We start from the raw sequence: 71768 nt of genomic DNA, 5'->3' as shown, positions 1-71768 counted from the left end.
TTTGCTGACTCTTGCTGTGGCCTTCTCTGTGCAGTCCCCAGGCTCCTCCCGTCCTGGCCTAAGACTCTGACCTGGGCCTTCCTGGAGCAGACTGGGAGCCTGGACTAAGAGGGCGGTCTCCTTGCCTTTTGACTGGGGTTCCCTCTCAGAAGATTGGAGGTCAGATGTCCTCACGGGGTGAGCAGTATAGAAGCCATCCACCCACCCCCCAGGCAGCCCATCAGGCAGTACTTTCTGCTCCCCACTGACCTTTCTGGGGCCTGCTGGGATCCTAGAGGCACCTCCATTCATAGGCTTGGTGTTGCTCTGGGCAGCCCCAGTGGTCATGGCTGTTGCTGGCAGAAGACCATCTTGAAAAGGCACGGGGGTGGCTGCTGGGGTGGGGTTCTGCTTGTGCTTGTTCAGAACTTGCTGGTGCAGGCTTTGGGCCTCGGCTGTTGCCATCCGCAGATTCTGCATGGCGGCCTGGAGGTCTGGGGCCTTGTGCCCCAGGGCCATCGTCATGGTTTCTTCCGATTTTCCCAAAGCTGCAGTTCCTTTCTGCCCAGTGCCTCTGTCTTCCTGCTTTTCCTCCCCAGCCAGAAGGACTGCCTTTCCCATCACCTGTGAAGGGCCAGGGGTGGCCCCTGGGCCTCTCAGATGCCCCATCCCCATGTTGGGGTCCAGCAGGGGGACATGGATGATGCTGTCAGGTGGGGGCAGCCTCTGGGCCCCCTCGCTGGTTGGCACGGGACTCAAGTCAGCTGGTGGTTCCCACCGAAGACTGTGTAGGCCGCTCAGGTCTCCTTTGTCTATACAACTGGCCAGTAGCTGCACGCTGCTTCTCTCAGGGGCCCTGCCATTTGGCCGGGGCTGCAGGGAGTAGGCGGTCAGTGAAACCAGACCCTGCTCTGTCTCCTGCATCACCAGCCCTGTCTTTGCCACTGAGGCCCCAAGGCTACAAGCCAGCAACTGCTGGAACTCAGGGTCCATGTCTTCAAGATTTCCGCTGCTGCCTGGGGCTGGCAGCCTCAGCGGCTTGAGCTGGAGCTGGCCCTTTGGGTCCTCCTGCACGAGCAGACCCTCCTCAGCCACGTCTGGCCGGCGCAGCACTTGACGGACTATTCTGGGAAGCTCACCAATCACCAGCTCTTCCTTCCGTATGTGGGGGCTCCCCTGCCCTGGGCCTGGGAGCACATACTTGGCAAGGCAGAGCTCCCCGCCACCTCGAGCCTCCATGAGGATGCCTCCACGGTGCAGGATGCCAGGCGTGGCGTTCAGCATCCGCAGGGTCCCCTCGGCTTCAGTCTCCTGCCTCTCCGGCACCTTGTTGTCTGAGGGACCCCCAGACTGTTCTTCCTGAAGGTTGCCCCCTCGGACACTCTCAGCTGCCAGGGAACCCATTGGGCAATTCTCAAAGAGCCAGGTGAACTTGTGCACAGAGCCCGTCGGGATGGGCTCAGGGAGGACCCTGGACACCTGGTCTTCCCTCTTGCCTGCCTCCAGTGCCTGGAAGACCTCCTTCTGTCGAGACACCTGCCCTGAAGGGATATCCACTCGGCTGCAGTACCGCACGGGTCCTCTTTCGCAGGGCCGGCCTGTGGCCTGCAGAGGCTCAGTCTCAAACACATGTCTGTCGGTCTGTCTTTCCCCAGCCAGGACCTGGTTAACTTGCAGGTGCTGCTCCCGAGAGCCTTCTGGCCTGTCCAGGGTTTGGGGTGCGAACATCCAGGTGCAGGACCTGGCCTTGGTATTAGCTGTGGGATCTGTGACCTCTGACTCCTGCTTCTCTGCCAACTCACTCATGGGACATGTCTCAAACAACCACCGGATGGTCTTCACGTCGCCTTTTGGGGGTGCCTCAGGCTGGGGGCCTCCCTGACTTTTTGCCTCTCCTTCCTGTCGTTCCTGCCGCTCCTGCTGGTGGATTACCTCCAGGGGCTGGGTCTCAAAGAGCCAGCGGGCAGTGCCCACATCTCCAGCCACCACTTCCTGCCGGGTGATGCCCCGCACCACATCAACGGTACTAGGGCTTCTGCCCAGTTGGTCGAGGGGCTGTGTCTCAAACATCCACCTGTAGCCCTGCACGTCACCTCCAACTACCTGCTCTCTGCTGACAGAGGTCAGGGCGTGGAGGTGACCTTTGCCATCCTGAATGGCATAGACTGGGGACCCTATGTCCTGCAACTGGCTTGCGGAATCAGCTCCTTCGGCTCTGCTCATGCTCCCATGGGCTGAAGGCTCGCCCTGCCCGATGCTGTCCAGGGGGAGAGTCTCAAAAAGGTTCTTGAAGGTCTTCACGTCTCCCTTCACCCCATCCCTCTGGGGAGCACTCTGAGAGAGGGACAGTGAGGGGACACCACTGGATAGATGCTCATTTGTGGGCCCTTCCCCCTCCCGGGGGCCCACCCGCTGAAGGTGACCCACTTGGACCTTGTCCCTGGGAGTATCCAGGGGCTTCATCTCAAATAGCCACAGGGTGGAACGGACATCACCAGGGACCACTTCCTCTTTGGTAGGGACCTCTGCTCCAGTCTCTTCCCCCTTTAGAGTGTCTAGTGCTCGGGTTTCAAACAGATGCCGCTGCTGCTGTACATCTGGACCAGGAGGGATGAGGTCTGGGGATGGCTGAAAGTCCTTCTCATCCACCTCGAACTCCCGGATGGCATCCAGGGGCTGTGTCTCAAAGATCCAGCGAGTTGCACTGACATCAGGCCGGGACCCCTCTTCCAGGGAGATCCCCCGGATCACCCGCACCTGGCTGGGGTCCCTGTTGATGGCATCCAGAGGTTGGGTCTCAAAGAGCCAGCGGGCTGTCCTCACTGCATTGCTGTGGATCTCCTCCCGGCATGCGGCCTTGACCTCATGGATAGCGCCCTCTGCATCCTGGATGGCACACAGAGGCTCTGTTTGGAATAACTTCACAGTCTTCTTCACATCGCCCTTCAGTTCCTGGATCTCTGAGCGAAGCTCCAAGGGGCTCTGCTCCTGGATGGAGGGGCGGGAGCCCAGGCGATCCAGCGGCCGCGTCTCAAAGAGCATCCTGGTACCCTGGACGTCTCCACTGGCTGCAGGCTCCCTCACTGTAGCCTCTGGTGCCTCGTCCTGGCCTGTCAGCTCATCCAGTGGTTTTGTCTCAAACAGCCAGCGGGCTGCACGGACATCCCCTCCGGATGGCCGAGGTCCCGCTGACTCCTGTTCTATGCTGTTGGCAAAGGAACCTTCCTCAAACTTGCGGGAAGTGGCCTGGACATCACCACTGGGCACTGGCTCCTTGGCAGGTGGCTTCTCATGGTCCCCAATGGCATCCAGCCTCCAGTTCTCAAAAATCCAGCGCATGCACTGGACATCACCCTCGGTGGGCTCCTCAGAACCCAGGACCTCCGCCAAGTCCTCGGCAACTGCCTCGGCCAGATTCTTGCGGAGCTCGGGGTGGATGTGCTTGTAGAGGCGGCGGAGCTCACTGGCTTGCCGCTGCTGGTGGAACTTGGAGAAGGACTCCTTGGGAGGTGGTGGAGGCAGATCCTCCAGGGCTGGTGGTGGAGGGAAGGGCAGGTCCTCTGCAGCCGCCATTGGGATGATTGGCGTCAGGGCCACCTGCATCTGGGCGTTGGCCATCTTGCTGAGGAGAGAGGGCAGAGATGAAGATGGGACTGGGGCGGGGCTGGGGGGCTTTGGTGGAATGGAGGCTGGTTGCTGGAAGAAATGGCACGGAGCACCCCTACTCTGCTCAGGGCAGAGTAGTCCCGTGGTGGCAAATGCAACTTAGAGGCATCCCCCCCGCCCCCAGCCTTTCAAATCTCACCTGGAACTCACTCTGCGACCTGCATGGTTGATGTGTCACAAGCCTTGAACTTAGGCTATATAGGGAGCCATCCATCAAGGTGGGTCCCACTTCCCCAGAATCACCCGGGTTGCTAGACTACTGGCCATGACACTCTTTCCACAGAAACTTCCACTGGGAAAACTGGGCATGTGTCATCCTCACTTTCCTTCACCAAAATCAGTTTTTCCCTGGCAGACGCCCCAGTGAAAGGCCTGGGGAATCCCGCCTTTGTGGGTGGCAGCCAAGTAAATGAGTAATTATTTCCCATGAAGAGGAAATTCCCTCTTATGACAGCAGAGGGCGCGCTTGCCCTTCCACTGGGCTCCTGCCCACCCTTCACCTCTTGGCGCTCAGTTCACTCTCCAACCTTTCCCTGAGCCGGAGGAGACAGAGCAGGGCCAGCAGCCCATGCAGGGGGGAAGCAGGTGAGGCTCACTGAGTGGCAACTGTTCACCAGGTACTTCATGGTTAGGCAGAGTCAGATTCTGAATCCCAGATGGGGGCTCAGAAATTCTGAGCCAGGGGACTCACAGGGCTCTCCTAGCCCAGTCACTCAATTACACGTAAGGAAATTGAGGTGCAGAAAGAGTCAGGTCTTGTCAAATGAGTGGCTAGCAGTGCTGTTCCTACATCCTATTTGGGGCCTGGCTCCCAGGAGATGAGAGGGTAGAGGGCGTGAAGTTTTCTTCCTGACTGTGGTGCCCCTCTATTTCTCAGCAGGCACCCCGGGGAATGCTAGGGTGACACCTACAAGGAGGGCGGGCAGTGGAGCCGGGGGTCCTTTCTGCAGAGCAGCCCTGCCCCCTGTTGGTGAAGAGCCCAGCCCCCAGCCGTGTGCCCTCTGGCTCCACGCTGCTCTTCTTCCTCCCTCTTGGAGTCAATCAGCTTCCACCCAGGCGGCCCCACCAGCGTTCCCTACCCCTCCTCGGTGGCCTCCCACTCTTCAAGCCCTTCTGTGGTCTCTGTCTCATGACAGGTGTACTAACAGTCCCCAGAGGCCAATCAGGAAGGAACGAGAAGCATGTTTCTCCTCCTGCTGCCCTGACCCCCTCTCGGCTCCATGCTCAGCACTAAATATAGCCGAGGTCTGTCTGTCTGAGGAGGGAGGAAGGCTCAGGTTCAGCCAGTGGGACCCTGGGCCCCGGGGTCCCACCTCATCTTCCTCTTTGCCTGGTGCTGGGGCCTGGAGTCTTCTCTTGACCAAAAGGGCTTGGAGGGGGGTGTGTGTGTGGTGGTGGGTGGGGGAGTTGCAGGGATACTGGCAGCAGGTAGGGGCAGAACTTCCTCCTTATGGTTACCTCACACAGGGAGGAAACTGGGACCTGCTTGCTTCACCCCACCCAGCATGCCCACCAAAGACATCAGCGCCCGAGGTCTGTGAACTCTAAAATTTGCAACCCGATTTTCATCTCACTCTCTGGATGTTTCCTTTAGTCTCTGAGCACCAATGAGGACCTCCTGCCAAAGGCAAACAGTGCCTGTCCTCACCTTCTCCCCTGTCACCACCAGTGTGGCCCAAGCAGATGGCATGTGCAGTCCACAGGCTCCACCCCCACCCCCAGGAATCTTCAGAATCCCTGCTGTGGCTGCAAACTATCAGCTCATGGGGTGCAAGGACGCAGGTCTGAGGATCCTCAGAGGTCGCTGCCCTAACCTGTTTAATGTTCAGGTGGGGAAACTGAGGCCTAAATAGGGCCTCAGAAGCTGTCCTAGGAGGTTCTGCCAGGCAGGAGCAAATCCCTTGAAGTAGTAGGTCTCAAGACGTCTGGCCTTCCCATCCCTACCCCCACCCAACCTGAGACCCCTGGAACTTAAGTTTCTAGCAGGCAAGTGAGGGTAGAATTCAGAACAGGGAACAGACTTAGGGTGGGGAATTGGCCCCTGAGAAGCCCCCCAGAGTTTGGTCTCCTAGGCTGGGTGGGTCTCTTAGAGTGCCCACACCTTTGCCCTCAAGCTTGTTACTCCTTCACCCAGCCCTTCCACGGTGTCTACATCTGGCCAGACTCAGATTTGGTCTCCCCATTTGCCTTCCCACCCTTGTGCCCAGGGCTTTCCTACTGGGCAAGAGCCTAGCGTTGCCCCAGTTCCCAGGCTACAATATGTGGGGCCCTGGACCCAGGCCAACCCTGGGAAGACATTCTTGGTCGCAGATATGCCAAGACTTTCACCCACAACAGCTGGGCATGGGGCTTGTCCTAGCAATGCAGAGTGGGCCTGCTTATCACCCTCAAACCCCATGTCCTGACACCTCTCTGCTAGCCCCCTTTGCTCCAGACACTGGACCTGCCAGGCCCTTCCTTGGTGGAAGGAAGCCTTGACTCCACAGCTATAGTTTAGAAATCACAATTACAGGCCACCTCCTCCAGAAGGCCTTTCTGGATTATGCCTACCAGCACAAACCTGTCCCCCTGCAAGCCTCAATCCGGTGGCAGCCACTCCAGGCAACTCCTAAAACTCCCCCGGGGCTCAGCTGACTCTCCTTTAACTTCCTTGGGGAGTCAGTACCAGAGGTCCTGCCACTCACCTACACCTAGTTGCAAGGCCCGTCAGCCTCCCACTCCCCCAGGGCCTCCACTGATGCACAGTCTCCTGCAAGGAGACTCCAGGTTCTGGCTGGAGAACCCACCATGCTATGGAAAGACAGAGGGGCAGCTCGCTCACCGAAGGGGTCCACCTGGCTGTTGGGGTGCTTGGAAGTCTGTGGCAGATATGGCCTGAGGGTCTTTCGTCCTTGAGCGTCTCTGCTGGGTTGGTCCGATTGGTCCCGTTCTGCTGGATCCGTCAGGTCGCGGTCCTGGCTCTGGGTCTCTGTCCCCTGCCAGCCCTAGCAGCTGCCTTTATCTCGCTGGCTAGGGGGTGGGCCAGGGTGGGGGCGGCGGGGGAGGCTAAGTTCAGAGTATGAAGTGGCTTGGTTATTTTTAGGCCTTGTGGAAGTCCCTCTTCCATCCTGGGGAATTGGTTACATGTCCTTTCTGCTGGGGAGGGCAAGAGGAACGAGGGGGAGGGCTTCATTCATCCACGTCTGATCTGAGGATGGGGCTCAGTGACTCAGGCATGTCTTGGGTGCCAGTGCCCAGACTATTCTGAGGGAGTGAATAAGGAGGGTGACCTGACACCTGGACAGCCGGCCCGTAATCCTATGAGCCCCCTCCCTTCTCCACACTGGCCCCTGACTACTCCTGAGCGGTGGTTCCGTGTGCCCCATGAGGGCAGGCCTAAGCCCCAGCACCTCTGAGAACAAGGCCCAGCTCTCCTCCCCATTCCCTCTGCATTAAAGACTCCCCCGTTATCTATCCTCCTCATTCCTCACAGCTCAGGCCTATATAGCCCTGAGCGAAGCTGGATTTTGGGGGGAAGACCTTTGAATTTCTAGGCCTCAGCTCTTCAACAGGTCCCTGATTTGTCAAAAAATTCCATAAAGTGGTTCTGTGGTTCTAGTGGGGCCTTGTTTACTTTTGGACTCTTCCCTCTGACTCAGGGCGCAGACTCTCTGGGAATGGAGGGGATGGTGGGGGGGAGGAGCACGCGGGGAGTTGACTGTAGGGTTATTTCTGACCCTGGAGTCATCAGCTTCCCAGCCACAGATGCAGTGGGGGTGGGGGGGTCATGTCTGCTCCTCCTTTCATGCTCCGAGCCCAAGGGGTCTAGTAGGCTCAAGAGATCCAGGCATTAGCCTGTAAGGAGAGGGATGTCAGGGATCCCCCATAGGGTCCCCCCAGAGGAGACTTTTTTTTTTTACCAGATCCCTTGTCAAAGCAAGTGCAGGTGTGTTCTGCAGGTGAAAACAGGGCCTTCCTGCGGGCAGCTCCGATGCCCTCTGGTTCCAGGGAATGACATCAGGCACTGCTCATTTTTTCCACTGAGTCAGCCTGGGGGCCGCAAGAGGGTCATGTGGGAACCCTTCCTCCTTCCGCACCTCCTGCCCTTATCTACCTATCTGCCAGCTTCCTGGGCTCCTGGCTTTCCCCAGAAGGCAGGGAGATGTGATAGACATCCTCATAGCCGGGAAGGGAGGAACCTGCTCTGGGGGTGTGGATTGTGCCCACCTCCCAGCCTCTAGCTTGTCTTCTAGGGTGGTTTTGAGAACCAAGTGAATTAACATGAAAACAATTTAGCACATGACATAGGCCCTAGAAGAACCCGTGTTATTACGAATACAAGACAAGGAAAGCGCCCACGTGGAACTGACTTTTGCATTCACCTCAAGTGTGATCATCTGTGTGGAAGTTTCTCAGGGCCCAGTATCAAGAAGAGGCTTTTCTAATCCTCTGGGTTCAGTTCTATAGAATACAACTGTGCTGTCCAGTGCAGTCACCACTACCACATGCGGCAGTCTAAACAGATGAAAGCCGTGCTATGATAGACTCTGCAGATCTCCAGAAGATGGTGTTTCCTTCTTTGCTTTGGCTGTTAGGAAGCTCTGAGCTAAATTTTTAGTCTTCTAGCAAGTAGACTTTATGACTTGCATCCTGTGTAACTGTTAGGGGGAAAGGATGTCCTGAGCTAATCCCATACAGGCTTTGTGGACCCCACCCCCACTCCAGACCAAAGCCATCAGGACAATGGGAAAGACAAATCCCATCACCACCAAAGGGAAGGTGGCTGGGACCTGAGGGTGGAGTTAAGCAGCCAGGTTGGATATAAAAACCAAACACGTGGGCCTTGGGGGGGCTCGCTATCGCTTGCCTCCTGGCTTCACGGCTCCTGGCTCGCAGCCAGCTCTCAGAGCGCCATTTGGGATTCCAGATCGGCAGATCGGGTAGGACTCATTTAAAACTTTGTCTCCCACTTTTCTCCCAGAGCTGTACATTTCATTTCCCCTTCCCTTGTAAATAAACCTTTTATTAACCTTTCGCATGTGCCTGCAGTAGAGCATTGATAAGTCCTTCTAAGCGCGCGGGTGAAGACCTACAGTCAGGCACCTCGTTTTGTATCGGGGCTGCCCTATAACATAACGAAGGTTGCTAGGGAGATACCAGACTCCCTGCTCCTACTTACACGCAGCGCCTTGGCGTGACTGCTGGGAAGGATGGGCGGGCTGTGAGGCCAGGGAAGCTGTATAACACAGAAGGCAGGTGGGCTTGGAAAAGGCCTCTTGTTCCTGGGGTCTGACCTGCACCCTGGTACTGCTAGGAAGGAATCATGGAAGGAGACATGGAAGAGAGACATGTAGTGACGCTTGGCGAGAAACATGGGTGAGAGGCGTGTGGGGAGCTGACAATGGCAGCCATTATCTTACTGTGGTATCTCCTGCCCCAGCTTTCTGGGACCTGCTTCAGAACCTCTTTCTATGTTCCCTGTCAGCAGGTGCCTTAGATTTGTGGCAAACTTTCAGGCCTCAGCCACCCACTTTGGGCTGACCCTGTTTGACTGGGCATTTACCTGCAAGAGGGTGAATGATTTTGGTTGTTTTATTGAGAAAAATATCCTTTCTTCTCTCTCTATGCACACTAATTCTATTAAAGATCTTTTGCACTACGAGTCTGCTTTGCCTCGGTGTGCACAGATCGCTGGGTTCCCTTAGAATGTGAAACTTTGGGCTGCCCCTCAGTCACACGATAACAGAGTGACTAACTGTTCTTGTTGCCTATTTTTAGGGGGTTCCATGAACAAGGGGTTTCCAGTTTTAAAACTAGGAGGGTAAAGAACATCAATATATGTGAAGTGAGGAAACAGCCCCCCATCATCAAAGGGCAGTTACTCAGCCCTGAGGGTAGTAGTAAACCAGGCATTATTTGCCAGTGTGTCTTTGCCAGGGAGACCATGCATTTCCTTTTATGACCCCTCAAATAATTCTGGGAATGAGTGAATGCACTGAGGTTGCATGGTGGGGCTGACTCACTGATCTTTGCCCAAAGGCAGAGGGTTGGGGCAGGAGGTGGGGAGAGGAGGGCGTGGCTTTCCAGGTGGAGCCTGCTGCTTCCCAGACCAGGGAAGGCTCTTCCCCTGCCAGCCCCTCCCTCCAAGTTGGGCATCTCCAAAGTTGGGGTTTGGCCACAAGTTCACGATGGTCTTCCTGCAGACCTGGCACTCTATGGCAGAGCTTGGAGAGCATAGCTGGCAGCTGACTCACATGGAGTTTCAGGAGAGGGAGGAGCCAGGAATGATGGACTCAAACTGAGGTCCTGAGGTGTATCCCACCTGTGACACACCCTCTCTGTCCCTCAATTTCCTTATCTATAAAATGGGGATAATGACTGTTCAAACTTCCACGGGTTGCTGTGTGCAATATACCCTTACTGAGTGCATGTGCACACACACACATACACACACGCACACTCCGTTTAGCACAGTGCCCTGCACACTGGAAGCTCAATGAATGAGGAAGCTCAGTTAATTTTCCCCTGGATCCTGATGATCCCCAGCTTCCCTGGGTCCAGTGTGTCCTTTTGGTCTGAAGGTGAGTGTCCTTCGGGGCACTGGCTGGCATTCCTGGCTTCCCTCCCGCCAGGAAGTGGACACTGGTGCCAAGGGACAGCAGGGGCAAGCCAGGCTGCTTCTGTTCCTGCCTGCAGGAGACAGGTCTGCTCAGCCTCTTAATAAAATCACCTGAACTCAGAGAAGGGGTTTTCTGCTCTGGGCTCAGGTCAAAGGGTGGGCAGATCTGAGGGAAGACTCTCCCCTCTCGCCCTGGGAGTGTCTGGCTGCTGCCTGAGAGTCCCAAGAGTGTGGATCTGAGAGGTGGGATCTAGTGTGAGACAGCCAGAGGGGATCAACCCACTCATCTTCTCTTATTTCCATGACTTCTGAGAGATGCTCAGCTCTCTGTACCCTTGCATCTTAGTTGGTGCTGGTGATTTAGGGGTATAGGGGTCCCTAGAGACATGGTGAGGGAATGAAGAAGCTGGGGGTAGGAGAAGAGCAGTTTACTTTTGTGGACAGACAAGTGGGGCTTCCTTCCACTGGGGACTGAGATTGGTATAGAACATGCTTTGCCAGGGTCGAGGAAGCTGGGGTATCGATCCACCAATCCTTTATCCCACTAGTTCAGGGCTGTCACTGGAAGCACCAATTACCCTGTGATCCTGGCCTGCCCCTGGGCAGAAAGAGGCACATGTTGGAGAGTGGGAAGCTGTGAAGCTGTCCAGGGACTGTTTCCGGAGGCTGCAGGGGGCCTCTGGGCAGGGGAGGAGGTAAAGGGGGGGGGCACTAGGTTCTCCCATCTGTGAGATGATAATCACCTCTGAAGCTTAAACCACTTTTTAAAAAAGGAAAAAGAAAAAGGTGAAATTAATTTTAATACTATATTTTGACTCCAATTTTCAAAATATTCTTACATCTGTAGGAATGAATACAAAATGACTATTGAGATATTTTACATTCTTTATTTTGAATTGAGTTTTCACAATTCAGTGTGCATTTTTCCCTTTAAACAGACTTTTTTTGGTAGCTGTTTGAGGTTTGCAGTAAAATTGAGTAGAGAGCACAGTGTGTCTGTCCACCCTCCCCCCAATGCTTGCACAGCTTCCTCTACTGTGAACATTCCAGTTCAGAATCATGTATTTGTTATCAGTGATGAACCCACGCTCACACATCATTATTCTCCAAAGTCCATAGTTTATTTTAGGGTTCATTTTTGGTGTTGCACATCTATGGGTTTGGACAAATGTGTCTTGAAATGTATTTATCATGACAGGATCACACAGAGCAGTTTTATTGCCCTAAAAACCTGCGTTCCACCTGTTCATCCCTCCTCCCCTTGCCTTTGGGGAGTCATAGATCTTTTTTTTTCCCACATTTTATTTAAATTTTATTTTTTACATTCCCCATACAATTACAACCCCCTTATTTTGACCCCAAGCCCTCCTTTCCCCGCCCCCACCCCCCATAGAGTGTCTCTGGTTCATAGTTGTTTGTTGATTTTGATATTTTCTTTCTTATAGTTATTCTTTTTCCTGGTCCCTTATTTAAGTTTTCTAGATTCCTGCTATGAGTGAGACCATCCGGTATTTTTCTTTTTCTTTCTGGCTTATTTCGCTGAGCATGATCCCTTCCAGTTCCATCCATGTTGCTGCAAATTGCATGTGTTTATCTTTTTTGACTGCTGAGTAATATTCCATGGTGTATATGGACCACATCTTCTTGATCCAGTCATCTATTTTTGGGCATCTGGGTTGTTTCCAAAAGAGTCATAGATCTTTTTTCTGTCTCCATAGTTTTGCCTTTTCTGGAATGTCATATGGTTGGGATCATAACCTTCTTGGACTGTCTTATTCCTCTTAGTTATATGCATGTAAAGTTCTTCCTTGTTTTTTTCTCATGACTTGATAACTTATTGCTTTTTAGGGTCGAATAATAATCCATGTCTGGATGTATCAGAGTTTGTATATCCAGTCAGCTACTGAAGGACTTTGTGGTTGCTTCCAACTTTGGCAACTATGGCTAAAGTTGCTATCAACATCCATCTTCGGGATATTGTGTGGATAAAATTTTTCAACTCCTTTGGGTAAATGCAAAGGAATGAGTTTGCTGGATAGCAAGATAAGGAGGGGAGGGGCTGGAGTTCAATAAGGGCATCCTTGAGGAGTTTGGCCAGAGCAGCCAGGTGAGGGGAGTATGCAAAATCAGACAGCAGAGGGCTCAGGAGGACTTGGGGTGAGCATGGGGGGGACACTAGGGAGAGATGATTCACGTAAGTAACTCCTCTGGTTCTCACAGTTCTCCTTGGTCCAATGGGAATCAATAAAGGAGTCAGGGTTGTTGTTAAAAATCAAATCAACAGCCACCAAGAAATCGCCCTGTAAAGTAAGAGCAGCTACCAGCGGGTGAGCCATAGAGTTTCGAAAAGCAGGTGGAGAAATGGAGCAATGGAAGGGACTGACGATGCCCCCACTTTCCAGAAGGTGTCAGCACCACACAGCAACGCTTCGTCTTGCAGGACCAAGCACTACTTTTCATCACTTCATGTGTTTTGTTGTTGTTGTTGCTGCTGTTGTTTGTTTGTTCTCTGTACAGCAACTATGTGCTGGGCTCTCACTTAAGCGCTACAGATTTTATGCACACACATATATATGACTATATGAGTCTATATGTATATCATCATCTATAACCTCATGGTTAGAGGCAGATAAAACAAATAAATGAATCATCCTCATACCTAGCGATTAACCCTCTACATTCCAAAGTTTTCTCTTTCCTAGTTGCAGGGAAATTTTTCTAGAATGTGTGAACGAATCCCTTCCTCCTTGAACAAAAGACACTGAACACAGCTTGGGTTCAAACTCTGGGTCCACCACTAAGTGATAAGCTGCTCATTGCAGGGACATTTGGGATGTGTTTTCAAAGATGGGCACCCCAACATCTCTCAACCTGTATGTTCTCCTAGTAATGTGACTCGACATTGCTCCATATGAGGGAAAGTCATTTATGTGCCATCCATGTGAAGCTCAGCAGGCTTTGACTACAGTGGAAGGAGACTTTACCACTTGGGAGGGTGGGTCATAAAAGGCCACGGGGCTTCCACCTGATGCTCGGGGTACATTGGCACCCCAGTCACCACAGTGCGAGGAAGTCCAAGCAGCCTTTGCAGAGATCATGTGGAGATGAACCAAGGCCTTTATCCCACAACACTAAGCTCCCCACTAACAACCAGCATCAAGTTGCCAGCCGTGAGGGCGTGGCTAGTCTGTTTTAAGCTGTGCTGTCCAAGCTGATGCCACATTAGGCAGAGGTGGACTGTCTGGTTGTAGAACTATGAGCAAAAGCAATGGTTGCTATTATTTTAAATCACTTAAAATTTGGGGGGATTCATTCTGCAGCAATAGACATAATAAATGAATTCTTATAAGGATGCACTTCCTGCTGGGGATATCGGGTAAGCAGGATGGACAGATGTGCTGTCATGGGATTTGCTGTCCAGCTGGGAAAACAAACCCCCATCAAATTATAGTAATTCACTGTCTAATGTACCCTTGAAGTTGTGACAAGGTTATCTGACTCCAGGCTGCCTTTTAACCTCATTCCCAAGTATATAACAGACACTGTTAGCCTCCCTTTCTTCAGAATCCATGTGAATTTCCAATGGGAAAATGGCTATGAAAGGCACAGAGGGAGCTGGGAGAGGGCAGGGGCAGCCCCGGGGCCACAGGCCTGCAGGCATCCTCGCTCCCAGAGCCAGAGCCCCGCTTCGCCCAGGTTACCACCTTTCATCTCTCACTGTCACACCAGCTTCCCATCTCACCTTCAAGTGGCTGCATTTGGCGCCCAGCTTCCAGTCCAGAGTACCACGAGGCTCTCTCTAAGTGCCAGTCTGCTATGCTACCCCCTTACTTAAACCAGAGTCCTTGCTGGGCTCAAAAGGCTGTGAGCAATGCCGCTCGAGCTGTGTCCTCAACTCTGCCTCTGAGGGTTCTTTCTTCTGCTCCCTTTCCTGTCCTCAGAATGCACCAAGTTCTCTCCCAGTTCAGTGACTTAGCACCTGCTGTTCTTTCTACTGAGCTGCTCAGGCACATTTCAGCTCCTTCCCAACTCTCTCCTTCCTAAATATATGCAGACGGGGCCGAGAGCATAAATGAACCCTGGGCTCACCTTTCTTTGCTCCCGGTCCTTGTCCTGCATCATGAGGGGATGTGGCTATGTGAGGATACCCCAGACAGAAGGTCCCCACTGCATCCACAGTCTCCCTTTTCCTGGGCCACTCCCCAAGCCTCGAGCTGTGTGCTCTAGCAGAATGCTCTGCTCTTGGGTGGGTGAACCTAGGATAGAGACCCACACAAGTCCTGGAAGTGAGCTGGGGTGTCTGAATAGAGAATACTGGGGTCCAGAGCAGCTTGAGATGGAAAGAGACATCTTCAGATGACTTGCTTGAGGGGGTTCTCTGGAGGCCAATGGGAGCTTCCAAGAGAAAGCATTAGTGGAGGTGAAACGGGTCCAGTGACTGAATGGGAACTGTCAGGAGCAAGCTGGAAAGTACAAAACCCAGATGAGTAATTGCAGGGAATATTTTGGTCTGGGTAGGGAGCCCCAAGAATCTTCAGAATACCCCAGGATAGGAAGAGACAGCCTTGAACATCAGCCAAACTTGGGGAGCACTGCTTTTTAGGGATGTACCAGTCATATGATTTGCTCCTGCCCTCTCTTCCTGCCTCACCCCCCTGAACTTGGACTCTGGAGGGGTTATCACACTTGAAGGGCCAGCTGGGCAGGCAGCAGAGGGAAGCAGATGGTGTCATGGAAGGTGGGTCTGGCTCAACTAGGATGTGGGAAAGGGGGGTGTAGTTGGACTTCTCACTCTTCCCTCCCTTTACTCTTAGTCCTCTGCTCCCTTTACCCATCCAGGTCACTCTGAACTTCATTAGGATGGGGTAAAGTCCCCTTCCACTGTAGTCAAAGCCGGCAGCACGAGTTCGATCCCTGGACATGGAGCAACCCACATGGCACAGCAGACCTCTCCTGTCTCACCCGCTGCTCCCCTCAGCAGTGTGTTTCATCAGTCTGCCTGTTCTGTTCCCCGCTCTGTCTCTGGTGAATCCTCTCACCCTCCCGTGCCTCTGCCTGCACTCCAGCTCTTGTATGCATATAAGTAAATCTTTTTTTTTTTTTAAAAAAAAAAAAAGAGGGAGGAGACATAAAGGAACAGAAAAAACATTGGTGGTACCCTCCGGGGAGGGGATGGTGGTGTTCCGATGTACAACCCCTGACTTTTCCTATCATGGGTTGCTCTGCGCGTGCACTGGACAAGCCACGCCTGGGTGCACCATTCCTTGACCAGGGTGACATAACCTCAAGCCAAGTGTTGCAACCTCTCCGCTCTGTGTAGCTCTGCTCTGCAGGCATCCTCTTGAGTGGGTGCACTGGAGGCCACACAGCTCTCTTCACTGTTGCTCCCAGTCAGCTCCAGAAAATTCAGCCAGTCCTTCCCAGGAGTTCACTTGAAGACTCCTTATTAGACTAAAGTGGGAGGAAGGAGCGCTCTTTCCTTCAAGAAGTTCCAGTCTGTTTCACGTCTAGTCTCATGTTCCTACAGTGGCAGGTGATAGGATACAGGGCAAGAGCCAATTGGCCACCATCTTTCTGCAGGTCTTGTACTTCACTCCAGATTGGGGTGCTGTTGGGTGCATTTTTCTTCCTTCTGGAGCTTTGACCAAAATCTCTTGAGATAAGAAAGGAACTTTGAGCCTCCCTGGTGATGCAAGGGGTTAAGCACAGCACTATGAAGCTATCTGCAGACTTTGCAGCATCAGTTTGATCCCTGGCTGGTCAGGGAGCTACCCACATGGTGCAGCAGACCTCTCCTGGCTCACCTACAGTTCCCCTCAGCAGTGCATTTCAATCAATACTTCTGTTCTGTCTCTGGAGAATCCTCTTACCCCCCCCACACACACCTCTGGCCTGTACCCCAATTCTTGTATGCATAAATAAATAAATCTTTAAAAAAAAAAAAGCACCCTTGAAAAATTGCATTGCATGAAGAATGATTTTGCCTCTGTAGGGAAAGTAAACCACCCAGGAAGCCTTTCTTAAAAGACATAATACAGCTGAAAAATTCAGCTGAATGAAAAATACATTAAGAAGAGGTGTCATTAACAAAGAAAATTCTGTCAATGGATAATGATGAACAGTGACACCAGTCTCAAATATTTAAATTGAAATACTTTAGATCACATAAGCAAGGAACAGGTTTGATGTGGAAAATAACAAGGAATTGAGCATTCCTATTTTCCAACATGCCATTAAGAAGAGAAGGGGGAGAAATTAAAGTGTTCTGAAGTATGATGACCTGAGAGGTAAAAGGAAAGCAGTTGTTTAAGCCAAAAATGGTTATAAAAGTGATACATACACAAGGTAAAAAAGACGTGTAGTTAGGAGTAACTCAATCTCCATTCTAGAATTTCCCTTTGTTGCTCTTCTGAGCTGGATACACTATTTTTGGCCCCTTTTCCCCATTGTTTATTCCCTTATTTTGTAGGAACACATCCCAAGTACCATGAAAAGCATGTTTAGTCAATCCTCACCCTGTATGGGTAATAAGCTGGATCTAGAATTCTGGAACTTTAACCCTCGATTTTTGACTTCTAGCCCCCAGTTTAAACAGCTGAGAACATTCCGCAGGTGACAGTTTGTACTGCAGTTACCATTTGTTTTCTCATCCCAGAAACATTTAAGATGGCCTCTTAGTTGCTGGTTTTCAAGTAGTATCTAGTCACCCTGGGTCTGTTTCTGTTATAGCCTATCAACCCTTGCGGGGCTGTTCCAGCTGAAGGCCGACTCACCTGTCACCTACATCAATTAACCCAGCCCTTCATTTCAAATATGAATGGGCAACCACTAACCACCAGACGTCTATCTCTGCAAAATTAACAGCAAAATTGAGAAGGATCAATATGAGCAAACAGAAAAAGCCAGATATAACTCAAGGAACTGAAAGTTGAAAAGTGCTGACTGGTCTCACTAAGTGCCTCGCCACTGAAACCCCAAGTGGCCAGAGTGCAGCTCAGTGACCACCTTTCACTCCCTCACCTCCCTTAGACACTGAGCTGACATTTGCCCTCTTTTCAGAACTCCAAGGCCGCCTCCTTTATCCTCATCTCAGCAGGTTATTGTGATTTCCTTATTTAGAGGAAGCAGAAGCGAATTCTCAGGACCCCCCAACTCAAGTATACCTAGTGACCTGATCCCTTGCCTGCGTGTGTTTTCCTTTTTATGACTGCGTAGTCAGGGCCCCTACCCTTAGCTAAGGCCATCTCCTGCCCCCAGGCCCTACTTGCCACTCCGTCTCCCCTTAAGGATGTAGCTCCTCCTCTCCCTTCTCTCTCCTGTATCATCGCCAGTTCTTGAATGTGTCACCCCCAACAGCATGCCAACATGCTGTCATTTTTACATCTTAAAGAAACATCAATTCTCTCCTTGCTCCTCCGCTACTTTCTCTCCTCTATCCTTTGTAGATAAACTTCTTGTCTACACTTGCTGCGTACGAGATTCATCATCACCCATTCTCTCTCTTTTTTTAAAAAAGATATATTTATTTATTTATACAAGCATTGGGTACAGTCAGAAGCGCGGGAGGGTGAGAGAATTCACCAGAGCCAGAGCGGGGAACAGAACAGGCAGACTGATGAAATACACTGCTGAGGGGAGCAGCGGGCGCGGCAGGAGAGGTCTGCGCGCCATGTGGGACCCTCGCCGGCGGCCTGGGATCAATGTTTTGTAGCTGCCATTCAACCCAAACCCAACTTGTTAACATCAACAGTCACCCCCTTAAAACAACATCACATGATCAGTTCTCGGGCCTCATCTCACGTTGGGCACAGGTGATCACACCGCCTACCTGAACTCCGTTTCCACCTGGCTTCCTTCCCCTGCGCTTTCCTGCTTTACCTCAGACCTGGCCAGCAGGTCTTCTCACTCTTCACACTGGTCCTCCCTCCACTTTCCTACCCCTGGAATCTCCAGGACCCAGCCCTTGACCCTTTTCTCTTCTGTATCTGTGCACTTCGTGAACTTCTCTAAGACTCTCTGTACACAACAGCTGCAGCCCTTACTTCTTTTGATCTTGACTCGTGCTTTTTCATTGCCCATTTTAATCTCCTTTTGCATGTAAAATAGACACCTCATGCTTAGCAAATCCCGAACTGAGCTTTTGGTCTCCCCATTCTCCCTCCAAAGTGGCTCCTCCCCTGGTTGTCTGCTCCTATCAGTAAATGGTAATTCGGGTCTCCTACTAGTGCACCCAAGAGCCAGAAAATCCTTTCTTTTCCTCACACGATATATCAGATGTATTATGTATTACATAACATGTCCATCATACATCTAGCAAGTGACATCTTATGACCACCTCCACCTGGCCCATGCTATAATTGCTTCATGCCAGGACTTTCTGGAATAACCTCCTGACTGGAATGACCAGCTCATCTTGTCCCTTCACCCAAAACCCTTCCGTGGCTCCCATGCCACTTAGAAAGCTGTTGCTCTCAGTGTCCGCCAGGACTGCAGGGCCACAGGGGATCAGTACAGGATCGTGGATTCCAATTTTATTCAATAGATGTAACCCATTTTATCATTTTTATATTAGATTATGCAGATTTGGCAGGCATAAGAGACTCATCCAAATTGGCTCCCTTGTCCTCAAAATATGTCTCTATTATTTTTTCTCAGCCCTTTTCCAAGTACACCAGTCAATTCACCAGTCTAGTAGTTTGCCCATCCCTCTGCTTTAATCTCCATTCTCCTGGCTGTGGTTTGTGTAAGGACACGGCGCAAGAGGCAAGGAATCTCATGTTTCATGTTGATGCTAGAACAAGACAGTCATCTTTCATGAGCCACATTACCCTGAAAGCTGCTTTTTTCTTCTTCCTTGAATTTTAACCAACTTCCCCTGCTCTACATGGGCCTCATGGTCTGCAGCCTGAGTCTAGCTGTCTTGGCCACTAGACTACACATTCCTAATTGGCTATGGGGTATACAATGCCTGGGTTCTGAGAGAGATCATCTCTTGTCTCAGTTCAGACTATAAAGTGGGTGTAGGATCTTGGGTGTAGGCTCTACCTCTGGTACAATCATCTTTGATGGAGCAAAGTTGCAATAGTCATGGAGAGGCGCCTATAGGGCAAGCAGTTTTTCTAAGAAGGGTGAGCCACATGGAGGTTCCTGAAGATATTTTCTACTTTCTATAGTTATACACTAAGCTCTCATAGGGAAGTTTTTAATCAGTTTATAGATTTTAAGAAGCGAGGACAGTTGGTAAAGGTTTTGTGACTCTGAAAATTAAGGATTAGTTTGAGTTTATAGACAATTATTTGGGAAAACTGACCTAAGCTCAGCACTTGAATTTCTCAGAAGAGTAAAGTGAGAGTCAGGGAGGATAAAGGATAAAATCCTTTATCCCATCTACATGGCTTGTGAGTAGCTGAGTTGGCATTAGAACCTGGGCTGGCTCTTGGGTGAAGCAAGCCACGGTGTAAGATGTACAATTTAAGGAGGGTCACACTTCCAGAAGTGTGAATTCTAGCAAGTACCCTAGGGACCCCCTCTGCCTCCCCTAGGCCCAGCCCAGCTCAGAACACTAGGGTCCCACTCACCAGGAAGGAGAGATCAGGACTGGCTTGGAGGGTTTTGGTGAGGGGGACCTATGGGAGTTCCTGGGGAAGGCTGGTTAAGCTAGTTTCCCCAAAGTGAAGGATCTGGTAGTTTGGAATGATTGTTCACTGGGGAAGGTGAATCATCCTGGGCACCCAGGGGCTTTAGGGCCCCCCAAGTCTGGGCACAGAGTTCCTTGCCTGGGTTATCTTTAGCTGATTGCTGAGGGTTGCAGCATTTCTGAGACCTGATGATGGACACTTCTCTTTTCCCCCCTCATAAAAATAGGCCCCTGGTGCAAACCGTCCGGTAGGATCCACTCTTGCAGAAATGGGACTTGCAGAGCTGCCTGTCTGGTGTCTGTTTCCTTCATGCAGAACTGCTTACTAAGATTTTTACCAAGAAAGAATTTCAAGAAAGTCAGTACAGTCTTTGTTGTTGAGTACTGTTACCAGTACTCATTAAGACAAAAATACTCATTAAGACAAGATGGTTAATAAGACAAAAAAAGAAATAAAGGAAAGAGAAAAAAGAGAGGAACATCCTGAAACACTCTGTGACCCTTCTGCTACCCTCTGGCCCAAGCATAGTCCTGTCTTAACCTGGTCTCTTGCTCCACCCTCATCCTGACTTGATGCATTCTCAGTAAGGCAGTCAGAGGGATTATTCAAAATATAAATCAGACAGGAAAATGAAGTGTAAAGGGCATTCAGCTTGTAAAGGAAGAAGTAAAATGTCTTGTATATAGAACATTTTAAGAAATGCTAAAAAACCATGAGAACTAATTATTGCATTCAGCAAGGTTTTACTATCTGAGGTCAATATATACAAATCAGTTGCATTTCTATGAACTTGTAGTGAACAATCAATAAAAGTAAAGCAAACTTAATTGTTTTATTTAACAATAAATTTAACAAAGGAAGCATAAAACTTGTATTCTGAAAACTACACCTTGCTGAAAGAAATTAAAGATTTACATAAATGAAAAAATATTCCATGTTCATAGATCAGAAGACTGAATCTTGTTTAGATAGTAATACTCCCCAAATTGATCTATAGATTTAAAGCAGTTTTTTATATATTTTTGATTTAATGCAGTTTTTATCAGCCATTTATTAATGGCTTCTTTGTCTTTGTAGCCATTAATAAACTGATCCTAAAATTCATACAGAAACTCAACATACCCAGAATAAGCAAAATACTCTTGAGAAAGAAGCAAAAGTTGAAGATTTCACAATTTTCAATTTTAAAACTTACTACACAAGACTCTGACATAAAGATAGACTCATAGATCAATGGAATAAAATTGAGAATTCAGAAAAAAATACGTGTATCTATGGTTAATTGCTTTTGACAAGGGTGCCAAGACCATTCAACAGAGAAAGAATAGTCTTCAATAATGATGTTCAGACAACGGATTAACCATACCTTGTACAAAAATTACATCAAAATGAATCATAACCTAACTATAAAAGCCAAAAGTGCAGACTCTTAAAAGAAAATGAAAGTGTTAAAACATAGGTGCCTTTTATAGCCCGGATTCGGCAACAGTTTGGTTGCTATGACACCAAAAACAGAAAAACAAAAGAAAAAAATGGATACATTGATGCAAAGACAACCCACAGAATGGGAGCCAACAACTCAGTAATAAAAACACTGCTAATTTAAAAATAGGGGGCTCCCTGGTGGCTTAGGGGTTAAATTTCAGTGCTAGCAATCATCTCTATGGCCTGAGTTCAATCCCTGGCCAGGGAGCTAACCCACATGGTGCAGCAGACCTCTCCTGTCTCACCCACTGCTCCCCTTGGCAGTGTATTTCAGTAGATCTGCCTGTTCTGTTCCCCACTCTGTCTCTGATGGATCCTCTCACCTCCCCCCACATACACAGCTCTGGCTTACACTCCAGTTCTTCTATGCAACAAATAATAGGAAAAAAAGTTTAAAAAAATAGATGAAGTATCTGAATAGCTACTTAACCAAAGATAGACAAATTGGCCACTAAGAACATGAAAAGATGCTCAATAAACATCATTAGTCATCAGGGAAGTGCAAATCAAAACCACAGTATGACATTTACACCCAATATGGTGACTAGAAAAAAAAAAGGCTATAACTGTTAGCAAAAAAGTGAAGAAAGAATCCTCATACGTTGCTGGTGGGTGTGTAAAATGGTGCATTCACTTTGGAAAACAGTCTGGCAGTTCCATGAGAAAACATTTAGTTACCATTTGGCCCAGCAAATCCACTTTTAGGTATATACCCAGGAGAAATGAAAACATATGTCCAAAAATTATGCGTGTATGAATGCTCTTATAGTAACATAATTCACAGTAGTCAAAAAGTGGAAACAACCCTAAATCCATTAACTGATGAATGAATAAACAAAATGCAGTCTATTCAGACAATGAAATATTATTTAGCCTTAAAAAGAAATGGAGGGCCTTCCCGGTGGCGCAGCGCTTGAGCGCTGGACTGCGAGGCTGCCTGCAGCCTCTGCAGCGCCTGTTCGATCCCCGGCCATCAGGTGAGGATCCCACATGGCGCACAGACCTCTCCTGCCACCCGCTGCTCCCCTCAGCAGTGTGCTTTGGTCCTTCTGCCTGTTCTGCTCCCTGCTCTGGCTCTGGTGAATTCTCTCACCCTCCCGTGCTTCTGACTGTACCCAGTGCTTGTATAAATAAATAAATAAATCTTTAAAAAAAAATGGAATATTGATACCTGCAACAACATGGATAAACCTTGAGTAATGCTAAGGAATGATTCCATTTATAAGGAATGGCCAGTACAGACAAATAAATAGAAACAGAAAGCATATTAGTGGTGAGTTAGGCCTGGGATGTGGGGTGATGAGAAGACTGGAGAGTGATATTGTCAGGGTAAGGGTTTTCTTTTTGAGGTGACAAAAATGTTTTATTTATTTTTTTAATATTTATTTTATACTTACAAGAATTGGGGCGCAAGTCAGAGTTGTGGAGGGTGAGAGGATTCACCATATTCAGAGTGGGGAACAGAACAGGCAGACTGACCGAAACACACTGCTGAGGGGAGCAGTGGGTGAGTCAGAAGAGGTCTTCTGTGTCATGTGGGTAGCTCCCTGCCTGGGGATCGAATTCGTGTTGCAGTGGCTGTGGCTAGCTTCATAGGTTGTATCTTAACCCCCTGCGCCACCAGGGAGGCCCAACAAAAAATGTTTTAAGGGCCTCCCCTGGTGGCGCAGCGATTGAGCGCTGCCCGCAGCCTCTGCAGCGCCGGTTCGATGCCCAGCTGCCGGCGAGAGTCCCACATGGCGCGCAGACCTCTTCTGCCACCCGCTGCTCCCCTCAGCAGTGTATTTCGTCAGTCTGCCTGTTCTGTTCCCCGCTCTGGCTCTGGTGAATTCTCTCACCCTCCCGCGCTTCTGACTGTAACCAGTGCTTGTAAAAAATAATAAATAAATCTTAAATAAATAAATAAATAAATAAAAATATGTAAAAAAAAATGTTTTAAAACTGACTGTGGTGCTGGTTGTACAACTGTGAATATATGACAAAGCAATGCATTGTATATTTTAAAAGGGTATGGCATATAAATGATTTCTCATTAAAGTTCTCTCTCTATATCTGTATTATGGCTATATCTCCATCATCAAGATCTAGTCCTGCATCTGCTTAGTCCCCCGAGGCTCCATTTTCACTCAAGAGAACATCTCAAAGTCTTATCATGCCCTGTAAGGACCAAGAGAATCCGGAAGCTCCCCACCTCCTGATCTCACTTCTGCTCCTCTGCCCCTTTTGCTGTTCCTCTAGCTGGGCCGTTTTTCTCCTGAATAACCACATGGCTCATTCCCTTCCTCCTTTCCTCCAGCTCTCTAGTCAAATAACACCTTCTCAAAAAAACAAAACAAAACAAAACTTGCTCTGACCATTCTATTAAAAAGTGCATTTCTTGGGCTTCCCCGGTGGCATAGTGGTTGAGTGCTGGGTTGCGAAGCTGCCTGCGGCCTCTGCAGCGTCGGTTCGATCCCCAGCCGCTGGGCGAGGGTCCCACATGGCGCGCAGACCTCTCCTGCCGCCCGCTGCTCCCCTCAGCAGTGTACTTCGTCAGTCTGCCTGCTCTGCTCTCCCCTCTGGCTCTGGTGAATTCTCTCACCCCCCGTGCTTCTGACTGTACCCAGTGCTTGTATAAATAAATAAATCTTTAAAAAAAAAAGTGCATTTCTTGCCCCATTCTTGCTGTATTTTCCTTTCCCATAGCACATAATCATCTTCTTAGCAGGGATGATATTCAGCATATTTTATCACCCCTATTATAGGAATAGAACTATAGGGCATGGAATAGGATATAGAGCCTCGTGTCCCCTGTCAGACTGAGCATGAATCCTTTAGTCATTGGCTCCTAGGGAGATCTGGGGGGAAGGGCTAGGGAGGTTAAGGAGCATATAAGCCTTAGGGCAGAGATACAGAAATATTTCAACTACTCTGACTTACTCTTACATATCTGATGAATATCAGCTCTGATTGTTTTGTGGTATTATCAACCTCTCATTAGAATGTCAGTTATATGAACGCAGCAATCTGTCTGGGATTCAGATAGGCCCTTGCCGCAGAGGAAGATGGAAGCCTGATGGCCCATGGAGGAGGAAGGTCCACTGAGTTCATATCACATCCTTTATGACTCTCAACTGCTACTGACTAAGGGTCAGCACATGATAGTGGATTCTTGACATAGCTTGATGGAACAATGGGGAAGATTTGCTGATGAATTAGATGTGAAGAATTATAGGAAGGGAGGAGTTCAGGATTATCCAAGTTTTGGAGTCTGGGCAAGTAGAAGGCTCAAGATGCCATAGGCCACATAGCAACTACTAAGTGGGAGGGTATTTTGAGTGGAAATCAGGAGCTCAGTTTTATCCATGTTATTTTGGTATATTTTAATGTATAGCTAGAGGGACATGGTGGGGAAATAATGGGACCTACGGGTCTGCATTTCAGGGGAGAGGTGCTGGCTTGGAATATAAATTTCAGAATCCTTGGAGGATGGATAATATTTATATCCATGAGCTTAGACAGACAAACACCTGAAAGTGAGTGAAATAGGGAGTAGGCTGAACAATGGAAAGAGAGAGACCTGGAATCTTAACATGTTAAGAAACTGGGGAGATGAGGTGCCAGAAGAGGAGACTGGGAAAGAGTATCCAGTGAGAAAAGAGAAAAACAAGAGAATGAGGAACAAGGTGCGAGCTATGTCCAGGAAGAGGGAGTGAATCATTTGAGACAAATGCTTCTTCTAGGTTGAATTAGATGAGATCTCAGGATTAATAAAAGTGTTGTTAATGAGCTTGGCCAGAGATAATCTTGTGAAACCAATTGGGAAAAAATTTATGGGAATGCATTTAAGAGAGAGTGGAAAGAGAGGAACTGGAGTCCATGAGCAGAGAATAAAACATTTCTTTCTTTCTTTTTTTTTTTTTAAAGTTTTTCTGAGAAGGAAAATAGAGAAATTGGGTTGTGGTGTAGAAAGGGAAGTGGTATCAAACAGATATCTGTTAAAATTAATGTTTTATTATTTTTTCTTTCACTTTTCTATTATTATTATTATTGTTGTTGTTGTTGTTTTTATTAATGTTTTTATTTAAAACTTCACTGCTGTAAAATATAATAGATTCCCACACTGCTGTTAAAAAAAATAGAGATTCCATGTGCCCTTTATCCAAATAGTCACATCTTGCAAACTATGGTGCAATATCACATCCCAGAGACTGACATTGATGATCATGACAGAAAATGCTTTGTAATGGGGGGAAGCAAATATTATTTAAAAATGAATAATGATATGAAAAATAAAAAATTTAGGGCCTCACTGGTGGCACAACGGATTAAGATGCAACCTATGAAGCTCTCCGCAGCCACTGCAGCACCAGTTGCCTCCCCAGCCAGGGAGCTACCCACATGGCACAGCAGACCTCTCCTGGCTTGCCCGCTGCTCCTTTCAGCAGTTTATTTCAGTGAATCCTCCTGTTCTGCTCCCCACTCTGTATCTGGTGAATCCTCTCACCCTACAAACCTCTGGCCTGTACCCCCGTTCTGTATGCATAAGTAAAGAAATCTTTAAAAAATAAAATAAAATAAAAAATTTAATTAAAAAAAAAAAGAAATTGCTTTATCACCACCAAGATCCCTAGAGTTGACTTCCAAGAGCCACACCTCCTCCTTAACTTAAGGACATTGAAATCTGCTATTTTATTTTTGCATGACCGAGGGGGTATCCAGGGACCCCCGCCCCAAACTTGCATGCTCTAGTGGGGTCTGGATATCTGCATACTAAGCAAAGCAGACTCTTAGGGTGAAAGATCTTTTATTTATTTTATATTTTTAATTTTTAAAAAAGATTTATTTATTTATTTATACAAGAACCGGGGTACAGGCCAGATTTTCGGAGGGTGAGAGAATTCACCAGCGACAGAGCGGGGAATAGAACAGGCAGACTGATGAAATACACTGCTGAGGGGAGCAGCGGGCGAGACAGGAGAGGTCTGCTGTGCCATGTGGGTCAGCTCCCTGGCAAGGACAGAGGCTACAGATACTTTCACAGTGCTGTGTTTAACCCTTTGCTCCACCAGAGAGGCTCCAGTCCCTGCACTTTTTATTTTAGTTATTCTGATGACTGTGTAGTAGTATCTCCTTGTGGTTTTTATTTGCATTTTTTTGAATGGCTAAAAATGTAGATCTTTGCATGGGCTTATTTACTTCCTGTTTATCTATTTTCCCTGGTAAAACATCTCTTTATGTGTTTTGCCCATTTTCCAATTGGATAGTTTGCTTTTTTACTGTGAAGTTTTGAGAGTTTTAAAAAATATATTATCTATATCTGTCCTTTGTTGGATATATGGCTTGCAAATCTTTTCTCCCACTCTGTAGCTTGACTTCTTCTCTTTACAAAGTCTTGAGCGGAACAAAATTTTAAAAATATGATGATGTTCAATTTATCAGTTTTTACATCTTTAGGATTTTGTTTTTGGTGTCAAGTCTGAGAGCTTTCTGCCTAACCCTACATCTGAAGATATTGCCCTATGCCTTTTGTTCTCAAAATTTTATAAATTTAACATAACATAAATCTCTTTATGAGATTTAACATAAACAGCTTGTGTTCTATATTAGACACTTCCTGGGTAGAAATTGGGAGCCTTCAGCCTCCTTTCTTATCTTGGAACATAGAATGGCTTTTTGGCTGGTCTCATCAGAACTTCTTTCTCCCCTCCCCTTCCCCAGGCCATTTGGAGGCAGGTAGTGGTAGGGAGGGACATTTCTCACTGGTAAATGGATCTTCTGCCACTACTCAAAAAGATTTGGGGCTTCCCTGGTGGTGCAAGGGGTTAAGCACAGCACTATGAAGCTATCCGCAGCCTCTACAGCACAAGTTCGATCCCGGCCAGGGAGCTACCCACATGGCGCAGCAGACCTTTCCTGACTCACCCGCTGCTCCCCTCAGCAGTGTATTTCAGTCAGTCTGCCTGTTCTGTTCCCCACTCTGTCTCTGGTGAATCTTCTCATCCCCCGCACCTCCGGCCTGTACCCCAATTCTTGTAAGCATAAATAAATAAATCTTTAAAAAAGGATTTATACAAGCTAGATAATCCTTTCCCCTATTGTAATTTTTAGACTTTATACTAAAGGACTTTTTTTTTGAGATTAATAGATTTTATTTATTTATGACAAAAACCAGGGAAGGAGACATGGCTTGCTAACAGTGCAAGAATTATACTTACCCAGGCACAGACACAGCTGGAAAACCACAAACTTCCTCTATTGAAGCCTGAATTTGTATTCTCGTAAAATTTATAGCATGAAGAGAATGCTAAATCTAAAAAAGGAAAGAGCCTATCTGAGATGTCCATCTCCTTTCTGTTATATCTCTATGTGAAAACTTAATTCCTCCCACAGAAGGAAATGAGTAACTAGTAGTAAAAGCGTTATTGTAATACCTCCACGGAAACATGAAGAGATTTAACACAAGCAGCAGTTCACCCAGGAACTTAACTCCAAGAATTTGTTTTCAGTGACATTCTCTATGGAAACAATCAAAAGTTAAGTTTTATGAGAGTAAAATTTAGACACTCTGTCTATTCATTCACAGAGCCTAATGCAGCCCGTAGCACACAGTAACTTGATTTTATTTTATTTTTATGTATTTACTTTATTGAGGTAACATTCATTGTTTTAGAACACCATATATGATATAGGGAATAGGTTCACACGTCCTCGGATGTATGTTGCCACACCACCCCATAACTCGAATTTTTTTTTAAGATTTATTTATTTATGCAACTGGGGTACAGGCCAGAGATGTGGGGGGTGAGAGGATTCACAGAGACAGAGTGGGGAGCAGAACAGGCGGATATACTGAAATACACTGCTGAGGGGAGCAGCAGGTGAGTCAGGAGAGGTCTGCTGCTCCATGTGGATAGCTCCCTGGCCGGCCGGGGATCGAACCTGTGCTTCAGAGGCTGCAGATTGCTTCGTAGTGCGGTGCTTAACCCCTTGCGCCACCAGGGAGGCCCCCGCCCATAACTTGAATTTTAAAGAAATGAATAGATCTGAAAACATATGTTCTTTTTACTGGGATAAATGGACTATGAAAATGCGTGGGGTGGAATTTTTTTTAAATATATACCTGAATAAGTAGACCTACATAGAAATCTGCCAAATGTATGAATTCTCCCAGATGTAAGAACTGGTGACTTTGTATTATATTTATTTCCGCTCCCCCCCATCATCCCGTAGGTCCCCTTCTCCCAACCCCTCCCTCTTAACCCCAGAATCCCTCACTGAACTTATTAACATTCATTGGTTTTTGTAAGCATTTTACTTTGCCAGATTATCTGTCATATAAATGTCCAGTATTGGTTTTTGTCACCCTGTCTTGCTTTACTAGACCTAATTCTCTCAAATCCCCCCATTTTGCGGAAAAGGGCCGTATCCCATCTTTCCTTGTGATTGAGTTGAACGCTAGGAAATGAATGACTCTCAGGCCGACCCTCTTGGGGATACTTGGGCCCACGCTCCTTTCATACCCCTCCTAAGTCTGGGAACAAAGCATCTCGGGAGCGTGAGCTCTGGTCTCTCACCCTCACCAGGTCTCCCAAGCACCTGTGCCACAAGATGTTGGCCCACAACCATTCCCACCTGTTCCACCTTGATTCCCCTCACACGTGCCTCCTGTTTCTTTCCCTTGATGCTTCGGGGCAGGAATCCCTTCCCCACTTGGGGTTACTCTCACCCCCACCAATAGAACAGGCTCAGGCTGTTCTCTCAGACGCCCATATCCCCTTTATTTTCCCTCACTCAGCCCTGGCAGTTTAGCTCTTGGCTCAACTCCTAAAGGCCTGCACCTGTTCCCTGCCTCGTCCAGGCCTTGTTCTTGTGGGCGCTGTGATGCCACACCACATGCATGGTCATCCTTCCATTTAGCCAGCTCTCTAGGGGCAGAGCCACCAGCTCTGCTTCCAGCTTCAGCCAGACTGTGTGGGATCCCTCTGGAGGCTGTGTACGATAAATGCCTGGTCCTCCTCTTCCAGGAGGGACCCCTGGTTGAGGCTGGGAACTCTGGCCTAGATTTAAAGAAGGCAGAGAGCTCTCTTCGAGGAGGAAGGTGCCGACCTGAGGGAGGAACACCCCCCCACATTCTTAGTCTTCCTCTCTCTCTAGGCAGGAAACACAGCTCTTGGCAGCCAAGTCATGGGCATGTGAAGACCATGGAACTTGTGCAAAAGAAAATAAACAAAAGTAAGTGGCAGACTACTGACCCCCTAGGAGGTACCATGATAGAAGGCAGCATCCTGCAGGGTGAAGTCTGTGAGAAGTCTGGGTTTATACCTCTTTGAAAAGAGGCTGAGGGAGGGAGTGGTTCTGTTTCCTGCCAAGGGCTGTGCACCTCCAGAGCCCTCAGCTGTAGGTGGGTGTCTCTATCAGTTGAGAAGTGAGAAGAACACACCCCATGGTGGGGACCACGGCGGCGGCTGCCCCTCCTGCCTGCTTCGTGTGGCTGGGTGGGGCCCCCGGCTCCTGGATGCAGAGGCTCCTATTTGGAAGGAAGTGGACTGCAGATGTACCTTCTAGGGGAGGTTCTGCACCTGAGGACAGAAGGACCAAAACTGACTGATAAGTTAGAGAAAGGACATTGAAGGACGTTGGCAATAGACACTGGGGGCAGTAAAACCATCACTCCCCCCAGAGAGGAAACAGAACGAGTAAAAAGTGAGAGCTGAGGAGATAATGGACACCAGATGGTGATGGAATCTGGTCGGTTCTTAGGCATGTGGTAAGCAGAGGAGACAGTGGCCTTGGGAGTAGCGAGGAAGTGCCCAAATGGTTACGGAGCCTGGAGGAGGGTAGAAGATACGGGTCTGTTTATGAAAATGCATGTCCATCTTTAGTGGCTAAGGGAAGGATGATATCTTGTGAAGCTGTTTCCAAGGTGACCAGCGGAGAGGTGTCCTTTTGTGCTTTCAGCAACACGAGAAAGGAGCTAATGGAGTTTAGCAGCTGCCGGGTCCCAAGACTACACTTTGATGATGATAGAGTATGAGGTTTTAGTATTTCACCTTGAAAGGGTTCCAAAAAGTGAGTATCATTGCTATTTAAAAAACAACAACACACACACATACACACACACAACTTTTTTCTTTTCTATTTTGTCTGTATGAGAAGATGGATGTTAGCTGAACCCACTGAGGTCATTATTTCACAGTATATGTAAATCAAGCCATCATGCTATAAGCCTTAAACTTAGCAGCAATATGCAGCAATTATTTCTCAGTAAAGCTGCCCCAAAGGGCCTCCCCGGTGGCGCAGCGGTTGAGCGCTGGGTTGCGAAGCTGCCCGCAGCCTCTGCAGCGCTGGTTCAATACCCGGTTCCCCGGGCGAGGGTCCCACATGGCGCGCAGACCTCTCCTGCCGCCCGCAGCTCCCCTCAGCAGTGTACTTCGTCAGTCTGCCTGTTCTGCTCTCCCCTCTGGCTCTGGTGGATTCTCTCATAATGACAGGAAATAAAAAATTGCATTTCAGACATATTGATGATTTGTTTCCTTTCATCTTTATTTGGAAAGGAAATAAAAATTTCCTTAAAAATTTTTATAATAGAGGCCTCCCCTGGTGGCACAACGGTTGAGCACTGGGCTGCAAAGCTGCCCGCAGCCTCTGCGGTGCTGATTTGATCCCCGGCTGCAGGCGAGGGGCCCACATGGAGCACAGACCCCTCCTGCTGTGCCTGCTGCTCCCCTAGCAGTGTATTTCATCAGTCTGTCTGTTCTGTTCCCCCGCTCTGGCTCTGGTGAATTCTCTCACCCTCCCGCGCTTCTGACTGTACCCAGTGCTTGTATAAATAAATAAATAAATCTTTAAAAAATTTTTTTTCATAATAGAAAATTCAAAGGGTGCAAGAGTCTGGGTTGAAATCAAGTCGACCTCGCTGCCCTGCCCCAGAGGCCAGTGCTCACTTCTATGAGCACCCTTTGTGGCCAGGTCCTTGCACATCAAGACACGGATCCTACTCGTGCACCCAGGAGAGAGGAGCAGGCCCTCAGCACATGTGCCCGTGTTCTGTTTATCTAGATAACCTTTTTGATTTTGCTTCTTCTGTCTGACCTCAGGAGGCTGGGTACACCTCAGACTACATCCTGAGGCAAATTTACACCTTACTTCTACCGCCAACGCTCAAGCAGGTTCTGCCTTGAAGAGGGGGTTCGGGATGTTGGGAAGCCAAGCAACACACAGAAGTTTCGAGGCTAAGACCTTGGGCCAGCCCCGTCCCACCAGCCCCTCCCAGTCTCCCTGCAACCCCGTCTCTCCCCTTCCCATACTTCATGCCGCTCACACCTTGTCTGTCTCTGACGCAATGAGGTGGCTCTCCACCCAGATAACTGCCTTCAAACATCTGTGTTTGCTTTGACCTGGGCAAATTTCTTTTCTTTTTCCTTTTTCTTTTTTTTTAATTTTATTTTTATATTCCCCATACAATTTCAAACCCCTTATTTTGACCCCAATTCTTCCTTTCCCTGCCACCCCCCATAGTGTGTGTCTGGTTTATAGTTGCTTGTTGATTTTGATTTTTTTCTTTCTTATAGTTATTCTTTTTCTTGGTCCCCTATTTAGGTTTTCTAGATTCCTGCTATGAGTGAGACCATCTGGTATTTTTCTTTTTCTTTCTGGCTTATTTCGCAGAGCATGATCTCTTCAAGCGCCATCCATGTTGCTGCAAATTGCATGTGTTTATCTTCTTTGAATGCTGAGTAATATTCCATGGTGTATATGTACCACATCTTCTTGATCCAGTCATCTATTTTTGGGCATTTGGGTTGTTTCCAAAGCTTAGCTATTGTAAATAGTGCTGCTATAAACATAGGCGTGCAGGTGTTCTTTGGAATTGATGTTTCTGTGTCCTTTGGGTAAATACCTAAGAGTGGAATTGCTGGATCATATGGAAGCTCCATCTTTAGCAGGTTGAGGAATCTCCACACAGCTCTCCATGGTGATTGGACCAGTTTGCACTCCCACCAGCAGTGCAGGAGAGTTCCTTTTTCTTCCCACAACTTGGCCAACATTTGTTGTTGCTAATTTTTTTAATATGTGCCATTCTCACTGGTGTGAGATGGTATCTCATGGTGGTTTTGATTTGCATTTCCCTGATTACAAGTGATGTTGAACATTTTTTCATATGCCTGTTGGCCATTTGCATTTCCTCTTTGGAGAAGTTTCTTTTAGCTCTTCTGCTGGGCAAATTTCTTGATCTCGCTCTACCCCTTCAGCATTTCCAAAGCAAATGCACAATGGAGAATATTGTGATATTAAATGAAATAATTAGTTATGTGAAAGCGTGCTTTAGTTTGAGACCTGTCTTTGAGTTCTCCAGCGAAACAGAACCGATAGGATATGCATATAACCTCTGGTGATCGTAAGAACTAAACTCGGACAGTGTCCCAATCAGGCAAAGCTTTGAAGCAGATGTGACTGGGAACAGTTCTAGTCTCTAAAAGAGCTGTTTCGGTGAGATTATGTCCCATGCCCTTCTTTGCCCAATCCTTTAGGTTGCACATGGTGAAAATGAAAATCAAGTCGAAATAAACAAAAAAGGGAATTTACTGCCTTATGTTATAAAAAGGTCAGAAATAGGGGTGTGATGGGATTCAGGTTCTTAAGCTATGTCACTGGAACTCAGTCTCTCTTTCATCATTTTTCAGTTCTGCTTTTCCTCCTGTTAGCCTCCTTCTTCAGCAAATTCTTTCCTAATGATAGCAAGACAAAGATGAGCAGGTCTAGACCTCTATCCCACCAGATGAGGGTCCCAAGAGAGACAGAGAGAGAGGACTTGCTTCCCAACAGTGTCCACAAATGTCCTGAAGTGAACTCTCACTGGGTCATCTTCAGCAGGTGTTGACCTATGACCAATCTCTGTGGTCAGTGGCATGGAATGTAATGGGTTGCCCATGGGGGCATCCAAGTTTATGCTTATTTTTCTGTCTTCCTGAGTATTGCTACAGATTCATGGATTTTTTTTTTTTTAAAAGGCATGTATTTTTATTTATTTGTTTGTACATGCACTGGGTACAGTCAGAAGCACGGGAGGGTGAGTGAATTTACCAGAGCCAGAGTGGGGAGCAGAGCAGGCAGAAGGACCAAAGCACACTGCTGAGGGGAGCAGCGGGCGGCAGGAGAGGTCTGCACGCCATGTGGGACCCTCCTCCAGTGGCCGGGGAGCAGCCGGGGATCGAACCGGCACCGCCAGAGACCGCGGGCAGCTTCGCAACCCAGCGCTCAACCGCTGCGCCACCGGCAAGGCCCCAATTCATGGATTTTTTTTTTTCCCAAGTGTATTATAATTCATTCCCATGGTTATTCTTTTTGAATTCTCTGGTTCTCCCACCTGGCTCCTGTGTTCTTTTCACATAAGCCCATTAGTATTTGAGCACTTCTTTGTTTTCTAGCACAAATAGGGCTACAAATAATTTTTCTTTGTCCCTGACATGGATTTAGTCATTTTTTTCAAGAGTACTAATTCTTTTAGTAAGGGAAGGAATTCAGAAGTCAAGATCTGGCACTGGGCATGCTGCATATCACTGGATATCCCTATGTCTAGGTTCTTTCAATGGGCAGAGCTAGATACACATATATACACACTTATTTTTTTAAAGTCATGAGTCCATGGTGATACTGATTTTGAACCACCAATATAGGCTCCACCCTCCATATTTGTATCTCCCTCCCCTCATACTCAAAACAAATGTTGATACTGAAGAAAATACAAAATCCACCTTCTCGAAGGCATATGTGATTTGAAAAAGAAGACTCAGCAAAGACTAATTTAGCACATGAAGCCAGGGTTAGTCTTAAGAGCATTTCTAAAACCTTGTGAGAGATGGTCTCACTCATAGCAGGAATCTAGAAAACTTAAATAAGGGACCAGGAAAATGAATAACTATAAGAAAGTGAAAATCAAAATCAACAAAAAACTATGAACCAGAGACACTTTTAGGGGGGCGGGGGCGGGAGGGGAGGGATTGGGGTCAGAATGGGGGGCTGCAATTGTATGGGGAATATAACAATAAAATTTATAAAAAAAAAAAATAAAACCTTGTGAGATTAAACATGGCTTTTTTTGTTCAAGGAGCCAAAGAGAGAAGAGAAATTCATGACTCCCTCAAGGCAGAGTGTCTAAGAGGACAATGCCCTAAAGCTGGGTCCCCAGAGGACTGAATCCATGGTATAACAGTGAATCCCCACCCCCCCACCCCAAGAAAGTGAAAGTCTTGAGCTTGGTGTGGAGGTGAGAGAATAACGCTTTCCCTGACAATCTTTAACCACAAGCCATTACCTCACATGCATTTGAAGCCTGCATTCACTCTTTCCCAGTGTTTAGAAACACCTCAGCTAAAAGTTCAATTTACAGTGATCCTGGACAGGCAGAAACTCTAGTTCAAGATAAAAGTAAACTTGAATCTCTGGAGGAAATCTCCTAACCCCATTCTGAAAGAATTTTCACAGATTTCCAAATGAAAGTAAACATAAATATATAAACAAACATCATTAAAACATAGTGTAGCAGGACGTTGCTAAGTCTGCTGCTTGGAGTCTGCTGCTTGCTGGAGCAGAAAGTTCCTGCGGTGTGCCGCTTGCCCACAGTAATAGCTGTGGCTACCTTGACCCCCTTCCCAAGCAATAAAGAAAGTCTAAGATGGATGGGGTAACAAGTTCCCACATACAAACTTTGTAAAACCTTACCATTCCTGCAATTCAGGTTCAGACTTTTGGGAGCTATCCCACTGGACCTGCTGGTGTGACAAATAAATCTCTCTCCACCTCTCCCAGTGCCATCTGATTTCTCTGGGAAATTGCCATAACATTTAAGGTAAAAAGGCACCATGAGTAAAGGCTAACATGAAAAAAATCTGAGAGAAAATTCAGATCCAAAGAAATTCAGAGATTGAATTTCTTGCTATATAAAAAATATAAGCTTAATGAAGAAAAGTTGGAACATGATAGAAGACTATAAAAAATTGAGCCTACTTCCCAAATATAAATATTTTGCATAGGTTTATGAATTATTATACTCCCTATTTTGTTATTTCCTTCATTTATTGAACAAATATTTATTGTACATACTCTGTGTTAAGGAATAGTGGGAGATGCTGAAAATACACTAGTGATCAAGACAACACAAAATGTTGAACCTTCATTGGATTCTAGATTTAAAAATCTATAAAGGAAAATTTGGGGACAACTGGAGAAAATCTGAATATTTGAAATTTATTTATCTGAAATAAAATCATTGAATAAGTGTTTACTTTCTTGGTATTGTGACACATGGGGAGAATCCCTCCTCTTAGATAATACATATTGATATAATTAGGAGCTAAATATCACGATGTCTATAATTTATGCCAAATGGTTTGGCAAAAGAAAACTCAATCTCTCTCTTTCTCTCAGTCTCTACTCAGTCTCCTGAAAGAGAGATCAAACAAATGTGGCAGAATGTTGAAACTGGTGAATCCAGGGCCTCCCTGGTGGCGCGAGGGGTTAAGATGCAACCTGTGAAGCTGTCTGCAGCCACTGCAGCATGAGTTCGATCCCCCAGCCAGGGAGCTACCCACATGGCACAGCAGACCTCTCCTGACTCACCTGCTGCTCCCCTCAGCAGTGTACTTCAGTCCATCTGCCTGTTCTGCTCCCCACTCTGTCTCTGGTGAATCCTCTCACCTCCCCACACCTCTGGCCTGTACCCCAGCTCTTGGATGCATAAAAAAATAAATCTTTAAAAAAATTAATGTCCCCAGAGTCACCCTGACATTCTCTTCCTGTTCTCATAGATAGAACAGTAACTCCTGTGTGTGAGGACTTGAGCTGGGTGATTTCAGCCTGAGTGAGGCAGACTGAGAGGAAAGAGTACCGAAACTTCACAGCAGCTGGGTACCAGCCAGTAAGTAACATGGTAGAGGGGGTGCCATCTCCTTCCTGTTCTTAATGTTGAGTTTTGAAGTTTAAGGAATGGAAATTTCCAAATCAAAAACAGCTTGATGGAAAGAGTTTGGCTGAGTAATAATATGTTACTGTATTCAAATCCCAGCCCGTCTACTTTCTGCCCACCTAACTGACATTGATAACTACCAACACTGCCACCCTTGAGGTTCATGGGGTGTGGGGTATGTGCCAGGTCCTGGTCTAAGAACTTCATCACTATTAACACATTGGATTATTTTTTTTAATATTTTATTTTATATAATTCTTACATCATTTTTCATTTTTGCACAATGTATACATTTTCATTTTGGTTATATTCCCCATACAATTGCACCCCCCCTAATTTTGACTCTAGTTCTTCCTCTCCCCCCTCCCTAATCCCCGCTCCCCCCACCCCCATAGTGTGTCTCTGGTTTATAGTTGCTTGTTGATTTTGATTTTTACTTTGTATTAATTAGTCTTTTTCTTGGTCCCTTATTTAGGTTTTCTAAATTCCTGCTATGAGTGAGACCATCCAGTATTTTTCTTTTACTTTCTGACTTATTTTGCTAAGCATGATCCCTTCTAGCTTCATCCATGTTGCTGCAAACTGCATGTGTTTATCTTTTTTGATTGCTGAGTAATATTCCATGGTGTATATGTACCACATCTTCTTGCTCCAGTCATCTATTTTTGGGCATTTGGGTTGTTTCCATAGCTTAGCTATTGTAAATAGTGCCTCTATAAACATAGGGGTGCAGGTGCTCTTTGGAATTAATGTTTCTGTGTCCTTTGGGTAAATACCTAGGAGTGGAATTGCTGGATCATATGGAAGCTCCATCTTTAGCAGGTTGAGGAATCCCCACCCAGCTCTCCATAGTGGCTGGACTAGTTTGCACTCCCACCAGCAGAGCAGGAGAGTTCCTTTTTCTCCACACCCTCGCCAACATTTGTTGTTGCTAGTTTTTTTAATATGTGCCATTCTCACTGGTGTAAGATGGTATCTCATGGTAGTTTTGATTTGCATTTCCCTGATTACAAGTGATGTTGAACATTTTTTCATATGCCTGTTGGCCATTTGCATTTCCTCGTTGGAGAAGTTTCTTTTTAGCTCTCCTGCCCATTTTTTGACTGGATTATTCTCTTTGTTTTTGTTGAGTCTCATCAGCTCTTTGTAGATTTTTGTGATCAGTCCTTTATCATTAGTGTTGTGTGCAAAAATGTTCTCCCAGTCGGTGGGGTTTTTTTTTTGTTTTGTTTTGGTTACTGTGCAGAAGCTCTTTAATTTGATGTAGTCCCAGTTGTTTATATTTGCCTTCACTGTCACTGCTTTGGGTGATGTGTCTGTAAAGATGTCTTTGAGGTGCAACACACTGAATTCTTATAGCACCAGGAGGGTGAGCTATTATTGTCACTCTTGCTTTACAGAGGAAGAAACGGAGTACTAAACTGTGGAGAGTTGACCCAAAGTCTCACAGCGGGTGGGCAAAAGAATTTGCCCCAGATCATGACCCCTGAAGCTCCCAATTGTCACCACGACATCCTATGGTCTTTCAGATGTGGTCTTAGGGAGAAGAGTGATGGTAAAAGGCAAGTGTCTGGTGGTTTGGTTTTGAGTAGCGGCTGCTCAGGTGCTGCTAGCTGGCCTCTCCTGTCCTCAGGCAGCTCATGCACTAGATCAACCATAGTGTTCACCCTATGACTGGGCCATGAGGAAGCAGTAGCTGCAAGGACAGAAACACACACACAAACACACACACACACACACTCTGAAATGTGATTACTGGGATGGTTTCCCATTCTTCTTGATTCAGGTGCTTTTCGTGCTGCTTCCATCTGATGGAGTCTCCTGCCAGCCTCGCTTCTCGTCCTGAAGCAGAGGGCAGTGGAGCACTCTCTTTTGTGCTGGGCAAGACGTGGGGTTTGTATAGCATCCTGGACATCTCACATGCATGAAGCAGGAACTGGGGCTCTGCACCAGGCTCTTCTTGTGTTCCCTCTTCTCTTCTGGAGCAGGATGAGGGAGATTCTTTGCGAGAGGTATGTTCTCACTAGAAGGCCGTCAGGCCCGAAAAGGTGCAAGCACAACTTTTAAGGGAACTGATTCTAATCCACAAGCTTCATCCTTTCTAAGGAATGAAATAAAAGACCATCAGATGCAGTTCTGGGTGGCAGGTGGATCAGCAAGCATGTCCCAGAGGATCAGTCTCTCCGTGGGGGTACACACAGGGGCCTCCTCATGAAAATCTGGATGCATCTTCATCTCTTTGCTGCACACTCTCACCTGCTCCCCTGATGGCAGGAAGGGTGCACCCAGCATGGGTTTCACATTAGCTCCTCAGAGAGGCTGCCTGCCCTAAGAGCTGGGAGGGAACTGGTCACAGACACTCTAGGGATGAGGGATTGACGGAATGAGCTTGGGAAAGCACTCAGATCTGACTTGGTCTGGTATGTCCTATGTCTTTTTTTTTTTATTTTTAAAGATTTATTTATTTATTTATACAAGCACTGGGTACAGTCAGAAGTGCGGGAGGGTGAGAGAATTTACCAGAGCAGGGAACAGAACAGGCAGAAGGACCGAAGCACACTGCTGAGGGGAGCAGCAGGTGGCAGGAGAGGTCTGCGTGCCATGTGGGACCCTCCTCCGGTGGCCGGGGAGCAGCTGGGGATCAAACCCGGCGCTGCAGAGGCTGCAGGCAGCTTTGCAACCCAGCGCTCAACCGCTGCGCCACCGGGGAGGCCCATGTCCTATGTCTTTATTAACATCTGTAGTAACAGTCCCACACAGTAATGTAAACCTCTGACTGATTTCTTGGGCTTTGGGGGCCACCCAGACCTTGGCTTCCTATCAGAGCAAGGCTTAAGGAGGGCTGCAGGCACTCGCCACAGTGACCTAGCACTGGGCCATTGTGCAGCAGACACACACAGGGAAGAAGTTCCTTCCTTTGAGTTACTTTGTGCTGGACACTGGCATCTCCCCACTGGCCAGACAGGCGTTGTTCCCAGACCACCCAACCCTGGTGGCCCCTGAATGAGCTCCACCAGGGAGGGCGATGCTTGCCCTGTGAGGCGCCACGTCACTCCCCCTCTTGCAGCACTGGCAGAGAAGTGCCCCTCTCAATTCGTGGCCCCTAGGAACCTGAGCTCATTTCAGAATAAATCGTGGCTTCTTTTGTCCATTTTTAGAATGATTTTGCACATAACTGTGAAAGTAAAAACAGGATTTATAATGCTGGGGGCTGAAGAGGAGTTTTGCAACTCAGACCCCAAAGGAGAAGTAGTGGCTTCCTCAGCTCTCCCTGACAATGGAGATTGATGTCTCTCTGCCGCAGCCCTGTGACCAGCCAGCCCTGGGACCTAAAATAGATCATCGATTGGCAGAAGGAGTAAGGGCGCCGAAAGCTGCCAGCCTCCCCCATCTTGGCTGAGGGCCTGACAGGTGAAGACTGGCTGCTACTGGCAGAGACTCCCCTCGCCCCCCTGGAAAATATTCCAGCCTAGTGGTCCTGGAACAGAGTGGGACTGGGAGCTGCGGGGCATGAGGGCCACGGCAGGCCGGAAGGCACCAGGCCATCTGTGCGGCTCCCTAGCTGGAGTGTGGATGGGAAGGTGGCTGTCCGGTGGGACCAGCATGTAAAGCAAGGGATGAAGGGAAGGGTGGTTCCCAGCTAGAACTGCATGAAGATGCAAGTAGCAGAACATCTAATCCATGGTGTGAACGTGGAGGCTTTGTGGCTTCTGTACTAGGAAGTTGGTGGAAGGACAGCCCATGGTGGATGCAGTGGAATAAACATGTCACTCAGGACCCAGGCATTCCACATTCTTCCTCCTTCCTCTTCTGCAGACAGATAATCACACTTCCAGGTGGTTAAGCCACTGCACTGCCCTCTCCAAAGCTCTCCCGGGGAGGGTGTAGCGTGTGTGCACCTGCTTGCTGGGGTTACAGTGTTAGGGTTTCTGTGACTTCAAGTCATCCACGAGTCCATTTCTTCCTTTAGTAGGAAAAAAATCATAGCAAATCATGGTTTTTTTTTTCATGTAAGAAATATATTTAATTCATGCAAATGATCCCTCCTCTAAAAATGAGTCATAGATACATAAAAAGTACATTTTTCTTTAGACATGTTTAAGTACAGCTCACAAATATCAGCTATGAACGATGCCACTCCCACAGCTTCGGGGCCCCTCTTAGTCAGCCTGGTCTGGATTATATCAGTGGAAATTGAGGTACTCTTTCCTGTCCACCTCCCCTGGCTCTACTGAGCTATGGTCGACAGATACCATTGTCTAAGATAACAGTGTATGATGGGATGATTTGCTACTTGGAGTATCGCAGTGACTCTGCAATTGTGTTACCGGATGCCTCCTTCACTTCACTTCACAGAATTACCTCTGGTGTGGGTGGTGAGGACACAACGTGAAAGCACACAATATATTTAGTGTCAACTACAGTCCACTGCTTTAGATTCCCAGAAGTGCTCATCTTAGACAGAAATGTTCACATCCTTTGACCAATGCCTTCCTGTTACCTCTACCCCCCAGGCCCTCACAGTCACCTTCCTACTCTCTGTTTCTGTGCATTTGGCCTTTTTAGATTCACAGACAGAGATTTCTCTTTCTCTGTCTCACTGATTTCTCTTTAGCATAATCCCTCAGACTTCACCCATGTTGTCGCAAATGGCAGATTTCCTTTTTTATGGTTGGATAATAGTCCAGTGTGTGTGTGTGTGTGTGTGTGTGTGTGTGTACATATATACAATAACACACACATATAAAATATTTTCATCCGTTTATCTGCCAGACATGTAGGTTGTTTCCATGTCTTGGCTATCATAAATAATGCTATAACAACTGTAAATGCTGCGGGAACATGGGGTGCAGATTTCTCTTCCACATCATGATTTCATTTCCTTCAGATAAATACTAGGAAGTGCTTGATCATAAGATCTTTTATTTTTCTGAGGAACCACCATATAGTTTTCCATACTGGCTGCACCAACTTATATCCCTGCCAGTGTTGCACGAGGGGTACTTTTTATGCACCCACTGCTTATTTCCCCAGCCCGTGTATCTGCCAGGGCTTTGAGTAATGACGACCATGCAGAACCATTTCTGCTGCCTCTGGTCAATTTATAGGAACATCACAGGAAATAAGCTATAACTAAGGGACATTTTCTTGACTTTCAGGTTTAAGTAACACCTGGCTAGCAGCCTCTAAAAAGCCTCAATATTTCATCAAAATGCTAAATAATGTCACAGATGAAAACTGAAAGCAACCTGACAGAGCTGGGCCCAATCTGCGTTTCCTACTATGGAGGGTCATTTAATAAGAGAAACCACTATGAGTTTTAGCTTATGCAACAGAAAAATGGTAAATGACAGCAAGAAAAAATATGTGTAGAGTAAGACAACAGAGAAATACTGTTTGATCTCTACAACAAACGACTGTAATATTTCCTCTATAGTGCGAAGAAAATTCCAGAGAATGGGGGCTGAGGAACTGGAGACTACTCTTGAGTATCTCTCAATGGAGTAAGATTTGGAGGAGACCTGGAGGAGACCTGGAGGAGATGTGGAATTAAGAAGAGGTTTCTAGCAATGGGGAGTATTCTCACATGCCTGTTTGTTAAGTGAGAATAACCCAGCAAAAACAGGAATTTTTTTTTATCTCTTGGCTCATTTTTATTGAACTAGCATTGGTTATGACATAAGTTTCAGGTGTACAGCATTATAAATCAACACCTGTATTTACTACATTATGTTCACTACCAAAAATATAGTCTACCATCCTTTACCCCACAATGGAACACCTTTACCCAATTTACTTACCTACCCACACTTCCTCTTCCCTTCTGGATACCACTGTTTTGCTAAAGTCTAAAAGTTTGTTTTTGTTTTGCTTGTTCATTAGTTTTGTTTCCCTGTATTCCACATATGAGTGAAACCTTGTAGTATCTGTTTTTCTCTGTCTGATTTACTTCATATATAGTGAAAGAGAGATGAGAAATTGTGCAGGAGAGAGGAGACAGATGCAGGAATACAATTCTTGAGGGGGGTGGTGTGGGGGAGGGGATTATGTGCACAGGTTTGTCTTCATCTCAGAGCAGGGGCAGGGAATTCTTCCAGGGCACCAGGAGGTTAAACTGAAAGATTAGGCATAGCCACGGGTGGGTGGGAAGATGTGGTGGTTGGAGTCTGTGGAAATTATTTTCTGGTTTCTTCTTTTTCTCTGTGAAATTGTGTGCCTTGAAATTGACCACTTATCCATTACCAGTGGGAGTATGAATTAGCCTTTTGGTGATAGGATTCCCAGCTTGGCAGGTGGGTAACCTCCTGCCCCAAGAGAGGGCTACCTAGGTATGCCAAGGCGGTCTTAGCGTTGGGCTAATGAGTTTCTCTGGCTGATCGAAGCCCCATCTCTTCTCACAAAAGCCCAAGACACAGGGTGTCTATAAGTCACTGTGGTTGGATTTCTAATAAATTCACTTCCTTATAAGGTATGTACATTTATGAAATGCAATGTAGAGAGAATTTACTAGAGATTTAAATCAAATTGCCTATGCTTGCTTTTTTCTTGTATTTTGCAGATAACGAGCTTTACTTTATTCTGAGACAGCTATATTCTGATGTATCCAAAACTGAAATTTGACTTTCCTGCAATCAACTGTGCTGAATCTTGGATAAATTCTCTCTTTGTTGTCATTGGCTGATCACTTCTATTTTTGTATAGAAGTGGGTTTTTTAAACTCTCAAATTGCACAAGGGTTTTGTGGGTGCCCTGTGTGTATCTACTGCTTCTTGCTGTCAGACACCGCCTCAAAGCCCCAAGCAAGTCTCTTTCAGGATTTTGTTGGGTTTTCCCCTAACTGTTTTATTGTGGTTAAATGCACATGTGAAATTTACTGTAAAAAGCATGTCTAAGCCTAAAGTTCCATGGCATTAAGCACATTCACATTGTTTCACAACCATCACTACTATCCACCCCCAGAACTCTTTTCATCTTGCAAAACTAAACAGGAAAATAATTGCCTGTGTTGCCCAGATTTTGTCTGACATTGATGATCTCCTGCGTCCCCTTAAGTCAGGGGCTAAATGGTCTGTTTCCTTAGAATGACATCTTTTTTCATGTCAGCAGACACTTTTTAAAAATCCCCCTGACCTCTTGTCTGTTCTCTCTGCTATGAAGCAGGCTTACCACCTCTTCTCAAAAACAGAAGTCTCTGTCCCTCTCTGCCTCTTGAAATCAATAGTCAGTATTTCCAAACATAATAAAAGCCTGAAATATCCTGACCAAAAATACTGGGAAGAGGTGTCTGTGATAAAATCAGACATTGGGGGTTCTTGGAATATCAAGTTCTGAAAGCAATTTTGCGGGACTGGGCTAGGGACCCACAGATGCTTAAATCCACTGATGTAGCAATTCTTCTTGTATAATCAATGATATGTGCAAACACAAGTTCAGCACAGTGTTGTGCTTAAGAATAAAAAACTGGGAGTTGCATTCATGTCCATCAATAAAATAAACGATAAAATCTATATGGACACCTTTTTCTTCCCTTCCCTTGACAGAAAAAAAATAAAATCTATGCGGACTTCTGTGTAATTATTAAAAATCATAGTTGAGTTTGCTGCATAGGGAAATGTTTATACTAGAATGTTAAGTGAAAAAAAAGTGATGTAAAATAGTATATATGTTAGGATCTCAGATTTTTTTCTAAGACTATCTGCAGAGAAAGGCATGGTAGAAAGTCACTTCAGGGTTAAACAATGGCTTTGTCTGGAGGGTGAAATATAGTGAAATTTTTAATGTGTTTACCTTTGTTTTTTTGGGCATTTTCTATGACTGTACATCTCTTTTATAATCAGAAAAGTGTGTACAAATATATACAGAACATAGACACACTGAAAATGGAATCATCTCACTTAGTATTTGAAGACATGCAAATTAATATTTTATTTTTGTTTCTACCTAAATAAACAAGGAAATAAGGAATAAAAAACCAATTTTCCTACTGAGCATGTTTGTGGTTTCTAATGATGTCTAGGGTGTGTCAACCGAGAAGCTTCTGCTGTTGCCTAACGATGTGCCTCCTACAAGAGAATTGGAGAGCTGGCCCCACATATCCTCGAGAAAACAACTTGGCCATCCTAGGGAGGGAGGAGGTTGTCAGGAGAATATGCGATTATTTCTAAATTTGCTAAGACTGACTTGTCTCACTTGCTCTCAGATAATATGACTCTCAGTTATCTCAAAATGGGATTGCCAGCTCAGCAAGGAAATCAAACAATACTGCTGGGACTGAAGGTGTCCCCCCAGGCCAAGGACTGGAGTGCAGGTGGAGGTGGAAATTATTTCTGAATTGGGACAGACTTCCCCAATTTCAAGGGCACTAATGGACACCATGAACGGGGCCAGGAGAGACCCGAGGTGGCTTCTCAGAGTTGGGCGGCCATATTCCCCAGTGTAATTTGTGGGGCAGAGGTGAGCACCCCCTGGTGCTCAGGACAGTGACTCAAAGCCTGCCAGATCCTCTACACACTCTGCTGCAATGGATTATGAAGGTGAGAATTCTCCCCAATAACCCAAAGCATGTATTCATCATCTTGGTGGTGAGGTCCTGGGAAGCTGACTTCTCCCACAGATGTCCATTTGGTGAGTATAGAATAAGCCGGAAGTGAGTAAGATGGTTTAGAAAGGACGTGAAATGAGGAAATAAGGGATAAAAGCACTGGGGCAGCCCTGGGCTCTGGACATGCCTAGCCCCCTCCTCTAAGGCTTAGTCCACCCACCCAGCTCCTGCTGGTGGCTTTGGATTGCACTTGCCTCTGGGAATGCTGAGAATGCTGGGAATGCTGCATCTGTTGACCATCTTCCATCGGTGATATTGATGTCAGAGTTATCTCCAAAGGCATAGCCAGACCACACTTGCCATGGAGAGTCCATTATTCCCTGTATTCTGTGCGGCAGACCTCCCCTCTCTGCCTAAGTCATCTGCCTGCAGGCCTTCTTTCTGTTGTTTTCCATTGTCCAGCCTATGTGCTCTGCCTTGAGGCAGGATTGATCTGTATTTTTCCCCCTAATGTTATTGAACATTATGTAAATTTCAGGTAGACAATATGGTGATTTTATACATATATATATTGAAAAATGATTACCACAATAAGGTGGGTTAACATAGCCTTCACCTCACATAATTATAATTTTGTGTGTGTGGTCAGAACTTTTGAAGTCTTATTAACTTTCAAATATACAATATAAAATACAGTACTTTTTACCATAATCACCTTCAGATTGGTCTCATCTTTTATCAAGTTGTGTAAGGAGGCAGGAGCTTGAGTCAGGAGCTCTTGCGCTCATTCACTGTATGACAGGGCCAGCCTCTGTCCTCTTTGAGTCTCCTTTTCCATACCCACAAAATGCTGATTGGGGCTTAATTTTCTCTCACTATCCACATTCTGTGGTTCTAGGACTGAGAACAAGAAGTCAGGGATAAGATAGCATGAGAAAGTTTTAATCTAATAATAATATGAAGAAAAAGCATCAGAAGAGTCACCACTATTCGCTTGAGCTGCCTTTGCTAGACCTGTGCTATGAGCTTAGTGTAGATAATCTCAGTAAACCCTCATAATAATCTTAGAAGTGGCCACTCATTTTATTCTCATTTTTCAGATAAGGAAACATTCTCAGAGATGTTAATTAACTTGCACAAGGTCACATGTTGGGACTCCAGGGCCTCCCTGGTGGTGCAAGGGGTTAAGCACAGCACTGTGAAGCTGTCTGCAGCCTCTGCTGCCTGAGTTCGATCCCCGGCCAACCAGGGAGCAACCCACATAGTGCAGCAGACCTCTCCTGTCTCACCCGCTGCTCCCCTCAGCAGTGTATTTCAGTCAGTCTGTCTGTTCTGTTCCCCACTCTGTCTCTGGTGAGTCCTCTCAGCCCCACACCACTGGCCTGTACCCTAGATCTTGTATGCATAAATAAATAAATCTTTAAAAAAATGCTAAATCACAGAGGGCAGATGTTCGTCTCATCTTGAGAAAGGAGCTGAGCTCCCATATTACCTATAATATGTGCTCAATAAAAGCTTTATAATATGCTAATTTCATTTGTATGTGTAAAAACTTAAAAGTTCCTATTATCCCCATGGCCAGAGACTAATACAAAAGAGATAACTGAAGAGGAGAGAAGAAATTACACAAATAAAAATACTGTAAAGTATGTATTTGCTAAATATTGGAAACAAGTGAAATGTTTATCAACAGAGTAGTAGTGAGTAAATTTCGGTACATGATCTTCATGGAACATGACTCATTCTCTCATTCATTAAATAAACACACCAATGCCAAGGCGATCTCTGCAACAACAGTGAGTCAGAGGCTTTCAGTGAGTACACAACTTGGCAGAGTCTTCCAAAATGATCATTACAAAACAGTTATTCATAACCTAACATTAAGAGAAAAAAGTAGATTACAAAATTGTACATTATATTTATAACTCTAAGTGTGACGCTCTGAACAAGGTCTCAGTGGGCAAATGAAAACAGTGTGGTTAGATTATGGATGCATTATTACATTTTTTCAGGTTTTAGACCATCCGAAATATTTCCCCAATACTACAAGACCCTGGGTCTCCAGGCTGGCTGTGGTGTGAAGCTGATGGGTCTGTCCAGGCAGGAGTTGACTGGGAGGGAATGGTAAGGCAGTCTGGGTAGGCTGGGTCAGGGGGCTATCAACCCACAGATCCAGGAGTGTTTACTGAGTGCCAATGTAGGAACCAGCCTCCTCTGTGTCTGAGCTGCATCATGTAGTAGAGCCTGCAGCTCCTCCAAGCTGTCACAGCAGAGGCACAGAGCCAGGTGAGGAGCAAACTGAAGTTGGAACCAGACAAGAGGGCTGTGCCAAGCAGGAGTGTGTGGCTGGTTCCTTAGGCTGGGAAGGATGCCCCCTCTGTGAAAGTACCGTTGTGTCTACTCTACAGAAAAGGAAACTGAAGCTTGGTTGGCCCCAGGCAAGCAACAGACCTGGGATTGGAAACCACCCCTTCTCACTCTGAGCCAGGGCTCTTCCTATTTCTTCCCCTGGACCTGGGAGCTGGATGGAAGAGACATGGCTGAGAAGGTGGGAGAGTCCCTTGGAGAGGGGAGTCGTGATGGTGGGAGGGTGTGAGGGAATATCCCAGAGGCCTAAGTCTGGACTTGATGAGGTGGGCGGTGGGGAACAGTTTAGGTTTAGGGGCAAGGTAGAAGGTGGGTAAATGAAGAGGAGGCTGGTACTGTATACTGGCTAGCGTCATGGGGGTCAGGGAGGCTGGTCCAGACACAGGGCAGGGTTGGTGGGCAGCTCTCGTTCTATCTGATCAAAACTGCACCCACTCTGCCGGCTCCTTGGAAACATGTCTTCCTTCATCTCTAACTGTTACAGGGCAGGGAAAGGGGTACCCCAGACCCCGCAAACCTGCCTCCTCTAAATAGGTTCTGCCATCTGCTGCATCAACAGAAAACATATGAGACTTTAATGAAAAGGAACTTTAATACAATTAGTAAACAATACAGGAAAGGCAAGGAATACAGTTTCTAAATCAAGCATCCAAATTTACCTGTCCCCTCATGGGTAAAAGTCTACCCAAGCAGGATTGGCCCAGAGCAAGGCCCAAAAACCTGCCACACATCCTAAGCACCTTTCAGTGGGGACCCACAGAAAAGGGTCAGCAACAACCAGACAAGTCTGGGAGGAAAAGAGCAAAATCAAAATCAAGACAAAACCTGCCATTGTCACCTCCCCATGGGTCTCTCACCCACATCTGTTCCACCCAGTCCACGACCAAAAGCCAAGTGTAGTTTCTTCAAGTGTCTCTCGGCTCCATGTGCCTCCCCCAGGTCTCCTTCTGGCTCTCCATCCTGCTTCCTTCCTTCCCCAGTCTCCTCTGCAGCTTCTCCTCCTCCCTGCTCAGCTCCACCCTCCCTTGGGTGGGGCAGGGAACTTGGACCCTCCCCTTTTCCTGGGGACTACCCTGTTATGTAACCACAATTTGGAGTGGAGGCTGCATCTTACCTATGCCTGCCCTATAGAAAGCACCATCTGGCCAAGCATGGGCGTGTGATATAACCCTGACCAAGTAAAGCCCCACTCTGGGAATTCTGACCTTGGGACCAGAGAGGCATGGATTGCAGTCCCTTTCTGACGATTAAGCTGTCCTATGTGAGTTAGAGGTGAAGGAAGTAACAGAGGTGAAGAAAGACATGTTTCCAAATGAGTGTGGGAGCACATCACCACTCAGATCTGATGGCAAGAGGGAATTTGAGCTACAGGTAAGCCACAGCCTTCACTCCCTGAGGACTCAGCAGGCTACTTGTCTGAACCACGATGTGAACAATACTCATTACCTCCCCTTTTAGCTAAGTCAGTCTGAGTTGAGCTTTTGTCATTCGTTAACGATACAAGTCCTAATGTTAACGATAAGAGACGCACAAATCATTCAAATTTTAAGCCTGTTTCACAAAACCACTTTAGGGCTGTTTTGTTGGGCTTTGGGTTCATCATTTCTTGCAAGTAAAAAACAAAGCCAAAAAAAATCTGTCCTCGTTTTTCAGTGTCAGACTCAAGAACTTCAGGTTTCTGCAGGATGAGCCTTCGGCGATCCTCTCAGAGAAGGATGGATGCGTCCCCATCACTGGTGTAGTGAGTAAAATTGCTGCTCATGATGCTTTCCTGTCTGCTTCTTTGGGTTTCAGACAGGGAGAAAGTGACATGGGCCGACTGACCGCATAGGACAGTCAGGCATTTCCTGTACAGGTGGCAAAGGTAATGTCTGAACTTCTCTCCAGCAAATGCGTAGATGAAAGGATTGAGGCAACAGTGGATAAATGCGATGGTCTCAGTCACTTGAAGGATCCACCTCACATTCCTCTTCATGTCACAGCTGGGAAAGAAGTCATAGAGAATGAGCGTCTCTAAGAAAATCATAATGTTGTAGGGGGTCCAGAAGAGGAAAAACACAATGACCACCAGAAGGATCAGTTTAATGGCTTTGGATTTCTTGTGGTTCTTGCAGGAGAACAGTGTCCGCAAGATTCTGAAGTAACAGTAACACATAATGAGCAGGGGGAGCAGGAAGCCAAGGAAGTTTACTTCCATGTTGCGGAGCACGGGCCAGATGTCCTGCAGGACCTCAGGGTAGTTACCTAGACACTCGTTTTCACTTTGTTTTGTGAACATGAACTGAGGTGCTGCCACCAAGATGGCCGCTGCCCAGACGCCTAGGCTGATGGTGACGCCATGTTGCACGGTTCGGTTGTTCATGGAGTTGGCAGCCAGGACGATGGCCAGGTATCTGTCGATGCTGATGATGGTGATGAAGAAGATGCCTCCAAAAAAGCCAATGAAGAAGAAGGCAGTAATGAGTTTGCACACGGCGTTGTGAAAACCTTGTTCGTTTATCAAATAGTGAGTCCAGAAGGGCAAGGTGGCTACAAAGAGCAGATCGGACAAGGCCAGGTTCAGGAGATAAATGTCGGTGATACTCTTGGACTTCTGGCTGTTGGTGAGGGCACATACCACCAGCAGATTTCCCACGAGGCCAAAGGTGAAGACCACGGAGTAGACTATGGACATGTAAACAGTTCCAAAGGCCACAATGTCCCCCGTGTAACAGGCTTCACTAGACTCATCGTACGTAAAGATTTCAGAATTTGATTCAGGGGAGAGGGTGGACATGGTGAGGACCTGGATCACAAAAGAAAACAAGGAACAGCGTTAGTTCTCAGAGGAAGAAAATTGGAATTCTGCATGGCAGTGTCCCTAGGCACGCCAAAAAACCAAACACCAGTCGAGTCCCCAACCAACACATTTCTCAATGTCATGCATGCTGTCTCGTTTGATGTTCACAGCAGTCTTGAGTTGGAGGCTGAAACAAACACCCTCTACGAAAGGAGAAGCCAGGTCTCTGGGAGGGTCCGTGACTTGCCCACAACTATGCAGCAAATGGCCCAGCCAACATTTGAATCTTGGCTTCGTGAAGCCTGAGACAGATCTTGCATTCTTTGATTTTTGAAAGTCTCTCCAAAAGGTGGCTAGTTGACCAGTGTGTGGACAGCGGGACAGATGAATATGGGCAGCATGTGAGAGGGTGGGATGGCGACGAGTGCAGCCATAGCTCACATCCCTAGTCTACACTTCCCCAAAGCAATTCTCTATCTCCATTTAGTCCCACCTCCTCTACTTGCCGGACCCTGTTTCTCCTGCATGAAGCCAAGATCAAAGAGAGAGGCCTCTGACTCTTGCCAGAATCTGAGTGGACCTACACCCTGAAGTTCTCATCTTTGTTTTTTGAGAGCCATTTCTTTTCCTCTCGGAAATAAGTCTTACTCTTCTTTCAGGGATAAGGTGTCGGTCATCCACTTGACATGGACTCACTAGTCATGCCTTGCCCGGGACTTTCCTGAGTTCAGCATTGAAAACCTTTGTTCTAAGCAAACCAGAATGGTTGGGCAAGTGGCCATTGCCCAGGTCTTCACAATCATAGGAGGACCGATAGCCCCAAGATGGAGGGGGTGCTCCATCTTAGCCAGCTGGGCTGGGCCCCCTGTGGCTAATTAACCCAATAATTGCCAGTCCCACACTTCACTGTGGCCTGACCCTTCCTACTACTCTTATTTCCTGTTTCTCTCTGAACAAAAATTAAAAAATGAGACATTGATGCATAGGTCAGGAGCTAACACTTGTTCCATGGCCCCTCTCCTCCCAGCCAAGACTCTGTCCTCACTTACCCCAGGCTGCAAGGCCAGCTGTTTGCCTCGGTCCTCCGAGGCCTCCCCTCCTTGTGACAGCACAAACAAGCCCCTTAGAATGCAGGCCCTGGTTGTCACTACCTCCCTCCCCACCACAACTAAATGCATAGCTCACACTTCTTTACCCGAGGGTGTTTTCACACCCTACAGTGCCCTTTTCAAAATGGTTTTACGTGATGGTGTGTTTGCCAAGGTGAGAACCCACCCAGCTAGGAATCAGCTTTTCCCTTCCCAGCCTCTGCCTGGTGCCAGGCCCACTTTTGCATCTTACCCACACTCTTCCAGGGTGAAGGCTTTCGGGCCTGGGCCGTCTAAGGCTGGGATGGTGCTCTCGAGCCCAGAGAAATGTTGCTCTTTCTTTGCTTCAGGCTACAATGTCCTTTTCTCAGAAAGGAACTGCTAGCTGTGACCCTAATTGATAATATTTAAATCAAATAGAATGAGTAATATGCAACCCTTTGTGAGCCACACAAGTGTCAGTTTCAAAGGCCGCAAGCCGCTAGGGGGAAACGGGAATTGTACTGCGGTGCAGGTGGCTTATCCCCAATGTGTCTTCCCAGGCTCGCAGCTATGCAGTCAGGTCCTTGCTGGATCACATTAAGGGTCCCAGGGCTAGCCACCCTCTCCTCAGCTCCCCCAGAGTCAGAGGGCCGTAAGCTGACCTCAAGAGGACACCAAGACCAATTAAAATCCTTTTGCTTCTCTTCTTGCGCGTGCTTCCTGCAGCCAAGGAAATTCATGCTCTGAAATTAGCTTGATTTTGCCAAACCTGCATGAGGTAGAGTGATTTTCAGTCTTGGCACTGTGGCTCGCACACAGGACCCCCAACAAGTCTTCTGGCAAGTGTCCCTGGGTCACTGAGAAGGAAGAGCAGGAAGGCAGGTGGGAAGGGCTGCAGACCTGGGCTTTCCAAAGGCTGAAGTCTGCTCTGCCCTCTCTGGCCAGGTGACCTTGAATGGAATTAGAACCTCTGGCCTGATGTTGCTCACCTGCACGATGGGAATTCATCTCCTGCCACCCCAGCTGTTCTGAGGGGAGCACCTGAGACAGTGTGTTGCTACAACAGATACTTAATAATCACATCAGGTGAGGAAGCAGAAGCATGTTGGTCTCTGGAACCCTCTAGATTGCCTATAGCTGTTGGCGTTTTTCTCTCCCACCCCAGGCACTGTGGAGAGTTGGTGTGTGAAATGAAAAATGTTTTCAGGTTTTTTGGGGGAGCAAGGGAAAGACACCCTTTACTAAGCAGCCAGGCTCATTGCTAAACACTGTATCATCTACTTCACCCTCAGCAATTCTAAAAGGAAAAGTACTATGTTTAATCTGATGCCCTGTTGAGTGATGCCCGGGCTGTTATCTGTGATGAAAGGAGGGGCAGGACTGCTGGGGTCTATTGCAGTGATCCAGGTCGTAGATGATAGCACTTGGGTGGGAGTAAGGGAGATGTAGAAAATGTTAGCACTTTATCTGGAACAAAACATCAGGCAGAAAAAGCTAATAACCAGCAGATTTGAATTGAGCTGTTAGTCTTATCTACTGGAAGTCAACACAGAAAATGCTTTAGGAGATCATTCAGTGGAAACCCTTCAATTTATTTATTTTTTTTTTAGATAATAAATTTTATTGTTATATTCCCCATACAATTGCAGCCCCCCCATTCTGACCCCAATCCCTCCCCTCCCACCCCCGCCCCCCTAAAAGTGTCTCTGGTTCATAGTTTTTGTTGATTTTGATTTTCACTTTCTTATAGTTATTCATTTTCCTGGTCCCTTATTTAAGTTTTCTAGATTCCTGCTATGAGTGAGACCATCCGGTATTTTTCTTTTTCTTTTTGGCTTATTTCACTGAGCATGATCCCTTCCAGCGCCATCCATGTTGCTGCAAATTGCAAGTGTTTATCTTTTTTGATTACTGAGTAATATTCCATGGTGTATATGTACCACATCTTCTTGATCCAGTCATCTATTTTTGGGCATTTGGGCTGTTTCCAAAGCTTAGCTATTGTAAACAGTGCTGCTATAAACATAGGGGTGCAGGTGTTCTTTGGAATTGATGGGAAACCCTTCAATTTAAACATGAAGAAAATCAAATCATGGACAAAGTAAGGGACATGCCGGGTCGTTGGCTAGCAATGCTGAGATTAGGTCTCACGCCTCCTGTATCCAAGTCCATGCTTGTCGGTGTGTTACAGGGCAACCCCGATATTGAAATGGGTTGCCTGACTGGGTCCTCACCTGCACACTTAAAGGGGACTTAAAATGAGTCAACTATAGCAGATGTGCGCCAGATGTAGGGGTAACCTTCTTCACAGTGGGTGAAAGGCCCCTCAAGGGGCTAATCGGCTTCCATCTTAGGCTGGACATGGACTTTCCTGGACATCGGAACCCCCCACGCAAGATGCCAGTGAGACCAGGCTTTCCAGCATCTACGTAGCTGGGCGGCCACAGACTAGGGTGGCAGGGGCGCCCGGGTAATGCTCGGCCTGAGGCTGCACCCGCTGCTTAGGGCGGTGGCCAGCAGGGATGCAAACCCCCTCGGGGTTCTGCTCGCCCTCTAGTCCAAGAAGCAAGGTTTTACTAAGTGGTATCGAGCTGGGAGAGTTTAAGCAGAACTTGGAAGCTGGGCCTTGAGTGCACGTGTGTCTTATACAAGTAGAGATGAATTTTGTGAGGACCTGCTTTGTAAAATTACCACTGGCCTCCAGTGCCCACGCTGTTCTGCTTCCTCAGCCCACTTCCTTTTCTCAGGTCTGTGCATTTATTTTTTTTTTAACTTTTTTTTTCTTGGTCATCATTACCCAGGGTTTCCAATCAGCTTCCCTTTTCTTGACTTCCCTTCTCACGATGGGGACCCAAATCCATCTTCTTTTTCTGCCTGATGTTCTTTTCCTGTTCTTTCCCTCTCTTTTGGCTTTCTCTGCACTACCTACTATTTTCTGGATCCAGCGCATCTTCTTTTAGTGTTTTACCCTCTTCAGTCTCCACATGTGGCTTTTGGGTCCTTGAATGAACACTGGGTTTGAGGTTGAGTCTAATGCCAAGAAAATTGTGAGGCTTCACTTTTTGCCTTTGGACCAAAGGGCACTTGAGAATTGCTTGGGCCCTGAGCCTTCCTTTCCTGTGGGGATGTCCTTGTGCTGCTAATTGCAGAACCTGAGCTTACTCTCAGAAAGGCCCTGTTCAGCAGGACGGGCGGCTGCTGTTCTGGTAACTGCTCCATACCCAAGACCCTGTTTTTTTGTCTCCACAACCCCACCTGAGAAAGGACTCCCCAGCCCTGGGCAAAGTAACCCTCAGGGGTTCAGAGACATCGGGAAACTTGTCCAAGGGAGACATGGACAGGCTCTCGGCCAGGATGCATCCTTCATACTCTCCGCACTGCTTTTTCTAGAATGCCAACTGAAAAACAGTAGGTGCAGCACACCTCCCCCGCCAAGGAAGAGGATCTGTGATGCAGCCCTCGATGGTCTTCCTCTCCTTCTCACATTTGGGTCCTTGGTGAAGTGGGGCGCAGAGATGAAGGACCAGCTGTCACTCGTCACTCCTGTCACCATGAGGTGGTTCTCGCTGCTGGGCCCCCAGCACCCAGCTCCCTACAAAAATGCTGAGCAAATTGGGACTCTCCTATCTGGAGAGGAAAAGGCTGAAATCAGAAGGGTCCACTTGTTTCCTGCCTTCAAATATGATGCATTTCAGGAGTGTGTAGCCCCCCAGCCCTCTCTCCCTTCCTGCCCCCCCTCCACCCCCTACCTGGAGGATGGCTGGGAGCCCGGGGCAACCCTCTCCTCTGCCTCAGTTTCCCTCCTTCCCTCTCTCCTTCCTTCCTTGAACTAGTCCTATTTAATTTTTTTTTTTTTAATTAAGGCAACTGGTTTCAAAGACTTGTTCCTGAAATGAATGAACGTGTTGGCCCAGATCATCTCCAGGAGCCTAGCCAGCTCTGGCTCAATTTTCAACAACAGAAGGAAGCATCTTAAAGAGCATCTTGAGTCCTGGGCCAGGGAAAGCAATAGAGACGGCCGCCCAGGGAACGGAAGCTTCTAGGCGGGTCTCCTGTGAGCGTTCACACGAGCTCTCTTTGGAGACAGAGTGGAGTTGTCCTTTCGGAGTCCTGACCCCTTGAGCTGCACCCTGTGCTAGACAGGAAGGTCTCTTGCCAAGCCCATATACTGGCTCTTTGGGACCCTGGTTTCAAGGTCCTGTTTACAATGACAACTGTTTTTATAAGAGACACCCCTTAGGGTGGAGAGACAGAGTGCTAAGGCTGAGAAGTCAGAGAAGGAAGTGCAGGGACCTCGATTGCCATGCTTAGGAGGGATAAGGGCACATTTTATTTGCACTGCCTTCCGCTATACAAGTAAATAAGCGCACCCCTATTCCTGTAGCAACAAAGCCACCTAAAATAACATGCATTATCCACCAAACAGCATTTTATTTGGGCTGAAGGCACACCCCATGCCAAAACCCAGCAGCAGGAGAAAAGCTGATCCCAGGTGCCGAGCCCCCCGACCCAGGTGCCGAACCCCCTGCTCAGTTCTCAGTGGTCTGCCCTGTAGAGGAGCTGCCTTTGTTCGGGAGTCACTCACCTGCCTACACTCTCCTCTTCAAAGTACTTTTATTTTTCTCTGTCAAACTAAATTGTGAAGATTTGAAAAGAAATGCTTCATGGGTTTTTTTTTTAAATAATGAAGGAAAACAGTAGCTTATTTTATTAATTATTAATTAGTTGAGTATTTATTAAGTCTCTTCACCACAGATAAGGACACATCAAAATTAAAAACAAACTTAATTCTGTTGAAAATAAGGAAAGCAATTCCTCTTGCCTCTTTCTGTCTCAGGGCATTTACTGAAGAAAACTTCTAAGTACTCTCTCCTCTCATTTTTTTTAAAAAAGCATATTTTTATATCTATCTATACACACCACATTGTTTATCCAGTTGTCCTCTCTTTTTTTTTTAAGATTTTACTTTTTTTTTTAAAGATTTATTATTATTATTTTTTAATTTATTTGTACAAGCACTGGGTACAGTCAGAAGCGCGGGAGGGTGAGAGAATTCACCAGAGCCAGAGCGGGGAGCAGAGCAGGCAGAAGGACCGAAGTACACTGCAGAGGGGAGCAGCGGGCGGCAGGAGGGGTCTGCGCGCCATGCGGGACCCTCCCCTGGTGGCCGGGGAGCAGCTGGGGATCAAACCAGCGCTGCAGAGGCCGCGGGCAGCTTCGCAACCCAGCGCTCAACCGCTGCGCCACCAGGGGAGGCCCACTTTGAAAAGTGGATTTACATCCTTTTGAAAATGTGATTTTTTTCTTCTGTCAGTTTTGTGATCCAAGAATGTCTTTCTCAGTAACCTGGATGCCACCTCCTTGAAATACAGACATCGACAGCACCCAGCCTTCCAGGGTCTCTGAGAGAGGAGAAGCCTAACTTGAGGAGGCACCATCTCCCATCACAAAGAGAAGACACAGTCCATAGTTCTCTGGGTGGTGACCCCATCACCATGGTGAAGCTGGATGAACTATGTGACGGTGAAATCCTCTCTCTGAGAGCTTGTCATTGATTAATGTAAGAACTCACATGTAAGGGACTGTGTCTGCTTGGCTACATATAAAAGGGTGAGTTGTTTTTTCTGCCTTTGCAGCCTCTTAGTGGATTGCCTATGATGCACATTGTGGTTGAATTTTTATTAAAAAATAAAAGTATTATATAAAAAATACTTTGTGGAGATTTTCTGTGGTGAGAAAGTTTTAATTTAAATTAAATTCCCCAACACTAGCCACCACGATCAATTCTGTGGCGGTAAAAAGATTTAAGAGAAAGCCACTGTAAGTTCTTATTATCATTTGTGACAGAATATAAATGATGGGAATCCCAAGGTCAGGACCAGTTAAGCTGAGTCTTAAAGCCTGGGAGGGTCTTACAGGTAGACAGAAGTGGAGGTGAGCAGGGCAGAGGGGGTGGAGTCAAAAGCATTGAGGGTCTGAGCACAGGGTGGTTTCCTGGGGCAGAGAGGGTATGAGAGAATATGGTAGAAGCAGAAGGAAGAGAAGATAGTGAGGTTAGGACAATTCACCTGTTCTGGGGGCACTTTCAGGAAATTCCAGTTTAGTCTGAATGGAAGACTCCCGTAAAGATGCAGGGAGAGCCACAGCAAAAGGCAAAGAGGGGTTCATGGGGAGGCTTAACTTCCACACTAGGGAACTACAAGAAAAAATTATCAATGATTTTTAAATAGATTTAAAAAAATGACTGAGAGGGGCCTCCCCTGATGGCGCAGCGGCTGAGCGCTGGACTGCGAAGTTGCCTGCAGCCTCTGCAGTGCCGGTTAGATCCCCACCTGGCGGGGAGGGTCCCACATGGTGCGACAGACCTCCCCTGCCGTGCCCACTGCTCCCCTCAGCAGTGTATTTCATCCGTCTGCCTGTTCTGCTCCCCGCTCTGGCTCTGGTGAATTCTCTCACCCTCCCATGCTTCTGACTGTACCCAGTGCTTGTATAAATAAATAAATAAATCTTTAAAAAAAAAATGACTGAGATACCTCTTTCCTTTTCATTGTCTGAACTAGTTTACAACTCTAAGTTGCAGGAGATTGAGAGCAAAGCAATAATTCTTGCTCATGAAGATAGAAACGCTGTCTGGTGGAGACACATTTTCTAGAGGTCCTGCAGAAATGGACCGATTCTGCAGGTACCTGTAGTAGATGCATCTCAACATTTCTGGAAGAATGTCATGCACACTGTGGCTGTGGTCCATTCATTGTTGTTCTTGTCCAGGATGCCACCATGTGAGCCTCATCAGTTCTATGTTTGCACACGCCTGGGTGGTTTTCAGGATGGGGCCACTGCGAACAACATTGTATGAACATTTTTGCATGTGCAACTCCATTTCTTACAATGAGGACACATTTTTTTTAAATCAAAGTATCTTAATTTTTATTTTCCTATAGTGACATTAGACAATGTAATGACCTCATTGAGACTCAGGTTTGACATCATAAATACTATTAGAGTGGTAGTGAATAGTAGTTAGATGAATTTTGGAACTCCTCTAGAATGAAAAACCATATTCAATGAGGATACATTTTAAAAATGCAAACCAAGAAAGCAGACCTATTGTGGGACTCCACACAGATAGAGGTCAAAAACTCTAAGAGAAAACAAGGAAGCAATGACACCAGAATTTGGGATCATGGTAACATGGGGGTGGGCGGCAAGAATAGTGGTTGGAAAGCAACCTGTGAGATAGTGTGGGGGGCCATCAGCATTCTCTCCCACTGCCTGGGTGGTGGTTAGCTGGGGGATCAATTTTTAATAAGCAGTTACCCTGCATGCTGTTCTTGGAATATGCTAGAATTACAATGAGCACAGACTTAGGGAAAAGAGGCTTAGGAAGATATTTAAAGATATGAGCTAAATAAAGGTTTTCTTCCCTGGTAAAACTCACGATTCAGGTAGTTGCACTTTGGCCAGACCAAAAGATGAGATGTGGAGGCTCCCACGGTGGTCTGAGCTGGTGGCCTCAGCTGGGGATTTCCAGCCTGCTTGCCACCAGCACTTTCTAGGGGGGGTTGGGGAGGGGCCCAGGAGGTGAGGTCAGGCAGGGTCAGGATTCACCTGGAAGCCTCAGCCTGGCTGTGGCTCTCCCGGCAGAGTGTGACATGGAAAGCATATACCCTCGGAACTCCGGACATGTCGCTGGGAATCAGAACCTTTCCTCAAAAAAGTCAGAAGCTGGATCCGTGTGACATGGCTTCCGGGCTCCTGACTATGACCATACAGGACAGTAGCAACTCGCCTCTCTGTCAAGTCCATCCAGTGCAAGGGCTGTTTCTGCACATTTTCTTTTTCTTTTTTAATTTTTAAAATTTTTTTAATTTTATTTATACAGGAGCCAGGGTATAGGCCAGATGTGTGGGAGGGTGAGAGGATTCACCAGAGACAGAGCGGGGAACAGAACAGGCAGGCTGACGAAATACACTGCTGAGGGGAGCAGCAGGCGAGACAGGAGAGGTCTGCCTCACCATATGGGTTTCTCTGAGGCCGGCGGTGATTGAATCTGCACTGCAGAGGCTGCAGACAGCTTCACAGTGCCTGCGCCACCAGGGAGGCCCTCTGCACATTTTCAAGGAGCAAAGTTTAAACCTGATTAAAACAGGAGTAGCTGAGAATTGTGTTCCAGGTCAGAGGTCGAGCTGGGGGAGGAGGGTGCACCAAATGACCCAGATCCTGGAAGGGGGTTCCCTGGGGCCCCAAGGTTCTGGTTTGGGAGGACCTTTCTGAGATGGCTGTCCTCTGCAGCCTGGTCAGGGTGAGAACGGGTGCCTCTTGGGGGTGGGGGACGGGAAGGAAACGAAGTTGGTATTGAATTAGGTAGATTCTGGTGTCTCCTTCCTCTCCTGCCCCTCATAACCTCATCTGAAAGTTGTCAGTGATCGTTAAGTGTACACACCCTGGCAGCCTCACTTTCCAAGGATGATCTCCATTGCTTCTTAAGCACCATATTTGGGCCAGGCAGTGTCCTTGGAATTTTATATACCTTGTCAACTTCAAGGATTATCAACTCAAAGTCAATCTCCTTATTTATTTATTTATTTATTTATTTTAAAGATTTATTTTTATTTATTTATACAAGCACTGGGTACAGTCAGAAGCGCGGGAGGGTGAGAGAATTCACCAGAGCAAGAGCGGGGAGCAGAGCAGACAGAAGGACCGAAGTACACTGCTGAGGGGAGCAGCGGGCAGCAGGAGAGGTCTGCGCGCCACGTGGGACCCTCCTCTGGTGGCCAGTGAGCAGCCGGGGATTGAACCGGCGCTGCAGAGGCTGCGGGCAGCTTCGCAACCCAGCGCTCAACCGCTGCGCCACCGGGGAGGCCCGCCAATCTCCTTTTTAAAAGCAGGACTCGAGGCTTAACAGGTGAGGCCCAGCCAGGACACCGTTCCAGAGCCAGACTATCTCCCCACAACCCCACCTGTGGGACAGGGTTGGGGTGCGGCTACGTGCAGCTGACCCAGAGGCTCGTGGAGTGTGGGGAACAGCTGGGTCTGTCTGAGAATTAAGAGGAACCAAACTGAATTTGGGCTAAGACAATTTGCTACCCTACACCCCTGAGTGAATATAAAGCCAAGCAAAGAGGACACTGAAGGGTATGAATTCCCCTGAGTTTTCCTGAGGCCTTTCTCTTTTCTGAGAGTGAGCCCGAGTCTCTCTCTCTCTCTCTCTCTCTCTCTCTCTTTCTTACACACACACACACACACACACACACACACACACACACAGAGTGGTCCCGAAGGCTCAGAAGCACAGGTGCCACCCCACCCCGCACCCCTCACGGAGCTGGCTGCCTCCCCTGTGCCCTGAGGCATCAGTGACTGTCCCTTTCAGTCCCCAGGAACCCTGGCTCGCTTAGGTATCTGCTTGCTAGCCCCTCACATAGTCTAATCTTCTTTCTTTATGGCTCAAGTTTTTTCTACTTCAAGTTTTCTATTTGAAAAAAAAGGAAAAGAGGGAAGGGAAATGCTAAAATTCCCTGGCCTTTCTCTGGGCCCAGAGCCACGACTGCAGCACTATTTGAGCCTGGGACAGCCAGACCCAGGTCAAGCAGTGAGCAACGGCAGCCCCAACCTGTCCTCACCCTCAGGGTCTTTCTTCCAATCATGCACCCAAGCATGTGTACACTTTTCTGAAAGTCGCACTGTCAAACCTCCTGAGCCTCAGTGACCTCACCGTGATTATCAAGGCACACACATCCCCATTGAACTTTGAATTTGTGCCAGCAGTTCATTCATGAAAATTTTCATCATAGATGCAATAGATACAGATTATAAAAAATATAGATGGTACAAAAAAGCATTGAAAGGAAAACAAAAACAAAAACAAAATTATTCACAATATTTTTCTTCAGATCAACCACAGATAGACTTTAGCTTTTTTAAATCCAATTTTTTAAAAGATTTATTTATTTATTTATACAAGCACTGGGTACAGTCAGAAGCGCGGGAGGGTGAGAGAATTCACCAGAGCCAGAGCAGGGAGCAGAGCAGGCAGAAGGACCGAAGTACACTGCTGAGGGGAGCAGCGGGCGGCAGGAGTGGTCTGCCGCCATGTGGGACCCTCCTCCGGTGGCCGGGGAGCAGCCGGGGATCGAACCGATGCTGCAGAGGCTGCGGGCAGCTTCTCAGCCCAGCGCCCAACTGCAGCACCACCGGGGAGGCCCTGATTCCAATTTTTATATTCATATTAAGTATATTTATATTTAAAATACAGAATGCCATTTAACTTTCTCTTTTTCCTAGAAGGGCACAAACAATTCCACAAGTTACTATTCTGATCTTTATTATTATTTTTTTTTTGTGGGACCCTCGCCTGTGGCCGGGGAACGAACTGGCCCTGCAGAGGCTGCAGGCAGCCTCTCAGCCCAGGCTCAACCGCTGCACCACAAGGGGAGGCCCTTTGATCTTTATTAAATATAATTTACAAAGAACAATCTATCCCATTTTCCCATATTGATGCGATTTCCAAAAGTTTTGAGTTGAAGATAATTCTAATGCATGCACATTTAAACGTCACGTATGTATTGCACTGCACCCCAGTAAGCTTTTACTTGAGCTCTCCAGAATGCTATCTTTATTAACTGAGAAAGACAACCAAAAAATGTAAAACATTTAGAATCTTTTTTGGAATTCAATTTTGGAAACAGAAGACGCTATTTGTAAAGCTTTTTATGATACAGTTTGCCAACATATATAAAAACAGAGAGAACCTGTATGCATCCATCACCCAGCTTCAACAATTAGCAATGCACAGTCAATAATTTGATTCCCCACCTCATGCTCTACTGGATTATTTAAAAATTCAGACATCATAACATTTCACCCACAAATAGTTAAGTGTGAGTCTCTAAAAGAAAAATGATTTTAATAGTAATTTCAATAATATTTTCACCTTAAAAAGTTAACAATAATTCCTTAGTATCGCCCATATAATTTTTTTCGCCCATATAATTTTTAATGATGCTTTTTTTAAGTTAATGTCAAATCATGAGCTCTTCTCCATGTCTCTAAAATATGATTCCTGATGCTTCTAATCATGTCAAGTGTACCGTGAACAATCTAATCACCTCCCTCCATCCCAATTCCTCAAGCCTTTTTGTGGTTAAGGCTGTGACATCCTCAAGGAAAAGATCTCTCTTTGGCATGTAAAGCAAACCAGCATCATTAGTCACTCTGACCACTGTGCCTGGACCCTCCACCCCATAGGAGACGCAGTGTGCTCTGTGCCTACCTGAGCTGGACCTGGGATGGGACCTCTGGACATGCCAGTCTACCACCCTGTGCCACGCAGATTCTGGAGACAGTGTTTCCTTTCCTCTCCTTCAGAGGGCATCTTTATTTGCAACGTTAGCCAATAGTGTCTAGTTTCCTGTGAAGCAGGCTATCTTTAGATACTACCGCAGACATGTTGAGAAGTTCCACACTGGAGGCCAGCTGATGACAGGAGGGTCTGAATTTACTAAACTGGAAGACAGGAGCCTGGGGACAGACCCAGAGGCAGCTGGAGGAGTGCAAATTTGGGAGCTGTGTTGTTTTACCGCACCACAGTAGATCACAGGAAACAGTGCCAGTCATTCATGGCCTGCGTTCAGGCAAACATGAAAACCTACTGAGCCTCAGTTTCCCGATCCCTAAAAGGGATCGGGACAGCATTGAGGAAAAGATTAAAGGAGCTACAGCTACAGCATTTCTCCTCAAAGTGAGGCCCCAGACGGTGGGGGTTTATTGAAAGGCAGCACTCTGACCCACCCTAGGCCTACTCTGCATTTTAATGAAATTCTTAGGAGAATATAATCATGTTGTGTTTGAGATACATAGGTACACAACTCACCTACTAAGTGCTTGGCATCTGGTAGATGCTTAACAATTATTTTGTTCTTCACGCTCCCTCCTTCAAGGTATTCAGTGGCTCCCTGTACTTTTGTCAAGGAATGTTACACATCTGATGGACACAGGCCACAACCACCAAGTGACCCAGGGCCTTTTCCTGTTACCTCTCCTGCCACCTCCACTCCATCACCTGGGGAGCTGCCTGGGCCCTGACTCTTCCAGTTCATGCTCCTGCCCTGGCCAACTTGTTCTCTGACAGGAAGGTGATCTCCCCCACTTCCGTAACTGCCTGACATAGCTGCAAGGCAGATGCCACTCTGTCCCCTCCCTATCCCAAGCCTAACCAGGTTCTGGCACCAGCGGGCCCTCCGCACACACTTATTAAATGGTCACTGACTCCTTCAGGCCTTTCTTGGCTCTTACCTGCCCACCTGATGGTCTGCACCCCAGCACTTCCTCAGCTCTCGTCGCTGTGGTCTCCTAAGGGCAGGAGTACACTGTGTGCTCCTGCCTGGGTCCTTCTCAGTCCCAGTCACCAGCTAGGGCAGAGCTATAGGGGTGAGACCGCATTGTCCCAGGCTTAATGATTTCCTGATGTTCAAGGACGTTCACATGCTGGTCTTTTTGTCTTGCCCTGGCCTTGGTGTCAGGCCCTTTCCCTGCCCTTGGCTAGGAGGCTGCAGGAACTCCCTACCCCTCTCTCTGATACTAGCAACTCCTCTTTGCTACTCTGAGGGCTCCTCTCTGGTATCTAACCAGGACTCCGCCTCTCTTTCCATCAGATGCTCTTCCTGGACAATCTCTTCTTCGCCACATCCTAATCAGATACCCACAGCTCTGCCTCCAGCTGGGTCTGCTTAACTTCCGATGACTATCTCTGTGCTTTGCAACTCTGGCCATTTACCCTGTTGGTCATTCTCCACCCAGAAGCCAGAGAGCTCTTTCTATTTTTTTTATTTAAATATTTTATTTTATATAATTCTTACATCTTTTTTCATCTTTGCACAATGTATGCATTTTTATTTTGGTTATATTCCCCATACAATTGCACCTCCCCCTTATTTTGATTCTAGTCCTTCCTTTCCTTGTCCCTCCCTCCCCCCCGCCCCCCATAGTGTGTCTCTGGTTTATAGTTGCTTGATGATTTTGATTTTTACTTTGTATTAATTAGTGTTTTTCCTGATCCCTTACTTAGGTTTTCTAAATTCCTGCTATGAGTGAGACCATCCGGTATTTTTCTTTTTCTTTCTGGCTTGTTTCTCTGAGCATGATCCCTTCTAGCTCCATTCATGTTGCTGCAAACTGCATGTGTTTATCTTTTTTGATTGCTGAGTAATAGTCCATTGTGTATATGCACCACATCTTCTTGATCCAGTCATCTATTTTTGGGCGTTTGGGTTGCTTCCATAGCTTAGCCTTTGTAAATAGTGCCTCTATAAACATAGGGGTGCAGGTGCCCTTTGGAATTACTGTTTCTGTGTCATTTGGGTAAATACCTAGGAGTGGAATTGCTGGATCATATGGAAGCTTTATGTTTAGTAGGTCAAGAAATCTCCACACAGCTCAGAGAGCTCTTTCTAAAACCCTAATTACTGAAGAACTAAATAGACACTTCCATAAAGAAGGCATTCAGAGGGGCCTCCCTGGTGGCATAAGGGGTTAAATTTCAGTACTATGAAGCTATCAGAAGCTACAGCAGCAAGAGTTCGATCCCCACGTGGGAGCTGACCCACATGGTGCAGCAGACCTCTCCTGTTTTGCCCGCTGCTCCTCTCAGCAGTGTATTTCAGTGGATCCGCCTGTTCTGTTCCCCACTCTATCTCTGGTGTATCCTCTTAACCTTCCCCACCCCCACCCTCCCAACCCCCGGCACCTTTGGCCTTGGTAGGAGGGTAGACTGGTCCAGCCCCTACGGAAAACAATATAGAGTTTCCTTAAATTATTCAAAATAGATCCACCATATGATGAAGCAATTCCACTCCTAGGTATTTACCTGAAGAATACAAAAACACTAATTTGAAGGGAGATCTTCAAATTATGTTCATGGCAGCAGTATTTACAATAGCAGAGTTAAGAAGCAGCCTAAGTGACCAGTAATAGATGAGTGAATGTGTTACACACACAGTGGAATACTACTCAGCTATAAAAAAGAGATGAAATCTTGCATTTGTGACAACATAGATGGAACTGGAAGGCGTGACACTAAGCAAAATAAGTCAGAAGGAGAAAGACAAATACCAGATGATTCATAAGTGGAGTATTAAAAAAAAAAACAACTAAATAAAGGAACAGACAAAACTAAACCAAAACAAGTTAGGAGTCTGACTGCAGAATAGAAGCTTAGAGAGGTGGGGGGAGGGGAACAACGAAGGGAGGGGCAGGAGGGACTGGGGAGGACTGTAGGTGCCTTGGTGGTGGGTGTGGTGACATACATCTGAAGAAGTGTGAACCTACACCCTGAAATCATAAGCAATTGGTAGACCCATGTTAACTCAATAAAAAACAATACAATTTAAGAAAGACATTGATGAAATAGTGGGAAATAAATAAATAAATTTGAAAAATAAATAACATTTTAAAAGCCCTCCAAGGGTTGTCTTCACTATCCGTTCAGGTCCCTGCTTGGAAGATGCCTTTGTAGGATGCTCCCTTCACACTTCCGGCCCTGCTCTAATCACCTCCGGCTCCCCCAGGGTGACTTCTGGTGCACAGAGGTGGGGTGCTCATCCCTTCCCACCTCACCTGGCAGGCGTGAGGTTCAACTTTACCCTCCTTTGAACTTGTGCAGTGAAACGTCACTCCGCACAGAAGCTGGCGGGACTGGCCCGTATGATGCCTGGCACGACACGCAGCTTATCTGTGTCCCCCTGCCCCCCAGATCCTACAGGGCAACATGGTGGGCGCCTATGGGTCTGTTCATGAAGAAGGTCAGTGCCAAGAGTGGAGCCCCAAGCTGGGTGAGTGGGCCCCACGATCGCCAGCAGCGAGCCAGCTGTGCCATGGCCCCAGGGAGATCTTGTCTCACACCTCACATTGCACACACCGCCCCAGGAGTGGTTCAAGGAAGAGCAGCTGAAACTTCGTGTCCTGGACACACTGCCAGCTGGGAGCCCCTTGGCGCCTTCTCACTCCCTGAACCCAGTCTTGGGCCTCAGTACAGGCCTCTCAGGCTCTGCCCTGGGGATCTTCTTCTCCTATTCTCTTTGCCCCCCTTCCTCTTACTCTAGGTGCTGCCCGTTCCTTAGACCCAACTTTTCCCAGCCACTTTGGCCTCACCCTTTGAGCTGTTCCTTGATTTACTGATTATTTTGAACTTAGGCACTTGAAAAATAGTTAAGTGCAGGGAGAGCCTTTCCTGCCTAAACATAGATCCTCTAAGAGGAAGTCAACTGTCGTAAACCCTCTCCTGGGGACTTTCATCAACTCGGGAGAGCTGACTCATCACAGGAGAGGAGCCTGGAAGTCCACAGCGCACCCAGCCTTTGTCAGAAGCCATTGCACCTCCCACCTGTTCTTCTAAAGGCCCATTTATCTTTCCTGAAAGCCACATAGTCTCGCCTTTCCCTGTGAACACAGTATTTCAACCTGCAGTCGACAGCCACCTCTGGGAGTTACTCCTTTCTCCCTGGGTCTCTCCTCTGTCTATAAGGTACACATGTTGATTGACTCCTGTTTGTCTCTTGTTAACCTTTTATTATAGGCGTCTGAGCCAAGACCCATGAAGGACATGAGGAAATGACTCTTCCTCTCCTCTACTTTCTGACGGGGGCTCTGAGACATGTGACTTGCTCCAGAGCCTGCAGGTGGCATCCTGGGGAGACTGGCAGAAGCCAGTGAAGGGGCAGAGTTGTTTTCTTTGCTTACAGTTGTTAATATGTTCTTCATACTCTCAGTTTCTTATCTACCTGAGAGTCACTGCTAATGGCAGTCTGGCTCCTGTTGGGTGAAGGGACCAGGGTGTGTTGAATGAGAAGAATGCCCGGAGAGGTGGTGAGGCTAATGGACAGCCTGGCAGTGATGGGCACGGACCCCAAGGCAGGTGAGGAGGAAGTGAGACTTGACTTGAGTAAAGCTTTGCGGGAGCAGCAGCAAAGGGAAGCCAGGGTATGATTGTGCCTTCAGTGCCAGGCTAAGATAGTCCCATTTTCTGCTCCGAGGAGCATAAATAAAGCTCCATTTATGGCTTGGGGGACCACAGCAAACCTCTAGGCTGCACCTCATATGTGCAAGGCGATGTTCTAAGTTCTTTAAGCATGTGAACTCACGGGACCAATGAGTTCACGTGAGCAGGTATCCTCCTTGGACAGGTGAGGAACAGAGGCAAGGACTTGCTCAAGGCCACTCAGCACACGTGTGGCAGAGCCAGGATTGAAGTTGGCCTTTAGGGTTCTGAGTCCACACCATGCATTCTCAATGGGGGCGATGTTGAGAGAGTGTCTCAAGGGTGTGAAAATTGCTTCTTTCCTTCTGCTGAAAGTCCAGATACACATCTAGCCCATAACAGAATAGTAACACGTCAATGTTAAAATTTCTTGAGAGGCAGTTGAAGAGACTTTTTGGGAGATGTCAATGGAAAGCAAAGGTTGAGAGAGACTTGTGTGTGCTCTGAATCCTCCGCGCTGCTGTTTAACGGCCGGGGTTAGGGAGCAGCATGAGGACAGAGATAGCTTGGGGGAAAAGAAATAGCTAGAGAGGACGTGAGGAAGGAGGTGATGTGTAGGTGCCAGGTACATGTACCCGTGGGCACATTGCCCACATTATCTGTTCTCCATTTTTACCCTCCAGACTGGAGTTACTATTGCTTTCTAGGTGACGAAGCAAGGAGGGAACAGAGGTTTCTGCTACCCACAGCCAGAAAAGGGTCAAAGTCAGGATTTGAAGTTCCTTCTGAATGCAGGTGAGAAGAGCTGCCAGGAGGGAACAGAGGGAGTGGGGAGCAGAGGAGGGGCGTGTTTGCTAAAGGAGGATGCACAGAATCCATAAAAGATCATGCATGCTGAGGAAGGATGAGCGAGACTTTAAAGGTTGTTTCATCATCTATGAGTTGACAGAAATATGCTGAGATTTCAGAAGCAGAAAGGAGGGTTTTTTTTTTTTCCCCCCTCTAAGAGGAAAAAAGAGCAGAGGAAGAATAAATAAAGTAAAGAAATGCCATTCACATTTTCCCTCTGCCCTAATGTTTACATTTTAAGATCATTTGTTGCACTTTCCTAGGCTTGTTTCACAGATTTGGCTCAACAGCAAAAAGCACTCTTTGGTGCAACAAACCATTCCTCTTCCATAGCAGGATCTGGAAAAGACTCTAGGAGCGTGTTGGATAAAATGTTTTAGGTGCAATTGGAAAATTTTCTTTGCAAATTTTTAGCTTCTTTGGCATTTCTTTGCAAATAGTATTTTGCTATTCTTTGCAAATAGTAAAAAATAAATCTGTTCCACTTCCCCCAAATATGTTATGTGTGCTCCCAAAATGTAGAACTTACTAATGGAGAGTAATGGAAAATGAATGAATTAACTAGCAATGTGAATTACAAAAATATTTCCATTTTAGCCTTTTGAACTACAGAAGTAATTCAAATGAATGCCTAAAATATCTTTATATTGTTTCCTGATGTTCTGGAGAGTCTGCTTTGAGAAAAAAAAATAATAGTAAGTTCTTGCCAACAATGTCCTTAATGCAACTTTTTCCCCTTGTTACTATATGGGTGATATAATGCTCAATACTCAGGTACAATAAAATATCTGAACTCCTGGGGGGGGCCTATCATTGATCAACTATTGTAAATAAGTTGTCAGTTCACCTGCTGCCTAGAGAAAGTGCATCTATGGGGCTACAGAGCCCCAGTGACTATTGAAGTGACAGATCTCCTAACTCAGATTCCCAGAGGATCTTCTTTAATTCAAACACTAATCCCAACAATAATAAACACCAAAGTGTTCATAATGAAGTACAAAGGTGGAGGAAGAATCCAGAGACTGCCTTGGGCTGTTTCTCACACGTGCACCAGGTGCACTTGGCCCTAAGAAAGGAACACCTGGTAGTTTAGTGGAGTCCTCTTGGGTCCTGGGGGCTGTAGTGGATACTGTTCAAGACTATAACTGCACCGCAAAACTAAGGGTGGAATTTGGGGCACAATGGAGTCAAATGATAAACTTCCTCATTTGGACCAACGTGAACCAAGAATTTAGACAGCTCATGGAATACTTTTTTAATCCTTCAGAACCAATAATTTCACCCAAAGTTTATATAACCCTTATTTCAAAAGTAGGTTATAAAGCACAGAGATAGCAAAGAAATCTTGAATCACTTAATTTCTCAGCATGCAGAATAGCTGAAGTTAGCAGCTGTCTGGCTGCTTTTGCCATTAGACACCTGGATGGCAGGAAATTGCAGCTGTGGCTCCATGGGGTAAATTCGGGAGAACAGACATAGAGAGGGTGAGTGACAGTCATCCTGCAGTCACTGTGAAAAACCCTCTTCTTGTGTATAACTTGTTATGATACAGCACTCTGTATTTTATTCTGAATCAGCTTCTAACCCACTCAAGTCTAAAATACAATGAAAATATTTATTTCTGCTTGGACCAGCCACCCAAAGAATCAGTTCTGAGTAAATCAGGGTTGTTTCTATTCATGTTAGAAGGTAATGAAGATCCAGGTCCATGCGTGGCTGGAGAAGATGGTCATCTGTTTACTCTCCTGCAGACGCCGTGGGAGGAGTGACAGGTCCTCAAGTGACAACTGGCAAGAAGGGAGCACTTGGTGTCCAGGGAGCAATGCTGAGTCATTTTACTCAGCCAACATACTTGTTGGTGATGAAAACTGCAGTAACCCTTTCAAAGAGCCAAGTTGTGGGTGCTGGGCTCACTTAATGTTTCTGACATTCTACCTGGTATGCAGATGCCAGGTTATTTCAGTACCTGTAGCTCACTCACTTCAGACAAGTTGGGAAGATCCTCAAACCTGAATTGGCACAGGAGGCATAGTTTTCAATATTTTGAATGGCTTAAATGGAAAATTCACTTAAAATTCCTTTTCAAGTTTTTAGTCCAAGTGATCAGGGTTTTTGTAAATCTGCATCAAGTCATTTTAACCTGCTTGCCAAAGAAGTGAAAAAGTATGTTTTCTTGAAGTGGGCACATATCCTATAGCTTAAATGTATGTTTGGCTTCCGTAAAGAAGCCAGTGTTTATCAAAAGCATACATCTAGCAACACAGCTCTAATTTCTGATTGTGACATCTCTCCACATGGGGTCTTTAGAATGTGAATGAGGCAAAATTTTGTTTGCCTAAAACTCCTGTTGTGTGTGTGTGTGTGATGATTAAAGTTAAAGAAATTCATCTGTGATTCAAACGCGAAGTGTCTGGAGTGGGAAGTGGCCAAAGGAGACAGAGGCTCCGTGGACTCCGGGGGAGGATAACTGGTGTGTTGATGGTGGGCATGATGTGATAACATGCATTCATAAAATGATAGCCCTAAATATATTTTTGTAAAATATACCCCTAAAACATAGTGTTGCACACCAACATTAACTCAATAAACATCGTTTAAACAAAGTGTCTCTCCAAGAAAGATGCTGTATGATCTTACTAAATGCGAATCTAAAAGCATGAAACTCAGAGAAACAGGGAGTGGTGGCAGGGGCTAGGGACATGTTGGTCAAAGGTTACAACTTTCAGTTACAAGGTGGGTAAGTTCTGGTGATATAGTTCACAGTACAGTGTGGTAACTAATTATAATAAAGCAAAAATCAAAACCAACAAGAGACACAGTAAACCAGAGACATACTAGGCAGGGTGGGGGTGTGGGGGGACAGGAATAGGATCAAAACAAGGTGGGTGGGAATTGTATGGGGACTATAACCAAGATGAAAATGCATACATTGTGCAAAAATGAAAAATGATGTAAAAATATATTTTAAAAAATTTAAAAAAATACAGAGAGAGAGAAGGGAAGGAGGGAAGGAAGAAAATGTGTCTGTTATTTTTCTCCAGGAGTCTCACTTGGTTTGAAACATCAATAGATTGAAGCAGAAGTCCCAATGACTCATGCAAACTAAGGCAAGAATATCCCTTTATTCCAAAACATACTGTCTTTTGCATGTTAACTAGTAAGTAATTGTTGGTACCACAGCTATGTCACATTGCACTATTGTTTGTATGCCCTGCCTCATCAACTTGGTTCATTTGTTCACACATTAATTATTTACTGAGCACCTAATGCATGCCCCACCTTGTGCTCAGGGCTGGTGGCTTGTGACACACAGATGACCAGGGCAGGGCATCTACCCTAACCCCCATGGAGGAGTCTGCTTGACTTTCACTCTTTGAGGCTGCAAAAGGAGATGACTCAGGCATGTGAATTAACAGGCAGTTATTAGAAGGATGTGTGAGTGGTCTGCCTTGCTGCTGTCTACCAAGCTCTGTCTTTCCCTACTAGTGTCTCTGTTTCTCCCCAGCCTTCCCCAAGGCTGCAGAATTAGTCTGGACAGTGATTAACAGACTGTAGGGTAAGTGAAGAAGTATCAGGCTTTTCTGCTCTCCTGCCATTAGGATTGATGATGCATCCTTGTGGTCCTAAATGCATGCCTGATGACGGGCACCTGGAGTAGGGTGTGGGCATGCGTAATTAGGTACACCTGGGCTAAGGCTGGGCTTCTAAGGGCGGTGTCAGGGGACGCCAGGAGACCAGAGCAGCAGAGACCACCAGAGAACACCGGAGAGCCCAGACGGAGTGAAGACTTGCTGGGGGCTGGGAGGCCTGCCAGCCTCCCAGCCTCCCAGCACCCCTGCCTGCTGTGTACCTGGTAAATCCCAATAAAAGCC

The 71768-nt window shown here is 46.8% G+C and overlaps 2 protein-coding genes across 2 annotated transcripts in view; both read right to left on the bottom strand.

The window, feature by feature from the left end:
• XIRP1 (xin actin binding repeat containing 1) overlaps positions 1–3597 on the bottom strand; it is a gene marked incomplete at both ends in the record, with an annotated part of 5412 nt that extends 1815 nt beyond the window's left edge. Inside the window, one exon of the mRNA XM_084247797.1 lies at positions 1–3597. This exon is cut by the window's left edge and continues 1815 nt beyond it. Coding sequence (XP_084103923.1) covers positions 1–3597 — 3597 coding nt within the window.
• Positions 3598–48927: 45330 nt separating this feature from the next.
• On the bottom strand, positions 48928–50102 carry CX3CR1 (C-X3-C motif chemokine receptor 1; the record flags this gene model as incomplete). The annotated part of the gene is made up of 1 exon (XM_084247602.1): positions 48928–50102. Exon 1 carries the CDS (start codon positions 49996–49998, stop codon positions 48928–48930), a length of 1071 nt encoding a protein of 356 aa, XP_084103728.1. The 5' UTR covers positions 49999–50102.
• Positions 50103–71768: the final 21666 nt, after the last annotated feature.

The sequence above is a fragment of the Talpa europaea genome (assembly GCF_964194135.1).
Source record: "Talpa europaea genome assembly, chromosome: 11".
In the NCBI taxonomy this organism is placed as follows: Eukaryota; Metazoa; Chordata; class Mammalia; order Eulipotyphla; family Talpidae; genus Talpa; species Talpa europaea.
This window is presented reverse-complemented; position numbering and strand designations above follow the sequence as displayed.